Raw genomic sequence first — 69,282 nt, 5'->3', positions numbered from 1 at the left:
ATCCAAAAAGGCCTCCAAGTTAATTTAAATCTCCCTTTCACCAAATGGTGGTTTGAAAAAAAAAAAAAAAAGCAGCAGATGAGGGCCCAAATGGAAAGACAAGAAGAATGTCATAGCTGAGGGGTGCAAATTCCATCTCTCCTTTCTGTCCAATGTCAATTAGCTGTCCGTGGCTACTGCTTCATGAGGACATTTTCTTTTGACTGGCTCACCAAAGCTGAAACCTGATTTTAGACCCTGGTACTGGGGCTTGAACTCAGGGCCTCATGCTTTAACTGAGCATTTTCCCACTCAAGGCTGATGCTCTGCTATTTGAGACACAGCTCTACTTCTGAACTTTTGCCAATAAACTGGAGATTAAGTAAAAGTAATTAAAAGTCTCACAGATTTTTCTGTGTGGGCTGAGTTTTCTGCATTGTCCCTGAGTTTTATTTGCTCAAGGGTAATGCTCTGTCTCTTGAGTCACAACTCCACTTCTGGTAGTTTGATGGTTAATTGGAGATAAGAATCTCTGGGTTGGCTTTGAACCTAGATCCTCAAACCTCAGTCTTCTGTGTAGCTAGGATTACAGGTAGGCATGGGCCAAGCGTCCCCATTTTTGATGTCCCGTTTTGCATCTTTTTGTTCATTGCCTATCTCTTACCATATTAATGTAGTTATTATTTTAGTTGTTTTGATTTCATTTTTCTTTTTTTTGAGGGGGAGGGGTCCGGTCATGGGGCCTGGGCGCTGTCCTTCAGCTCTTCAGCTCAAGGCTAGTGCTCTACCACTTGAGCCACAGCACCACTTCCGGCTTTTTTCTTTTTGCTTATGTGGTGCTGAGGAATCGAACCCAGGGCCTCATGCATACAAGGCAAGCGCTCTACCACTGAGCCGCCTTCCCAGCCCCTGATTTCATTTTTCATATTGAAAGTATGAATGGTTTGCCATGCCGTGTTTATTTTTTTTCCCCAGCCCCCCCCCCCATGTTGTGTTTATAGTAGTAGAGCTTCTGAGTTTTTCTGTGGAGTTATTTTTCCAGGGATTTTTTTTTTCTCCTGATGCTTTCTTCTCACTCATTAACATCTTTCAAACTGAGTTCAAACTCACAGTTTGAACTCAGGGCATTCATTATTGTTTGTTTGTTTGTTTGTTTGTTTTTTGTGCAATGCTAGTGCTCTACCACTTGAGACACTCCTCCTTTTCTGGATTTTTTTTTTTTTTGGTCAGTATTGGGGCTTAAATTCCCTTTAGAATTCCTTGTAGGCCAGGTCTTATGGATAGTTAGTCTCTTAGGCTTTTTGTTGTTGTTGTTGCTTTTGTTATGGTTGTTTTTGTTTGGGGGAGTTATTTTTCAATCATGGGGTTTTAATTCAGGGCCAAGGTGCTATCTCTGAGCTCTTTTGCTCAAGACTAGTGTTCTACCACTTGGAGCCACAGCTCTACTTCTGGTTTTCTAGTGGTTAATTGGGAATGAAATCTCACAGGGAATTGACTGGGCTGTCTTTGAACAACCTCAGATCTCAGTGATCCAGAGTAGCTAGAATAGATGTGAGCTACCCTGCCTGTTTGTTTTTAACCTAGGAACAAAGATTTCATTTTCCTTCAGTACTGTGAAAATCATTCTGTGCTCTCCTAGTTGGCAAAATTTCCTCTAAGAAGTTCTGCTGTGATGAGGAACCCCTCCTTCATGTGTTTTGTGTTTTTTGTTTTTCTTACTGCCTTGAGAATCTCTATCTTCCAGCTGTGCTATGAAAACTTCATTATGTGTTTGAAGATTTGGTTTTGTTAATTCTGACTAGTGCTCTTTGATCTCCTCATACCTGGATATTTGTCTCCTTCTTGAGGTTTGGGAACTTTCATGTTATTAACTCTTGAAGTTTTCTATTCTCTAGGCATTGTCAAGGCTTTCTTGATAATTCTAGATGTTTGTTATATTAATGCTGTCTTAGATCCCTAAATAGATTCTTCATTCTTATTTTTTTCTTTTTTTCTGTATGTTCAAATGTTTTATCTTCAAGTCTCTTTCTTGATTATTCTGTTTATTCTATTTATTCTTTGATTCCTGCACTTACAATTTGCTTCGAGTACTTTTCATCTTGAAGGTTGCTAGCGTTCTTGTTTTCTTGCTTGCTTGTTTCTATCAATTCATTAAGTTTCTATGTTAGAGAACTGTTTCTTTGTGTTCTCTTAAAGCTCATTTACTTCCTTAAACAGCTATTTCTGCATCCAGAAGTTCATCTATATTAGTCACTATATGGTCAATTTCTGGTGCCTATCTTTGACCATTAGGTAAGGTCATGGTTTCCTGAAAGTTGCTGATATTTGTTGGTAAGTGACATCATCTGGATATTAAAGGCTTAAGTACTTAATCCTGTTTTTGTAATATGGCTTTGTCTGTGCTAGCCTTTCCGGAAACTTAAGCAGGCTATTTAGTTTTAAGGGGTTTGTTTATTTTTTAACTTTGGGACTATGGGCACTCCCACTATTTCAGTGCTAGCTGGTGACCTAAGTGTAGGTTGCCCATGAGACCTGGCTCACAGGTTATTGTTGTTTGAGAGAGTGATCAAAACCTAGATTTGGGAGGTAACAATGCTTGATAGGAAATGTACTTACTCATTACCTTACTCATGTAACTGTAACCCCTCTGTATAGTAGCTTTATAATAAATATATATATATATATATATAAAGAAGAAAGAAAAAATAAACTAGAGTTGTCCCAAATCTGTACTTTGTGTGCCATGCAGTGTGAAATAGGGAAGTATCTAACTCTGCCCAACCCTGGGTAGAATCACCACAATGGGATCACCCATATGCAGCAATTGTGACTACAATGCTATATCATACCCTAAGCCCATAGTCCATGAAGACCGGCATAGATCTGGTAGAAGACCAAGGCTCACATGTTATTTGTGTTTAATTAAGCAGATTTGGGTTAAATAAATTTTGAAAGCTGGGTGCTGGTGGCTCAGGCATGGAATCCTGCCTGTTCATTAGGGGGAGATCTGAAGATCAAAGTTCAGAGCCAGTCCAGGCAAACAAATCTGAAAGAGTCTTATCTCCAATTAACCAATAAAAACCCAGAAGTGACTTGGCACTGGTGGCTTACATCTGTAATCCTAGCTACTCAGGGGGTGAGGATTAAGGCTCTAGTCCACAAGAGCTTAACTGCAATTAACCACCAGAAAACCAGAAGTGGCACTGTGGCTCAAAGTGGTATAGTACTGGCCTTGAGTGAAAAAGCTCAGAAACAGTGCCCAGGCCCTGAGTTCAAGCCACAATACTGGTCCTAAAAAAATCTAGGTATGGAAGTGTGTCTCAAGTGGAAGAGCCCTAACACTGTGTAAAAACAAATGAAAAACACCAAACAAACAATAATGAAATGCCCTGAGTAAAACTCCCAAAACTCGTGTGCCTGAGTACACACACACACACACACACACACACAGATTTTTTTTTCTTTTGTTGGTTGTGGGGCTTGAACTCAGGGCCTATGTGCTGTCCCTGAGCTCTTTTGCTCAAGACTAGTGCCCTACCACTTTGAGCCATAGCACTACTTCCAGTTTTCTGGTGGTTAATTGAAGATAGAGTCTCATGGACTTTCCTGCTCAGGCTAGCTTTGAACCATGATCCTCAGATCACAGATTACAGGCTTGCACCACCCGTGCCAGCACACAGATAAACTTTTGGTTCCATGACCTCTCACCAGATTTGTATTTTTAACTGGTCACTTTTTCCACAATGATCTCTAACACGCTGCCTGGGTTCCCTTGCTTTTTCAGAAGACAAGGCAGCAGAAGCCCACAGTGATACTATGGACAAATTCCCATCAGGCCCCTCCTTGGATCTGTTCCTGTTACAGCAGAGTCTCAGGCAGTACCTGACCAAGGCCAGAGCCCAAGATCCAGCTGCTGTCTCAGAGCTTGCTCATCACATGCTTCTGTCATGAATCCCACTGACAGAAAGCCCAAGCACCTCTCACCACACACGCTGTGCTGAGGCCCCATACACTGGGCCTGTCCATCACACTCTTGCTAGGGCAACTGGGGCTTCTTAAGTGCTTGTAAAAGAAAGTGTTCTTGGCTCACAACTCTAATCCCTTACATGTAAAATCCTATCCCCCTTTGGGCTCAGACTGTATATATACATTTCCAGAGATCTGAACTCCATAATGACAACACAAGCTTCTCTGATGGTAACTGTTTTGAATTTCTAAGTTGCCTGAACATTGGTGATATGCCAGGCACTAGCAAACATATCAGAGATAAAAAAAAAAAAAGTTCAACAAGGGCTGGGAAGGTGGCTCAGTGGTAGAGTGCTTGCCTTGCATGCATGAGGCCCTGGGTTCGATTCCTCAGCACCACATAAACAGAAAAAGCCGGAAGTGGCTCAAGCGGTAGAGCGCTCAACTTGAGCTGAAGAGCTGAGGGACAGTGCCCAGGCCCAGAGTTCAGGTCCATGACTGCCAAAAAAAAAAAAAAAAAAGTTCAACAAGGCTTAGATTCCCTCCTAAAATAAACTTACAACTGAATTGAGGGAAAATATACATGTCAACTACAATTTGGCAGGAAACATTTATGTGAAATATATCTTGAAAAGAGAGGACCATCTCCAGATCAGAGAAGGCTCCGGGACAGGAGGTCAGAAAGCGGTTGGCCCAAGATGTTTGGGGCCTTCGCATCAGCACAGCACTGCTCTGAAGCATGATACACACTGCCTATGACCACCGGAGGAACCACATGCTCCTGAGCCAGTGAGCTGCCTGGCACAGAAGGAGCATCTTCTGCAGGACTCAGGATTTGGATACAGGTACATTTAATGACCCAGACACCATACAGCTCCTCACTCAGCCCAGCTGTGGACAATAGAGCAAAGAACCTCAACCTTGTGAACACAACCCAAAGGGCCAGAGGCAATAAGACAAGACACAGAGCAAGTGTGGCTCAGGCTTTACTGGGGGTAACATAAGGCTGGGCAGCCCCCACACTGGGAACCAGGGCCTGAACACACAAAACTGGTGCAGGAACTTCAGGGGTACTGGGGTTAATCAAGCTCCTCCAAGCAGGACAGAGGCTATATGGTTAGATTCAGGGCAAGAACAAGAAGGTAGGGGCTTTGTTGAAGAAACTGGGATCTGAAGCTTACAGAGGCTCAACTGTATAGGGGTCTGAATAGAAGGAGATAGTAGCCTTTGCAGAGAAGGGAGGAGAAGGAAGGACAAAGGATTGAAAAGACTGAGGCAGCAGTGCTAAGAAGCAAGAGGGCCACAGGTGCAGATCCTCTCCACGCGCATGTATTGGCATTACAGGGCCCTTACTTGTTACCCCATGTGGCCTGTTTTAAAAACAGAGGCTTTCTGAGGAAGCGGCTGGTCTTCATGTAGGCAGAGATCTTCTTCAGTCCCTGCAATTGGGAAGGAAAAGCAGGAGCTCAGGCCTGGTGATGACTGACCCAAGCAATTTCCCTCCAGGAGAAGCCCATGCATGGGAATCAAGACCAGTCTGCTCAGCTCCCCAGTTCTGGGCAGGGAACTCATGAGTGTCCTGTAGATACTGGGCAAGGTGCTTTATATTCAACATTCCATATTGGCTCAGAAAATCCACTCGTTCTAGGCACTGGTAGCTCAATGCCTATAATCCTAGTTATTCAGGAGGCTGAGATCTGAGGATTGCAGTTTGGAGCCACCCAGGCAGGAAAGTCCTAGAGCTGTGACTCAAAGAGTAGAGCTCTCAGCTTGAGCAAAAGAGCTCAGGGGACAGCACCTGGGCCTTGAGTTCAAGCCCCATGACTGACAAAAAGAAAAAAGCATCTATCCACTTGGCAATCCTGCAAGATCCAACCTGCCTTCACCACCGATCAGTAGAAAACCTAAGGTCCAAAGAGATTAAACAACTTCCTTACAGAGCTAGTGAGAAGAACTAGTGAGTCCCAGGCTGTCTGTCACTCTATGCTTTCTGTGCTCACCCCTCTTCCCTTCCCACAGGGGTGGCTCTGCTTCACAGGAAAGTTTCTGCACATCTGAATTTGCATACAGGAGGAAAGATCTAGAAGAACAAAAGAGCTGAGAGCTTATCAGCATTGCATGGAAGATACACAAGGTCTTACCCAAGCAACTCAGAAAACCTTGAGTTAAAAGTGCTCAAGATGGAGGAAGACCCACAGGGAAAGGTTGGACAGGGTCCTACCCAGTCCTCTGAGAGCAGAATGTCCAAATTTCTCTACCTAGTACCTGAGTCTAATTTCACTGTGTCCCTGCACAACCTCATGGCAAGCCCTAATATAGGGACCAGGGAAAATGACATTCAGTTGTGTTGTGTGACTTCTTAACAAAGGTTCAGCTCCCAGGTAACTCAAAAGAATTCAGAGAGGGCTAGGAAGGTGGCTCAGTGGTAGAGTGCTTACCTTGCTTGCATGAGGCCCTCGGTTCGATTCCTCAGCACCACATAAACAGAAAAAGCCGGAAGTGGTGCTGTGGCTTAAGTGGTAGAGCACTAGCCTTGAGCTGAAGAGCTAAAGGACAGTCAATACCCAGGCCCAGAGTTCAAGCCTCACAACCAACAACAACAAAAAGGATTCAGAGATCCAAGACTGCCTAGATCTAATAAGCCGGACCCAGCAGACCATGTTGCAGCTCTCAGAGCAACTTTTCCTCCCTATCTGTGCTCCAGTAAGCTTTCAAACACCCCAAGGCCAAGCCTGGAACAGAACCAAAGCTGATAAGAACTTGCTGAGAAAGGACTTCACTTGATGGGGAGGAAGGCCGGAGAATGGATTTCGGGCTAAAACAACAACTGTTGCAAATTATGCCTCTAACTCCCAAATCTCTAAGAAAGTAGGCTTTGTTGGTATCAATAAACAAGTGCACTTTCAGTATATCATTATCAACTGTGGCATGAGGTCCAAGCTGTATTCTCAGAACCCAGGTGGTGTTTGGGGCACTTTCTGCTATACTCATTTGCAGATTAGGCATGAGGGAGCTCTTTATATGTTGTACAAGGCCTGACTTAGAGCCTCTTACACAGGAGAAGGTCAGCAAACAGAAAGAATTAGCCAGGTGCTGGTGGCTCACACATGTAATCCTAGTTACTCAGGAGGTTGAGATCTGAGGATCAAGGTTCAAAGCCAGCCCAGGCAAGAAAGTCTGTGAGACTCTTACCTCCAATTAACTGCCAGAAAACTAGAAGTGGAGCTGTGGCTCAAAGTGGTCAAGCACTATCCTTGAGCAAAAAAGCAAAAAACTCAGTGTTCAAGCCCTGAGTTTAAGAACATGACCAATAACAAAAAAAAAGAAAAGAAACAAAGGAAGAAATAAAAGAAAGTATATGAGCCTCTCACAGATGCAACACAGGAATATTGAAAGAAAACAGAAGAGGGGCAGAAGGTCCCCACCATAGAACACCTGAAGATAAACTCCTCCAACAGGGGCCCCACATAGCTACTCGTCAAGCACCAACTACAGTCTTGGTGCCTCCTCTTTAGGGGTCATAACTGTATGTAAAACCTCCCTGCAGAGCAACAGTGACTCTTGTCTGTGTTTCTTGATACTTCTCAGTTACTCTCAACTTGTCTCACCCTACTCAATGACACCTGTATACGCTTTTGTGTTCCTTCTCCACAGGGTCCTGGGCAGGAAACCCAGGCTGCAGAAGGCCTGAAGATTTTCCTTCCACTATAAATCAAGGACAGCCAAGGACTGTTGCCCTTAGACTAAGCCAGAGGCCCACCACAACCTCCCTTGGCACTGGAACCTTCAATAAGCTGCTCACCCTCTACAGCCTCAGGTTCCTAATCTGTCCAATGGGACAGACTGCTCTGTCCACCCATAGGAATGCTATAATGATAAACTTGGCTCACTATATATGATGCTAAGCACAGGGACTGCCAGAAAGCCAGCACTCAGTAAACCCTCATTCTTCTTTTTTTTGTTGTTTTTTTTTTTTTGGGGGGGGGGTCCGGTCGTGGGGCCTGAACTCTGGGCCTGAGCACTGTCCCTCAGCTCTTCAGCTCAAGGCTAGCACTCTACCACTTGCGCCACAGCGTCACTTCCAGCTTTTTTCTCTTATGTGGTGCTGAGGAATCGAACCCAGGGCCTTGAGCATGCAAGGCAAGTGCTCTACCACTGAGCCACCTTCCCAGCCCAACCCTCATTATTCTTCACTCAGCTCCAGGAGTAGGGAGCCATCATGGAAAGGGGGAAAAGAAGTTAACCCATGAGGAAAGAGGATTGGAGGTGTCACCTCAAAGCGGGACATGAAGTCCTTCAGGTTGGGGAACGCATCCAGGCACTTGGGTTCAAACATTCGGTGGATATCAAGGACATCATAAGCCAGGAAATCCACAAAGGTGATCTGCAGAGACAGAATGAGTGGGCTGAACTCTCATAAAGTGTGACAATAGACGAATTCTCCTCCCTGTAGCCCTCCTCCTTACCTTGTCCCCTGCAAACCATGGCCGCTTCCCCAGGAACTGGGAGAAGAGCTTCATCTTGTCAGGAAGGCCCTCCAAGAACTCGGGCTTCAGCTTCTCCTGAGACAAAAAACAACAAGTCAGGACCCCCAGATAAAAGCCCCTCATCGGGACATCTTTTGGGTGTGCCAGTATTGGGGAATTAAAGAAGCAAGAACTGAAAGACCCCAGGAGGGAAGTTGTACCTAATGGATGGCAGGTGAATATTGGCATATTTTCAGGAAAGTTGAAGGATGTTTGATCTATATGTGTGTGCACATACATGTATGCATGTGTATGCCAGTACTGGGGCTTGTACTTAGAGCTTAGCTACTGTCCCTTAATTTTTTGCTCAAGACTAGCACTCTACCACTTGAGCCACAGCTCCATTTCTGGTGTATTGTTGGTTAATTGGAGATAAGTCTTCACAGACTTTCCTGCTAGGGCTAACTTCAGACCACCAGTGCCCATTAGAATGTCTGATCCTGAAAGGAACGAAGGAAAGGGATGGTGATCTTCTTGCTGGCCCTGGGATGACTATTAAGGAACAGTCTTTATTCTTAGTGGTATTAAGGGCACAACTCGGGGGAAACCATTGGACAGAGGGCTGGAGACTAAGGTGCATTACTTTCCACTATCTTGTTCTTGGTTTGAGTCTTCTTATTCCAGAAGCAGGAAGAGGGGCGGGGGGACCACATCTTGGGAGAGCCCATTGCTCAATTAAAGTTCAGAGATGAAAGGGATCCTAAAAACAAACTCTAAAGTCTAACAACTGAATTTCAAAACTTCTAAGTCTAAATTATCCCCTAAGATTAGGCAATTGATTTGGTGTTTACATGGCCAGATTTTGATCATGATGAATAAATAGTCCTGTGGGGAATCAGAAATGACAAAGAGTTCAAATGACAAACAAGATCAGCATGCATGTGAACCCAGTTTAACTCCTGCTCCAAACTCTGCCAGGTACAGCACAATTGGGAAACTCACATAGTCAGGGCTGTAGCAGACCATGACAAGCTGAATGCGGATGTCCCAAACCTGATTCTCCAAAACATCCACACGAATCTTCTCCTCCTCTGTCTCCCCACCTGTGGCCATACAGATGCATCCTCACCATCCTGCCCCAGCCAAGCCCCAGGGCTAGCCATTGTGCCCACACACACCCTGCCGCCAGCCCCACTCACACAGGTTGTGCTTGCGGGCAATGTAGCGCAGGATGGCGTTGCTCTGGGTGATCTTGTGAGCTCCATCAATCAAGTAGGGCAGCTGGATGGACAAGCAGGGAAGGTCACAAGGGGCCCCAGGCCCCAGCAGCCCTTCTCTGGGTTAGAGCAGACACAGGACTTGGCACTCAGTGTGCCTGGCCATGGTGAGCCCTACATGAATACACTGCAGAATGAATGCGAGAACTGGAGCATAAAGCATCATAGAACCAGAGACAGCCAGGAAAGAGAGAAAGAGAGCAAAAGCACTGGTCCTAGAAACTCTCAGCTGGGCAAGGAAAGGAGGGAAGGAAAGAGGGAGGCCACACTTCCCTAGACCACCCCTTCCCCTGTACCTACATTGGGGAAGTCCAGGCCCAGCTTGAACTTCTCATTCAGCCACTGACTTTTGTCATAGTTAGGAGCTGTGGTGGACAAGATCAATTAAAAGCAAACCTCCCTGAGTTCAGCCCTCCTTCCCCAGGACCCCCTGAGGCAGTGGATCTGTACTCTGACCAGCTGTGTCCCTCCCACATTCCAAGGCTACAGGGGTGAAGAATGCAGTAAGGACTGAGGGATCTAGGGACCAGGGTCACAAAAGGTTTAGGCCAGTGCTAGACAACCCCACCCAACTTCAGACAGAGGGGACCCCAGCCCTCCTCTCCCAGTTCCCTGCAATGGAATACCAAACTGCCTCCTACAGGCTTTGGGAAGAGACAGGCCCTGGGTGTAGGTGACGGAGGCCTACAGAGTTGAGCAACAGGTGACCACAGAATGGATGGTTGGTCACTAATGGGCAGAGGTTGGACAAAGGTCTGGCCAAGAGGTGTCCTTACCATCCCCCATCCTGTATGTCTTCTCCTCATAGCTTGAGCCTGTGTATTCTAGGAGTAGGCGGATGGCGTGAGCCAGCTGGAAGAGATGGCAGGTGACAGAGGTCAGACAGGGAGGCTGTGGGACTTCACCTTCTCCAGGTCAGCATAGCCTACACCTACACACACCTGCATTACACATGTGTGTGTAGTTGTATGTGTGCATGTAAGAGAGACTGACGGACAGAGAGCACCTGTGTGCTGTTATACCACACAGAAAGCCTTCAGAGGATTCTTGATCTAGAATCTATCCAGCTGCTCACAACTTTCTTTGCCTCTTGCTGAGTCTCCCACCCACACAGAGGTAAGACACCCCCCCTGCCTCCTTACCCCACGGATGTCCCAGTAACCCAGCGTCATGGCCATGATGCTCCCACAGGTACTGTGACCAAGCCTAGTGCTTTCTGCAGGACAGGGCTGGGACTTTTCTATCTGAGCATTGAGAGGCAGGGCCTGGGTCTGATGACAGCCCCGCCCCTCTGCTTCCCCCGCCCCTCTGCTTCCTGGCCTCCCCATGCACCTCCTCCTCTTGTGGATGCTGAGCCTCTTGGCCAGGAAACTAGGAAAGGGAGCCAGGGACTCAGAAGCAGGAAAGAGGATGAATTAGTGCTGTCTCACCCTCCAGGGTTCAGGGAGCCAAGTGTGGGCTCCCAGAAACCAAAGGCACAGGTCACCCAGCCTGCTCCCCAAAACCCTGCCAGAGACTTCCCCCAAACCCCTCCTCCCCTAGCTCCACCGGGAGCTGGCAGCCCTTTGCAGATGTGGAAAGTTGATCAACCGCAAGGCATTCTCACTTAACCCTTTCCAGTTCCTTACTTTTTGCTTTTAACTGGAGAGATTCCTTGGGCAGAAATGCAGAGGTTTAGCCAAAAAGAGGATGCCGGGGAACCTGAGGAGACAGGTTGGGATAGATGAAAGAGATGGAAGGCATGGCCTTAAGATGCATTGTACTGGGGCTGGGAAGGTGGCTCAGTGGTAGAGTGCTTGCCTTGCATGCATGAGGCCCTGGGTTCGATTCCTCAGCACCACATAAGCAAAAAGAAAAAAGTCGGAAGTGCCGCTGTGGCTCAAGTGGTAGAGCGCTAGCCTTGAGCTGAAGAGCTGAGGGACAGTACCCAGGCCCAGAGTTTAGGCCCCACGACCGGACCCCCCCAAAAAAAAAGATGCATTGTACTCATAAACTGCTATGATATGTTGAAACGATCTTGTACAACCACTTAATGACATTTTTTTAGAGGGAGGATGTCACTAACCTGAGAATTTAATTTAGTATCTATTACTGAAAGAACAAAAGTTGGACCTATCAGAAAGTTGCTTGATTTTTTTTATTTTTTTATTTTTTTTTATAAACCTTGAAAACCTCATAGAATAGTTAATGACCCAAGGGCCTAACCAAGGATATTTGGTCTCCTTATTTTCCTGCAGAGAATTTGTGGCACCCAGCCATTGCTCATCTGGCTAAGGATGATGTAAACTAGCTACTTAGTATTTTGGCCCTGATAGTGGATCTAAATTAAAAAAAAAAAACAAAAACAAAAACAAAAGCAGACAAAGGTCCTGCCAGGAATGTGAGGTGCCCCCAGCACAGGGCCTGCAGTCAGCTAGCAGAACTTCACATTGGCAGCACCATGGCCTGGTATGCCGCGTTCAAGTCCAGCTATGAGCTACAGTGGAAGATCTTAAGATCTCCAGGGGGCCAGATACCTTTCTCCTTCCAAGGTGCCACTCAGAACCACAGGAAGACCAGGGCCAGACCCTCAGCCTGTCTAGGTCCCCAGGTTTCAGCCCTGGCCCACGCCCCTAACCTCTCTGTGCTCTTGCTATCAGGGGGGAGGTTCAAATGGCTTTCCAAGTCTCTCAGACCTGGAATAAAACCCCCACACGCACATTATCTTAACAAGAACATTGCTCCACCTGCCAGCCTTCTTCCTTCCAAACAGTCAAAACCAAGAGGTGTGAAATCCATTGGTTGACTTTGCCTTGTCTAAAAGAAAGTTAAGGGACATAATAACTAAGAGAACAGATAATGGAACTTAAAAAGGAAGTGAGTTTATAAGGGCAAGGTTGTATCTCCAGGCAATAAATCTGAGGAATTAGTTCAGCTAATGCTTTGTTAGGAGGGCAGAGTCTGAACCTAGTGTTAGGACCACAGAATCTGAACCCAGCATATCAATAATGGTTTTAACTCTTCAAACCAATATTGGGCTGGAAGTGGAGGACAGGCAGGCATATCACATACTGTGCTGGTCTCTGTGAAGATGAAGGCTTAAGAGACCCGGTCACTGGGGCTGACAGAGTAAAGGGCCTATCACAAATATTGTCTCTGTTCTCAGACATGGTCAACCCTCCAACTCTTACTATTAGACTAGTTGTGGGCTGATGAGGCAGTGTTAGGCCTCCAAGAGAATTCCTATCATCTTGCAAGGCCATACAACCATTTCTGTACAGACATGCACACATACAAATATTTTAGCCTTTGAATTAGTATAGCATTCATCATACGTTAATTATTTGTCATCTTTTTCTTTATGAATTTTGATCATGAAGAAAGAGTATTTCTAGATTCAGTTGAAGAAATGGGTTTTGAAAACTTTAACATTCATTCAAATATCAATTGGGAAAGCTAGGTAATAGTAGTACAGTAGTGTTCACCCATCTGGTCCTTCTTTTACTGAAGATCCTACCACACACTAGATTCTTCATAGTCCTCCATAGTGAGTGTAATTTGGCTGTTAACCATCACAAGCGAGGTCGAAAATCCAGGGAGAGACCTTGGAAATATGAGGCATGTCTTCATGTTTTTATGCCCTAAGAGAAGTGGACAGAGAGGGAGGCTGAGAGAAGGAGAGGGAGGCCATGATAAGGACTCTCAGGAGCTGGGGAGGTAGATTCCAGTCACAGGGCCTTTCAGGAGAACAGCTCTGTAGAACAAAGGGACAGACTTGGCCAGAAGCCACTCAAAGGCAAGGTCCCCACAAGCTAGGAGAGACATCCAGGGGGTCTCCTGAGTCTCTGAAAGGCAAGAGGGAGCAGTTAGGATTAAGGATGCTTCAAAGTTGTCTGAAGCAGAGGATGGTAGTCAGTTCATGACCTCACAGAAATTGCCTCCAGGGTTGTTGGACTCTCTGAACTTCTGTGTGCACTGTCCCAGTTGCACAGAGTAAACAAGCTCTAATTGTTTAAAGGAACACTCTGCAAGATAAAATGTATTGGATACAAATTAACTTCTGGACTCTGCAGTTAATACACTAACATCCCTAAGGCATATCCATAGCGATTAAATAGGATTGTGTTAGGCACTGGTAGTTTAAGCCTGAAATCCTAGCTACTCTCAAAAGGCTGAGATCTGAGGTTCAAAGTTCAAGCCAGCCCAGACTCTGAGCCTGGGTGCTGTCACTCAGCTCTTTAGCTCAAGGCTAGTGCCCTATCACTTGAGCCACAGTGCCACTTCCAGCTTTTTCTCCTTATGTGATGCTAAGGAATCAAACCCAGGGCCTCATGCATGCAAGGCAAGCACTCTTCCACTGAGCCACCTTCTCAGCCTCTATATTAGACTTTTATGTTCAGTTAACCAGCAAAAAAACAGAAATAGAGCTGTATTTAATGGACAATTATACACACACACACACACACACACACACACACACACATATGTGTATAATATATTGAACCTTAGTAGCAGAAAAGCCAACAGTGGAAATAAATTTACTAACAAGGTCAAATGCAACAAGACTAATAGCTTGCCTAGAAGGAGCAAATACAAACCAATAGCACTACTTGGAAAGTCCAGTGAGCTGACTGGATCATGTATTCCCCATGATGCTCCTTTACTGATCAAAGAGAGGGGTTTTTTGGTTTGGTTTTGTTTTCTTTTTGTCGGTTGTAAGGGCTTGAACTTAGGACCAGGGTGCTGTCCCTGAGCTCTTTTGCTCAAGGCTAGTGCTCTACCACTTTTAGCCACAACTCCATTTCTGGTTTTCTCATGGTTAATTGGAGATAAGAATCTCACAGATTTTCCTGCCTGGGCTGGCTTTGAACCTTGATCCTCAGATCTCAGCCTCCTGAGTAGCTAGGATTACTACAGGCATGAGTCACCAGTATCCGGCTTATTTTTTCTATTATTATAATCTTTAAATAGTGTACAAAGGGGATTCAACATCTCAATTTAGGTAGGGATTTCAAAAGTTAAACTATATAAGCTTGTCATTAGCTTAGTTTGCTTTCTCTTCTATGACTGTAAGAAGCAAAGTAAAACATGCTTTTACTGGCCCCTGTGAATGAACTAAAATTCCCCCTGCTCTGTATCTGTGCGATTGTATCTGTGCTATTTGATCTGAACTACTCCTTGTTCCCATCCCTGTACATTCACCTTGAACTGCAGGAAAGAAGAAAAAGTTCAGTTATCATGTTGTGTAGAAGACAATCTGCCCTTTGAACTAGTGATGCTTTCTTATTACTTTAAAGAAAACAGCCCAGCCAGGCTCCGGTGGCTCATACCTGTAACCAGCCCTTAGCCCTTTAGCCAGGAGGCTGAGATCTGAGGATGGCCGTTCAAATCCAGAAAGAAAGAAAACAGCCCAAAACTCAGAAAACCACTTTGTTCCTGTTCTTTTCTAGTAATAAAGTAGTAACTTCTCCAGAACTACTCCAAGGACAAAGACAGAACTAATGGCCAATCAGGCCATACTTGTGACTCAAGCCTGTTTTTACTATACATACCTTTCTCATCTTCTGCCTCAATTCTACCTATTTAACCTGAAGCCAATATCTGTAGCCCTGAAGATGTACTAAAGTGCTGTCTTTCCATGGCTGCCATATAATAACATATAATAAATCTCCTCTTTTGGTCCTTTATCATGTCTCTTTTTTTGTCTACCTTCATCCATGCCTCCAGACACCCCCCTACCTTTTTTTTGGGGGGGGTCGGTCGTGGGGCTTGAACTCTGGGCCTGAGCACTGTCCCTCAGCTCTTCAGCCCAAGGCTAACGCTCTACCACTTCAGCTACAGCGCCACTTCCAGTTTTCTCATGATTTATTGGAGATAAGAGTTTCACGGACTTTCCTGCCCGGGCTGGCTTTGAACCTCGATCCTCAGATCTCAGCCTCCTGAGTAACTAGGATTACAGGCATAAACCATTGGCACCCAGCAACCCCTATCTTTTTTAAAAGTATTTTGACATGGAGATTTGCACTTTTTGCCTGGGCTGGCCTTGGACCATGATCTTCCTGTCTCTACCTCCCATGTAGCTGGGATTACAGATGTGTACTACCATGTTGGGAATTGATTTTTCTAGAGCAAAGTGAAAGAGTTGTACCAGAAAGTACTCAAACAATGGAGGGGTTTGCTTCACCTGAAAAGCTACAGAGTGTTTTAGAATCAAATAGTCTGTTCATTCGAACTGTGTTAAGAATGCTTTAGAGTCACTTCTCAGGTTACTGGCATTAGAGTAAAAATTCTGGCCTTAAGTTTGCAGCCTATCCTGGGAGATTAAACAGCCAGAAATGGCCCCAGGCCTGCTAAGTTTGTTCTTCTTTGTTCTAAAGAGAGAAGCCAAAGGGCTCTTAGCTGACGCCTCTACCAGGCCAGGTATACACAAAAAGCTACAGAAATGAAACACCTTGAAAGTCTGATGTTGCCAAATACAAAAGTATACAATTTCCCTCTTGAGAAAAATGCCAAAAGAAAGGACTTAAATTCTTAGTTAAAAGTTTTCATTTCAGGCTGGGTGCAGGTAGCTCATGCCTGTAATCCGAGGTATTCAGGAGACTGAGATCTGAGAATCATGCTTGAAATCCAGTGTGGGAAGGGAAGTCCACGAGACTCTTATTTCCAATGAACCAAGAAAGAAGTTGAAAGTATAGCTGTGGCTCAAGTGGTAGAGCACCCACCCAGGTCCCGAGTTCAAGTACCAGTACCACCACATACACACACACACACAAAGTTTTCATTTCATCCAGTATCTGCTTTCAAAGGACTGCTTCAGGCATAAAAAAGTTGTGCTAGTTAGGCACTGGTGGCTCACGTCTGTAATCCTAACTACTCAGAAGGCTAAGATCTGAGGATCGGGGTTCAATGCCAGGCCGGGCAGGAAAGTCCCTGTGAAACTCTTAGCTCCAATTAACCACCCAAAAACTGGAAGTGGAGCCATGACTCAAAGTGATTGTGTCAGGGACAATGCCCATGCCCTGAGTTCAAGCCCCACAGCTGCCAAAAAAAAAAAAAAAAAAGTTGTGCCAAAGTATTGCTTGATCATGTAGTTTAAGTCTCTCCTCCTTTACTATATAAATAGAGTATGAATATTGTATTTCATTTTCCATATTTTATATATATTGCCTACTTGTATAGATATAACGTATATACTGCAACTTGTTTTGACCCTCTCCTTCAGGTTTTAGTTGAAGCCAATCATACTGCTGACAATGAAAATATAATTTCTATCACTTATATTTGGGAAGATAAAGTATATTTTTCCATTGTTGGAAAGCATTCCAGAACTAAAACTGCTGGTTAGCAAAAGGAAGATTCCAGAAGGTTACCAGAGCAGCATTCCTCCCTGGTAACCAGTAGCACAGGGATAAGGAGGATGTAGACCAGTGTTACTTGGGGCAGCCCCTGGGTAATAAGGTTACAGACTGAGAAGAAGATGAGAAGAGAAGAAATCTGGGTCTACCAGTAGAGGTGCTGGGTAGCTGGGTCTCCCACTATACAGGACAGGGAAAGGGAGACTTTCTGGTGAAGTCCTCAGTAGTTCGTTCCAGTGCCAGGCAGCTTTCCTCACAACCATGGGATGAAGAAAAGCCCATGATCTGTTGTCTGCAATAAGCAAGAAAGGCTGTGATGTTATTCAGCCTAAGTCTATCAACCTCACATGAAGATGAAGGGATGGTGGTGTAAGTCTCCAATAAAATCAAAAGGTCAACAAACCAGAGGCAGATAACCCAGAGCCAGAACTAAATGCCCCAGTCAAACAGTCAGCCAATCCATACCTCTTCTATTTTTATTCTAAGAGACCGCTGATGCCCACCTATGTTAGTGAGAGCATATCTGCTCTCAGTCTACTTATTCAAAGGCTAATCTTTTGTGGAAACACCTTTACAGACACATCCAGAATAATGTTTTCAAGGCCATGTGGGCATCCCTTAGCCCAGTCAAGATGACATTAAAAAAAAACTAGAATAGAATTATAATTTATAATGCTACACCTTTAAAGGAGAAATGAAGTTTGGATTGTCAGTAGATAATCTTTTAAAAGAAAGAAAGAAAGAAAGAAAGAAAGAAAGAAAGAAAGAAAGAAAGAAAGAAAGAAAGAAAGAAAGAAAGAAAGAAGAAAGAGGAAGGAGGTAGGGAGGGAGGGAAGGAGGGGAGGGGGAAAGAGGGAGGAAGATGAAAGGAGAAAAACTGGCCAAGTCACAGAGAGGTTCATAGAGATTCATGAGGTGGAAACAAGTACAAGCGGTAACAATTAACAAAGAGTGGAGGTAGAAACCACCAAAAAAAAAAATCATTGTAATCTCTAAAACTATCATAAAATAGAACCATGAACCTTTGCATGCCTTAGCACATATAAAAGTACATATAAAAAGTCCACATATTTTCCTTGACTCACTCTCAATAGGTTCTCACAGGAAAGTAGTCAAATACTCTATTATATTAATGGAGTATTACTAGTCTTTTCCCTTTGACTGGCACCCATTGGGACTCAAATAATGTAACCAGAAAGAAGGGAGGCAATAATTTAAAGACAATCCTATTAATATACAGAAAGGCAAAAAAAGATGATTGATAGCCAGATGCCAGTGGTTTATGCCCATAATCCTAGCTACTTAAGTGGCAGATATCTAAAGACTGAGGTTCAAAGTCAGTCCAGTCAGAAATGTTTATAGGACTCATCGCCAATTAATCAGCAAAAGAAGGACAGAAGTAGAGATGTGGCTTATGGAGGGGCAGCCTTAAGTAAGAAAAACTAAAGAATAGTACCCAGTCCCTGATTTCAAACTCCAGTATCAGAACAGGAAAAAACGAAAAAAGAAAAAGACCAATAGCGTGAGAATGACTAGGCAAACATTACTTTACCTTCAGGAAGGAATGGTAGATAATGATTAAACATTATATCTGATTAAATATTATATGTGAACATTAGTTTTATTATTCATTTTTATTTATTTATTTTTGGTGCTGGGAATTAAGCATTGGTCTTGGGCATGTAGGCAAACACTCTACCATGGAGCTACATTCCCAGCTCTAATATTATTGAAGTAAAATTGTTAAAGAAAAGAGGCTGAGCCAAATGAAATACACCCACACTCCAAATTCACCTACTTAAAGAAATAGATACCAATAAAAGTCAAATGAATTTGAACTGACACCACTAACATTGGAATATAATTTGCTTAATGACTATTCATTGAATTCTTCTTATTGTGAGAGGATGTTCTAGGTATTAAATAAACACTTGTAACACTGGTGAGCAAGAAGAAACAAATATGTGTCTTTTTGTCATTGGTATCCTACAGGAGCAATCAGATGCTAAACACAAACATACAAATAATAACATATAATATGCGACTATTGTTCTGTGTCTGAGCTGATGGGAGACTTAAACTCAGAGTCTCATGCACTTACTTGGCTTTTCCACTCTGACTATCACTCTACACCTCTACTGAAGTATAATTCACCTGCAATATGTACATAGCTCATCAAGGAACACTTCCATAGGTTTTAACATCTGCATACTTTATGTAATCAACACCCAGATCAAGATAAAGCTTATTCCCAGCAAGCCACAACTTAAAGATAAGAGATAAGAGTCTAGATTCTTCAGTGTTTTACACATGAATATTTTGTTTTCCTAACACCATTTATTGAAAAGACTTTTCTCCAATGTACATTTTCTTTGCATCTTTGTCAAAAATCAGATACTTGTAAATGTGTGAGCTTGTTTCTGTTTCTGGGTCTTCTGTTCCATTGGTCTGTATGTCTGTTTTATGCCAGTACCATACTGTTTTGTTAAAGTTAGCTCTTGTGATATCTTCAATATAGCTCCTATTACTCAGAATTGCTTTGGCTATTCTTTGCATTCAAGCAATTGCATTGCTTTACCAGAATTGCATTAAACCTGTAAATTGATAGTATAACAACTTTCCATGAACATGGAAGATCATTCCATCTTCTAGTGTCTTCTTCAATTTCTTTATAGTTTTCATTATAGAGGTCTTTCACCTCCTTTGTTAGGTTTATTTTTAGGTATTTGTTTTGAGCCATTGTGAATGAAATTATTTTCTTGACTTCTTTCTCAGCCTGTTTATTAGTAGTATATAGAAATGCTAATAGTTTTTGTACATTGTTTGATATAATTCTACTTTGCAAAAATTATCTATCAGATTGAAGAAGTCATTTATGGAATTTTTAGGATCCCTATGAATATCACTTGAAAATGGGGTAATTTTGCTTCTTCCTTTTCTATTTATATTCCTTAATTTGAGGTAGAATAGACAAGTAAATGACATTATTTTTAACAAATAGTTAAAGGGTCAGACTTAGACATAGAGCCAGAAAGCAAAAAATGAAAATAAGCTATTGAAAACTTCTCTTCCCTCCCTTTCATCATATCTCCTTTTATATATTAAGGACACAGCATAAGGAAACCTAAGGAAAGCTGTCTACATCTACCTCCTCCTTTGAAATTATTTTTTAAAAAACTTCAAACACCTCATAAATGGGTAGATACAAAAAAATGAATAAAATATCTGGGAACAGGAAACCCTAAAACTCACCTTTTGTCCTGTGTTTTAGGTAGGCCCCACACATCTCCATGTTTTAGAATAATAAACACCCATCTTGTCCACCTCAAATCATTATCTAATGGTTGAGGGTTGCTAGACAGTAGTGTGTGCATTCCCCTAGCTAGCTAGATAGATAGATAGGCAGATGAGTAATTTTTGAGCCTTCAATTTTCATTTCCTATGTTAGAAGCAGGAAATGTTTTTCCCTTTTTTTTTATGTGTTCCTTCTTTATCCTGTTACACTAAAATAAATCCTTTTCTCTGACAGACACTCTGAAATGTTTTCATAAGTGGATCTCAAGGATCTGAGATTGTATGTAAAACTTGGAAAGCTGAGGGAAATACTCATTTAACTGTAGAAACAATTCCTTTCTCTTGCCATATTTCTCTGGCTAAGAATTCAAGTACTATATTAAGCAAGAGTGGAAAGTGTGGTTACGCTTACTGAATTCCTGCCTAGAGGAAACAGTTTCAGTTTTTCCCGATTTAGTATGATGTTAGCTATAGGTTTATCATGCATGGCATTTATTAGATTGAGTTATTTCTTCTTATTCCTTATTCTTTTATACCAAAGGGAGATTGAATTTTGTGGAAAACTTCTCTGTACCCATTGAGATGATTGTTTGATTGATTTTTTTTTTTTTTGGTTGTCGTCGGGCTTGAACTTTGGGCCTGGGCACTGTCCCTAAGCTCTTCAGCTCATGGATAATGCTCTACCACTTGAGCCACAGCACCACTTTTGGTTTTCTGGTGGTTTATTAGAGATAAGAGTCTCACAGACTTTCCTGTCTGGGCAGGCTTTGAACCACTATCCTCAGATCTCAGCCTCCTAAGTAGCTAGAATTATAGGCATGAGCCACCAATTCCCGGCTGATTATGTGATTCTTATCCTTTATTCTGCTTATTTGTTGTATTATATTTACTGACGTGTGTATAGAAACATTCTTGTATCTGTGGAATGAAACTACTAGGGCTTTAACTCAAGGTCTTACATTCTTGCTCAGCTAAAATTTTCACTCAAGGTTGACACTCTACCACTTGCGTGGTAATTTTGACCTTTTGCAGATTAATTGGAGATAAGACTCTCACAGATTTGTGAGCCAGCCAAGCTGTAAACAGTGGTTTTCATATCTCAGCTTTCTAAGTAGCCAGGATTATAAACATGAACCATAGACACACAGCTATAATCTTCTAAAATGTGTTATTGTATTCAGAATTAAAGTATTTTATTGAGAATTTTTGTGTCTGTGTTAACCAAAGAAATTAGTCTGTAATTTTCTCTCATTTTTCTCTCTTCCCTTTCTCTCTCCTTCACTTTCCCTTTTTCTTTTCTTCTCTTCTCCTTTTGTCCTTATTTAGTTTTAATATCAAGATTATATATCTTGGGACTGGGAATGTGGCTTAATGGTAAAATGCTTGCCTAGCATTCATGAGGCCCTGGGTTCGATTCCTCAGTACCATATAAACAGAAAAAGCTGAAAGTGGTGCTGTGGCTCAAGTGGTAAAGTGCTAGCCTTGAGCAAAAGAAGCTCAAGGACAGTGCTCAGGCCTTGAGTTCAAGCCCCAGGACTGGCAAAAAAAAAAGATTATATATCTTTGTGGACTGAAGAAGAAATTTTGATTAGACTGAAATTAGAAATTTGAAATTAGACTATAAGACATTTTTGTGGAATAATTTGAGGAGTATTGATGTTATTTCTTCCTTATAATATCTGGTCCAATTCAGCAGTGAATGCAGTGAATGCATCTGATCCTGGTCTTTCTTGGGAGATTTTTTTTTTTTTTGGTCCAGTCATGGGGTCTGAGCTCTGGGCCTGGGCTCTGTCTCTCAGCTCTTCAGCTCAAGGCTAGTGCTCTACCACTTGAGCCACAGCACCACTTCTGGCTTTTTTCTTTTTGCTTATGTGGTGCTGAGGAATCGAACCCAGGGCCTCATGCATGCAAGGCAAGCGCTCTACCACTGAGCCACCTTCCCAGCCCTCTTGGGAGATTCTTAATTACTGCTTTGATTGTATTTGCTTGTTATAAATCTAGAAATTTATCAATTTTTTCTAGATTTTCCAGTTCATTAAAATATAAGTTTTGAAAGTATTTACTAGGGAAATGGTAGCAAACACATGCCAAGATAAAAATTCCCAAGGCAGGTCCCAGTGCTTTTGGACTTTACTTGTTACTTCTTCTGTGAAGATAACGTGATTGGAAGGATCGGGGCTCTGGGTGCTTTGGCTCGCAAGGGCCAGGAGGCAGGCTCTGGAAGCTAAATACTTTGTCAGCCACAGGCTTGATGCTTTGTTTCTGCTATGACCCTCAGATGACAGGACTTATTCCATACCAGTTGGCCTCCAACCAATATGCCCTTTGACAACGCTCTCTCTGGATTGAACTTCTCTATAGGACCATATTAGGACTTCTTCCTTATTATGAAACCTTGTCATGTCTGTGCTCTACTCAAACATTGTAGAGAGTGTCCTAGGACTCCCTAGGCCATGATGGTTTCTTGTTTTCAATCCCCAAGATTAACTCAGTCCCAAACAAAAGTTCTTCTCTCAAGATGGCATTTTGCTATTATAGAGCTTCATGATAAGGAGAGCAACAAAGTATCATTCTCCACCCAGGCTAGCTTTTCATACAGAAGCAGTCACTGCCTCACCAACTTGCTCACTGGATTTAAGGCTTGCAGCTAGAATTGCCAGTCTGTCACCGGGGCCATCCTTTCAGTGGTTGATAAGTATGTCAAATGATTCCATACTTAGCTATTGTGAATAGTGTAATAATAAAATATGGCTATGAAGGTATCTCTATTGTATGCTGATTTTGATTGCTTTGGAAATATACCCAGTAGTCATAGTTAGATTATATGATAGCTCTATTTTTAGGTTTTGAGGAAGCACCATACAAATTTCCATAGTAGGTATTTCTATTAATAAGGTATAGGTGTTCTTTCTTTGTGTGTGGGAGAGGGGGCTGGGGAAGTCCTGGAGCTTGAACTTAAGGCCAGTGTACCATCCTTTAGCTTTTTGCTCGAGGCTGATATTCTGCCACTTGAGCCACACCTTCACCTCTAGCTTTTGGGTGATTAATTAGAGATAAGATTCTCACAGACTTTCAGGTCTTGGCTGGCGTTGAACTATGATCCTCAGAGCTCAGCCGCCTGAGTCACTAGGAATATACACTTGAGTAGGTGACCACATCCTAAGGGTTCCTTAATAAACAGATTTGAGTAAGATTGCAATTAGCTCTCTCATCAGATATGCTAAATACCAGAAAGTTGTTGGCAAGGCCAGCTGAAGCCTGAAGGCCTTGTTTAATTAAATCACATGACAATGATATAAAGACCAAAGAAATTTATTTCACAAGTTCCCAGTCAATCAAAAAGTAAACCAAGAAGGCAGTTCATATGGTAATTGTGTATCAAGGGCTGAAGATGACTAAGGCATCTGAAAACCCAGTAAACACAGGTTCCTAGAGACCCACAGTGTAATAAGCCATACCACTGGGAGACAAAAGGTTCCTGACACTCCTTGCCACAGACCTCCACAAACCTGGAGTTCTGCTTACTGAGACACCGCAGCTTCATCTTGAAAATGTGAGTCCTGCTGGAGAGTGAATCTGATTCCAAGACCAGAAAGGCACCTTTCAGTTTCTAGACAGCCTCCTGGGATAGCCTGCTCTGAGGGACCAGGAAATCTCAAACCCTTTCCCACTCCACCAGATTCCCAGTGTACCCAGCCATGGCCATGTGGTCATGAGGAAGCAGTGAGGGATGGTGCATGAAGAAACCAGAGGCAAAACTCAAAGAAAGTGTGACTCCAACTTTATTAGAAACCAGACAGGGCCCTCATTGGGGGATAGAGACATAGAGTGGCACAATTTGGGTCTTCTGGGCAGAGCTCAAGAGAGCAGGACTGAGCTCCAAGGGGAGGGCCCCAGCCAGGCTCCTCAAAGCAGCCACTGCCAGGCAGGATGGTCAGGGTGCTGAAGGAAATGAGGAGCTGAGGATTTTTTTAATGGCCTACATGGGTCAAGGATTAAGTGGAAGAAAACAACTGGTAAGGCCATAGAATAGGAAGGTCATGGAAAGAAGAAGAAATGAGAAGGCGGAGTCAGGCTGCAGTGGGTCCAGCTGCTTCTAGGGCAGGATGAGGATGGACTCCCTGGCCCCATCTCTTGGTCCTACTTGCCACCCCACTTGGCCACCTTTGTGAACACAGGTGTTGGGAGGAAGCGGCTGCTCTTCATGTAGGCAGAGATCTTCTTCAGGCCCTTGGAGTGAGGAGAGAGCCAGAGGTCAGATCTACTGCCTGTTAGCCTGAGCAGCCCCACTTCAGGAACGGCCTGTTCGTGGAGATCAAGTGGTGAGGCCCAGCTCAGTCTGCTTAGTTCCTGCCCTGTCCCCCACCTCTGAGAAAGGAGCTTTTCCATTTCCTGTATCAAGGCAGAGACTAGACACAGCAAGGTGCTTTAAAACCACTAGACATTACAATGTAGGGTTAAAAAAAAAAAAAAAAAGAAATTCACTCAACTGCAAAAAGTCATCCTATCAGAACAGGAGGGAACTTGAAAGATTTCCTGTAAGGGTGAGTGCATGCAGTCATAATATTCTCCCTATATATAGGTTAAAAGGGATCTAGGTAGATTAAGGAGATGGTTAGGGTTGGGAAAGATGATGGGAAATGATTTTTTTTAACAAAGGATGACACTGTACTCACAAATTAACGTAAAATTGACTCACAAATTGAATTAAAACCCCTTTGTACAAGTATTTAAGGACAAGAGGGAAGGAGAAAGAGAAAGGAAGGAGAGGGAAAAGGAGGGAGAAGAGGAGGGGAGGGGAGGAGAGAGGAAGAGGGGGAAAAGGAGATTAATGGGAGGGGAGGGGAGGATTTCCTATCTACACCGCTAGTGCGGGGCAGGGCTGGAGTCAGCCTGGTTCTGGGTCTGCTATTTTGTGCTTTCTGGATGCTCCCTTACCCCAACTCCCCACAGGTGGCCCTGTGACCCCTCTCTGGTCTGGAATGTTTCTTTTCTACAAGGAAACTCCTGCTTGCCTGGTTTTATACAATGACAAAGGGATCCAGAACATGCCAGTAGAGCAGACCTCAAATCCTGCATAAAATGGACAGTTAGTGGAGGACCAGCTTGACACATTTGGCTTGCCCTAATCATTTTCCAGAAAGCAGAAGGACCAAACTTTTTACCTAATGTCCGAGCCTGATCTCCTCTCCAACCCTAGTACAGAGGACCAGGCTGAATGACAGTAGATATGCTTTGTGCCTCATTAAGAATATAGAGTATTTAAATAAATTCCAAAAAGAATCAGAGATCTTTGGCTGGGCACAAGTGGTTTATGCTTGTAATCCTAACTACTCGGGCAGCTGAGATCTGAGGATTGTGGTCTGAAGCCAGCCCAGGCAGGAAAGTCCATAAGACTCTTATCTCCAAGAAGCTACTCAGAAAAAGCCAGAAGTGTTGCTGTGGCTCTAATGGTAGATCACTAGCCTTGAGCAAAAGAAGCTCAGGGTCAGTACCAAGACTACAGTTCAAGTCCCAGGACTGGGGGGAGAGGGGGAAAGAACCTGAACTCAACAATGCAGGTCCAAAAGTCTCAGGTTCTAACTCTCAGCTCTCCCGTCCCTCTGGACAGTTGAGCCATTTCTTGTATAATTCCCAAGGCTTCACCTCTAGGACCAAAACCAGAGCTGATAAGCTATCTGAGAAAGCACATTTCTTGATGAGGAGTTAGAAAGAGAACAGATTCCAGGCAGAAATCGCTGTTCCCCTAATGCCTCCAACTCCCAAATCTGGAGTCAAGTAGGTTTTGTTGATGCCAAACAGAGACTCTGAATGCACCATAAATCATTGTGAGGTAAGGCCCAGACTAGGCTCCCTGGCACCTGTCTGGGACTACCTGAATCTCACAAACTGGTATTTCTGCCAAGAAAGATTGGCAAAGGCCAATCTTTTCATTGGCTGGAGCTACATTGTATTTCATTCAGCGAATGCCAGAATATGGAACTGAAAAAAGAGTATGAGTTAATTTCACAGACAAAACACATGAGATAGGAAAGAGGAGGTTGAAAAGGTTGACAGAGAGAAAATAAGACAACCACCATCAAGCAACTCAAGAAAAAGTCCAGCTGGGCACTTGTGGAGTTCAAAGACAACTTAGGCAGAAAAGTCTGTGAGACTCTTATCTCCTAATCACCAAAGAGCTGTTAGTGAAGCTATGGTTCAAGTGGTAGAGTGCTAGCCTTGAGTGAAAAAGCCCAGGGAGAGCAAAAGGTCCTGAGTTCAAGACCTAGTACCAGCTCCCATCCCCAAAAGGCAATTCTTACGACAGGGGTCCTGGGATCTCAGTGCCTCTCCAGTCAGGAAGCTGAGCAAAGTTTCCTTCAGGTTACCCAGCACAGCCTCCACTGGCACTGGGACCTTAAGCAAATGATTCACCCTCTACAGTCTCAGGTTCCTAATCCGTCCAATAGGATGGATTGCCCTAAACACCCTATAGGAATGCTGTAATGATAAACTTGGCCCAACAGATGCAAGTTGCCAAACACAGGGACTGCCAGAAGGCCAGCGCTCACTAAGCCCTCGTTATTCTTCACTCTGCTCCAGGACTAGGGAGGCATCATAGAAAAGGGGAAGGGAAGAAGTTCATCCATGAGGAAGGAGGATTGGGGGGGGTGTCACCTCAAAACGGGAAATGAAGTCCTGCAGGTTTGGGAATGCATCCAGGCACTTTGGCTCAAATATTCGGTTCCTCTCTATCATATCATAAGCAATGAAATCCACAAAGGTGATCTGCAGAAAGCCAAAAATGAATGGGCTGAAATCTTACAAAATGGGAAGAAGGAAACGGTCCCTTCATCTCCCTCCTCTTTACCTTGTCCCCTGCAAACCAGGGCCGCTTCCCCAGGAACTGGGAGAAAAGTTTCAACATTTCAGGGAGTTGCTCCAAGTACTCTGGTTTCAATTTCTCCTGAGACAGAAAACAGCTGTCACCACCCTCATACACAAAATTCCCTGACAGAATGACTAGGCCCAGCCAGGCTATGTAGGCCTTGGCAGGGCCATGATGAACAGAGCTTCCCTAAAATTGAGCCTGGCTCCAGGCTTTAATATATCAGCATTGATTATAGACTCCTACAGTTAGAAGACACCATGTGTCTGAGGGGATTGAAAGTCAGACACAAAGTACACTATTGGGCATCTCATCAGTGATGTTCAAACCCTTTCTTTCTTATGGATCACCGCCCCCCCACCCCCAAGAGTGTGCAAGTACCTGGCAGGCTCTGAGCTCAGATTTAGGCAGAATCAAAGAAGCAAATAACAACAACAAAAAAAAAAAGCATCCCATAAAAGAGTTCCAGTGTTCTTTCTAGTGGGTGGCAGAAGAAGGGCATGAACTTACATATATTTTTCAAAAAAGATGAAGTGAATTTGAGATGGCAAAAGGAAAGAGGAGCAGGATCAAAGGTATTTAGGCTCGCTGGAAAAAACCATCAAGAAATGGCTACAGAAAGCTGAGTGCCAGTGGCTCAAACTTGTTATACTTGCTCCTCAAGAAGCTGAGGTCCTAGGATCACAACTCAAAGCCAGCCTGGCAGATAAATCTGAGAGATTCTATCTCTAATTAGCCAACAAAAAGTCAGAAGTGGGGATGTAGTTCAAATGATAGAGTGCCAGCCTTGAGTGAAAAAGCCAATGTAAAACTCAAAGGTTTGTTTTTAAGCCCCAGTACCAGCACAAAACAAAAAGAAAGAAAAAAGAACAACATGTCTGTGGGAAACCAGCTGGGAAAAAGTCCACAGGCAAGAGTGCCCATCACGTCCTCCTTTTCCTCCTAGTCTGTGTACTCCAATACCAGTGATACATTCAGCAAACTGGAAACATGACGTAAGGGAAGAAATCGAGTCAGAACTGAGGAGTCTGAACACAAACTTAACTATCCAGGTACTGACTTTCTACCTAAGCTTTAGTGGCAGGTGATTTGCAATTTTCATTAGAAAATATAGGGTTTAAGATGTCACTCTGTTGGTGGATCTTGTGAGGGTGTTTTGTTTGGTCTGATTTGAGTCTGGATTGGTTTTGAGACAGAATCTTAATATATAGCACAGGCTCTAGCCTCAAATCTTCAACCCTCCTATCTCAGTCTCCTGAGTGCTGGGATTGCAGGTGTGTTGTTGGTTGGGAACCACAATTTGTAGGATGATAACACAAAGTGTTTGGATAGCAAACTGGCCAGAGGAGTTGGAAATGCAAAGATGGGCCCCTGTTCCTCTCTGTATCTCTTAGTCCAGCAGGGAACTCACAAAGTCAGGGCTGTAGCAAATCCTGGCCAGTTGCATGCGAGTATCCATAATCTGGTTCTCCAACATGTCCACACGAATCTTCTCCTCCTCTGTCTCTCCACCTGCAGCCACATAGATGCATACTCACCATACTGCCCCAGGCCAAGCTCAGGAGCTGGCCATTGTCCACCCCATACCCCATACACATTACCCTGCAGCCAGCCCCACTCACACAGGTTGTGCTTGCGGGCAATGTAGCGCAGGATGGCATTGCTCTGGGTGATCTTGTGAGCTCCATCAATCAAGTAGGGCAGCTGGATGGACAAGCAGGGAAAGTCACCAGGGGCCCAGGTCCCAAAAGCCCTTCTCTGGGTTAGACAGACACGAGACCTGGCATTCAGTGTGCCTGACCATGGTGATCCTCACATAAACATCCTGCAGAATGAATGCAAGAGCTGGGACACAGAGCATCATCGAAACACTGCATAGACTAGAATGAGAGCCCAGGAATAACTGATCCTGAAACCTCTGAATAGAACATGGAGATGAATAAGGAACATCTGGAATTTCCCAGACCACCCCTTCCCCTGCACCTACATTGGGGAAGTCCAGGCCCAGCTTGAACTTCTCATTCAGCCACTGGCTTCCATCATAGTCAGGAGCTGTGGTGGACAAGATCAATTAAAAGCAAACCTCACTGAGTCCAGCCCTCCTTCCCCAGGACCCCCTGAGGCAGTGGATCTGCACTCTGACCAGCTGTATCCCACATTCCAAGGCTACAGGGGTGAAGAATGCTGTGAGAGCTGAGGGATCTAAGGACCAGGGTCACAAAAGGTTTAGGCCAGTGCTAGACAACCCCACCCAACTTCAGACAGAGGGGACCCCAGCCCTCTTCTCCCAGCTCCATATAATGGAATACCAAACTGCATCCTACAGGGGTTTGAGAAGGAGCAGACCTTGGGTGCAGGTGGAGGAGGCCTGCAGAGCTGAGCAACAAGGAGCAACAGAATGGGTGGCTGGGCACCCCAATGGATAAGAACTGCTCAGGAATCTGACCAGGAGGTGTCATTACCGTCCCCCATCGTGTATGTCTTCTCCTCATAGCTTGTGTCTGTGTATTCCAGGAGCAGGCGGATGCCATGAGCCAGCTGGGAGAGATGGCAGGTGACACAAGTCAGAAGAGAAGGGCATTGTGTGGCTTCACCTCCCAGGTGAGTCTCTCCCTCCCTTCTCCTGAGGTTAGTATTTCCAGGCACACACATGCACCTCTCCATCCCCTCACCTCCCTATCAGGTCTCCCAACCCTGCTCTTACACGCACATCTATTTTACAAGTCCCCACCCCGTGTCCCCGTCCTACATGGCCATCGGACCCCTGGCTCACCCCACGGATATCCCAGTAACCCAGCGTCATGGGCATGGTGCTGGTGCTGTGAACTGATTCGACAAACACCTGCCCACAGTCCTCCCAGATCAGAGAGTGCCTGGTGCAGGCAGGGGTGGCTGAGCCCGGGCTGTGGGCTGCTTTTAGCCTGCCCCGCCCCACATAGCCACCAATCCCCGAGGCAGGAAGGAGGCGGGGGAGCGCCCACCCGCGGGGAGGGCCAATCCCAGCCAAAGGCAGGGCTCTGCTGGCAGCCCTGCAGCGGCTGCCCTTTGCACCCCCACGTGACCTGCCGGCTCCTAATTTATCAGTTACCCTTGGAGACCTCCAGCTCGTGAGCCAGCAGCGCTGTACACCCTTCCTTCTCTTCCCTCATAGCTCAGTCTTCCACCCTGGCTGGGCTCTGGAGTGATTGTGGATTCTGGAGACTCAGGAAGCCAGGGTCAAGCCAACAACAACAACAAACAAGCAATAACAACAACAAAGAGCAAGAGATTGCGGGTGGGGTGTTGCAGCCAGAGTTCAATGCTCCACTTCTCCATCATAAGTCAGTGCAATCAGACCGGTGGGCTGGTTAAGCTATGCTAAAGGCCTGTAACTCAGAGGTGTGTCACTGGGGCTCTCCACCCACCTCCCCATTCAGACAGGGCCAGTCTTCCTGCCCAGAGCCAACCCTGTGTCCAGGCTCAGGTCTCAAGAGTAGACCTCTCCAGATTTGTCCACACAAAAGCCTTGTGCCCGGCACTCACACGGGGCTGGCCCTCGGAATTGTTTCAGTCCTTCAGAGGGTGTTGTTTGGGCCTTTATACATTTTGGATTTTGAAAGAAAAATGTCTGAATCCTATTAAAGGGATGATTATTTTTCATTTTTATTTTTTGTTGTTAAAAAGGTGAAATAAGGAGGGTTACAGTTACACATCAGGTAATGAGTACATTTCTTTTGGGACAATGTCACCCCTTCCCTCTGAAGGAATGATTTTTTTTTTTTTAATCTAACAAAAGCCGAGCACAGGTGGCTCGTGCCTGTAATCCTAGCTACTCAGGAGGCTGAGATCTGAGGATCATGGTTCAAAGCCAGCCCGGACAGGAAAGTCCATGAGACTCTTATCTCCAAGAAACCACTAGAAAACCGGAAGTGGCACTATGGCTTAAGCAGTAGAGTGCTTCAGCTCGCCTTGAGCTGAAGAGTTCAGGGACAGTGCCCAAGTCCAGAGTTCAAACCCCACAACTGAACCCCCCAATCCCCCCCAAAAAAAAATCTAACATGAATTCGAACAATACTTTTGAAAGATAAGACAGCTGGGTGCCAGTGGCTCATGCTTGTAATCCTAGTTATACAAGAGACTGAGATATGAAGATTTAGGTTTGAAGCCAGATTTGGCAGAAAAGTCAGTGAGACTGATCTCCAAATAATGAGCAAACAAGCCGGAAGTTAAGGTATGGCTCAAGTGGCAGAGTGGCCAGCCTTGAGTGGAAAAACAAAGCATAAGGCTTGAATTCAAGCCCCAAGTATCAGGAGAGAGGAGGGGGGAAGAGAGAGAGAAAAAAAAGAGAAAGAGAAATAGGGACAGGGAGAAGGAAGGAGAGGGAGAGGAGATTGGCTGTTAACCACCACAATTGAGGTAGGAACTACAGGGAGAGACTTTGAAGATATAGAACAGGATATCTTTTTTCTCCCAATACTGGTGCTTGAACTCAGTGTCTGCATACTGTTCCTTAACTTTTTCCCTCAAGACTATCACCCTGCCATTTGAATCACAACTCCACTTCCAGCTTTTTGGTAGTTAATTGCACCAACTGGCTTTTGAACTGCAATCTTCAGATCTTAGCCCCCTGAGTAGCTAGGATTACAGGCATGAGCCTCTGGTCCTGACATCTTCATGTTTTTATACCTTGAGATGAGTAGACAGGGAGGGAGGCTGGTAAAGGAGAGGGAGGGCATGCTGGCCAGGACAAGGACTCTCAGGGGCTGGGAAGGTGGAATCCAGTCACAGGGCCTTTCAGGAGAACAGCTCTGCAATAGCAGGGAACCGACTGGACTGGCAGTCGCTCAAAGGCAGGGTCTCCACAAGCCAGGAGGGACATCCAGTGAGTTTCCTAAGTCCCTGAAAGGTAAGAAGGAGCAATCAGGATTACGGATACTTCATAGTGGTGTGAAGTAGAGGATTTTAGTCGTCATCTCACAGAAATGCTGGCTTCTTTGGACATCTGTGTGTGCTGTCCCTGCTATACAGAGTGGACAATTTCTCATTGTTCAAGGTCATCACTTTGACACTGCAAGGTCATCAAAGTGTATTGGGTACAATTTGGCTTAAAGTCTACAGTGTCCTTTGGATTGGAGTCCATAATTCTTTCTTCTTTTCTCATTTGCCTCTAATATTGTAACCCCCTTAGGATGAACTCAGAGAATTTCCACAAGGAATTAAATCAGATTTAATTTTATTTGATTAATTAATTTTTATTGTTTATTTGTCAATCCTGAGCCTTGAACTCTGGGCCTGGGCTCTGTCCCTAAGCTACTTTTGCGCAAAGCTAGCATTCTACCACTTGAGCTACAGCACAGCTCCCGGCTTTTTCTGTGATTAACTGAAGATAAGAGTCTCACAGATGTTCTTGCCTGGGCTTGCTTTGAACCAAGATTCTCAGATTTCAAATTCTTAAATAGCTAGGATTGCAGGCATGAGCCACCAGTACTGGGCATTTTTAAATATCCAAAAGGATGATCTTTATTCGCTATACCATTGACCCATAACAGGAGACAGTTTTATTTGAGGTCACATTTGGCAAGAGCTCTACCACTTGAACTATGGCTCCCCTTCTGGCTTTTGTTTTTTTCTGGTTAATTGGAAGTAAGTTTCACAGACTCTCCTGTCTGGGCTGGCTTTGAACCACGATCCACAGATCTCAGCTTCCTGAGTGGCTAGAATTTCAGGCATGAGGCAAGGAGATGAGAACAGGGACCTGGGCCTACCAGGTGGAGAGGCTGGGCGGCCTAGTCTTCCAGTTTACAGCATGGGGAGATGGGTTACTCTTTTCTGGTCCCATAATCTTCCACCAGCAGATTGGTGAAGAAAAAGAGAAGTTGAGATACACTTCAGTCTGAGAATGAGGGGAGGGGATGTTGGTTTAAGTTCTAGGCTAAAGCTAAGGCCAGAAAACTAAGAATGCAAGTGTCCCATTGGAAGAAAAGAAGGATGTTCCAGTCAAGTAGAGAAAAGAAAATCCTCCCTTCTCCTGATTTTGTTCTATCAGGGCTTCAACTGACTGGATGCTACCTACCACATGAATGATGACTATCCATCCTCTTTGCTAATTCTAATGCTAGGTCTTTTCAGGAATCATCATGGATTCTTCCAGCAAATAATGGGAAGTCAAGTTGATGCAGAAGTGGAGTTGTGGCTCAGTGGTAGAGTACCAGCCTTGAACAACTAAGGGACAGTGCCCAGGTCCTGAGTTCAAGCCCCAGTCTCACATGTGCATTCAGAGAGAGAGACAGACAGAGACAAGACAAAACAGAGAAGACAGAAAAACAGAGAGAAGTATGCCCACATGTGCACTGATAGAAAATACAGACCTTTAGTTAAAATGACACAGAAAAAGGGTTTGGAGATGTGGCTCAATCAGTAGATCTGTATGTAGCTCAGGGACAGCAGCCAGGCCCTGATTTCAGGCCTCAGAACCAGTACAGGCATGCATGCGTGTGTGCGCTCGCGCACATGCGCGCGCGCGCACACACACACACACACACACACACACACACACACGGAAAAGGAAGTTTTGCCTAATGAGGAAGCAGAAGAATGAAGTATGTATTTGGTAGTGTCCATGGAGTTTGAGGAGTGTTTGAGGCTGAAAGGGAGAGAGAAGAGCAGAGGTTTTCTCGCTGACTATGCGCTGCCTTCATGCAGTGAAGGGGACAACATTGGGGCAGAGGTCAGAACTCAAGGCTTTCATGACAGTGTTAGAGCTTAGACTTCTTTTTCCTCATTGATTGAATTTGTTCATAAAACAGCACGTAGATGGAATGAATCAGAGAACAAGGTTAGAGGTAGAAAATTCTTTTTTTATTTTTTATTGTTATAAAGATGATGTACAGAGGGGTTACAGTTATATAAGTCAGGTAAAGAGTACATCTCTTGGGGCTGGGAAGGTGGCTCAGTGGTAGAGTGCTCGCCTTGCATGCCTGAGGCCCTGGGTTCGATTCCTCAGCACCACATAAGAAAAAAGCCGGGGGGCTGGGAAGGTGGCTCAGTGGTAGAGCGCTTGCCTTGCATGCCTGAGGCCCTGGATTCAATTCCTCAGCACCACATAAAAAACAAAAAAAAAAAAAACAAAACAAAAAGAAAAAAGAAAAAAGCCGGAAGCGGCGCTGTGGCTCAAGTGGTAGAACGCTAGCCTTGGGCTGAGAGACAGCACCCAGGCCCAGAGTTCAGGCCCCATGACCGGACCAAAAAAAAAAGAGTACATCTCTTTTTAGACAGTGTCACCCCTCCTCTCACGGTCTCCCACTTTTTCCCTCCTGTCCTCACCTACAAGTTGCATAGTTCATTTTCAACATAATGTCTAATGAGAACCAGTGTTACATTTGTTCACCTTTTGTCCCTCCATTTCTGTGCCTCCTCTCGCCCTCCAAAAGACAGATAAATGAATAGACAGAAAAAAAGAAAAAAACAACAAAAACAGCAAAAAAGAAAAAATATTTTGTTTTCATTTCCTGAACATTACTTTATATGATCAGATGCATATAGACATGGTACCTTTCTGTTCCTCTCCTAAGAATATCCTCCAGTCCTATATAATTTATTGTATCCCAGTGTATTTTAAATCTAGCTTCCCCATATGAGAGAAAACGTGCTGTTTGTCTCTCTGAACTTGGCTTACCTCACTTAACATGATTTGGTCTAGGTCCATCCATATTTCTTTTTTTTTTTTTTTTGCTTATGTGGTGCTGAGGAATCGAACCCAGGGCCTCAGGCATGCAAGGCAAGCACTCTACCACTGAGCCACCTTCCCAGCCCGTCCATCCATATTTCTGCAAAAGACATAATATTGTTCTTTCTAGTGGCTGTGTAACATAAAGGTAGAGAATTATGAACACAGAATTTCTTCTTTTGGAACTGAATGTGCACCCTGGAGAGTCTGCACAGTATCCTAAGGTTGGTAGGACTAGAATAAGTGTTCAGTTGGCTAGGCACTAGGTGTGATCCTATTTACTCATGAGACAGATCTGAGGATCATGGTTTAAAGCTAGCCCAGGCAGAAAAGTCTATGAGATGTGTGTGTGTGGGGGGGGGGGGGGGGATACTAGGGCTTAAACTCAGGATCTGGGCACTGTCCCTTAACTTTTCCACTCAAGGCTAGAATTCTTTTTTTTGGGGGGGGGGGGGTGTCCGGCCGTGGGGCCTGAACTCTGGGCCTGGGCGCTGTCCCTCAGCTATTCAGCTCAAGGCTAGCACTCTACCACTTGAGCCATAGCACCACTTCCGGCTTTTTTTAATTTTCTGCTTATGTGGTGCTGAGGAATCAAACCCAGGGCCTCATGCATGCAAGGCAAGCGCTCTACCACTGAGCCACCTTCCCAGCCCTCAAGGCTGGAATTCTATTACTTGATCCACAACTCCACTCTGGCTTTTTGGTGATTAATTGGATATAAGTGTTTTATAGACTTTACTGGATGAGGTGGCTTTGACCCAAGATCCTCAAATCTCAACTTCTGAGGAGCTAGAATTACAGACATAAGCCACAGGTACCTGGCTTCTATGGGACTCTTATCCTCAATTAACCAGCACAAAGCTGGAAATAGAGCTGTGGCTCAAGTGGTAGAGGTCCAACCTTGAGCAAAAAAAAAAACTAAGGAAGAACAATCTGGCAATGAGTTGAGCCACAGTACTGGCACACACACACACACACACACACACACACAAATGTTCAGTTGTTACAGTCTGGTGTTATGTGGGGATGGTGGCAGCAAAAGTAGAATTCTAGAGAATAAGTAGCTCTAATGAGTTCAACTGAGAAATAGGACCAGTGAAGATAGGAATTCAAAAGATCTGATTTCTTGATCCAAACCCTACCTAGCCCAACCAGCAGGGGGCATGAGATGAATCAGAAAGTCTAAGCTCTATCCGGCTCTGACAGAAACCTCTATAGCCTCTTCTCCAAAATATCCACAGGAGTCTTATCTTCTGTCTCCCCAATGCAGACCAGACAACAGAGGCTTAGGCTCAATACTTCACTCCAACTAAGTCCAGGAGGAAGCCCCAGCCCCCTGCCACTGCAGCTAGGCCCCATAATTGCAGGTTGTACTGTGAGCAATTTAGCGCAAAAGGGTGCTGCTCTAGGGGATTTTTATGACCAGATTGGCTGGTTTTGTAACCATCTGGTCCTAGAGAAAGGAATGAAAGTGCAAGGAATACCAGCAGTCACAGAAGAACACAGCAGATTCCTATGCAGACAGTCATCCAGCGAGCTTTACCTCCCTTCCCATCTAAAAAAGAAGAGACACATTGAACAGAGAATGAGGGCTGGGTTTGAATGCATCCGTCATTGGTTTTGGTGGTCTATATTTAAAGGACATGACTTATACTACTCCTACTGGACTTTTAAAGTATGTGTTTTCATCTCTTCTAATTCTGCTCACAATGTTCAGAAATTTTGTGCCAGTAATAGGACTTAAACTCAGGGTTTGAGCACTGTCCCTTAGCTTTTTCTGTTCAATGATAATACTCCACCACAGTTCGACTTCTGGCTTTTTGATGGTTATTTCCAAGGAAGAGTCTCATGGACTTAGCTGATCAGATTAGCTTTGAACAGAGGTCCTCATATCTCAACCTCCTGAGTAGCTAGGATTATAGGCATGAGCCACCAGCTCCCAAATCATTTTTTTTCCTCTTTTGCAGTTGCCTTCATCTTTAGAGTAAAATGGAGTTGTTTCGAGTGTTTTCCTTTCATAATTACAATTTGAATGTTAAGTCTAGTACATCTTAGTTTTAATATAGTTTGGTTTTTGTTTGAATTTGAGCCTGTAGATTAGGGATACGGGAAGTATGGCCACCTATTTTTTTGTTTTGCTTTGCTATAACTTATTGTTTAGTATGGCAAATATACTATAATGTAAAATTTACCATCTTACCCATTTTAGCACTTGAGTAGTATTGTGTGAATCCATAATGTTGGCAGCATCATTACCATCCAGTCTGTTAATACTTTTCATTTTGCAAAACTGGAGGGACTATACACCAAGCAACAACTATACCCCACACTCCCTTCTGTTCCTGAAAGCATCACTATCGTTCTTTGTCTGTGACTACCTCCTTCATAAAAAATAGAACCATGGAATGCCTGGCTTTTTTGTGTGTATGCCAGTCCTGGGGTTTGAACTCAGGGCCTGGTACTGTCCTTGAGCTTCTATAGCTCACCCTACCATTTGAGTCACATATCCATTTCTGGCTTTTTTTTTTTTAAAGTACTTTAGTGGAGCTAAGAGTCTCACAGACTTTCTGCCTGGGCTAGCTTCAAACCACAATCCTCAGATCTCAGCCTCTTAAGTAGCTAGGATTACAGATGTGAGCCACCAGCACCTCACTTTTTTTTGACCAATATCAGCCAGCATAAGACACTCAAATGTTGTGTGTTTAAATTTCCTTTTTAACATTGAATACTATTCTTTTGCATTTGCATACCATAATCATTTCTACATGGATTCATGGGTCATATCCATGCTGTTATGAGTTATTATACTATTATTGTGCCCAGATCGCAGGACCCCCACCAAGAAGACCACCAAGAGCCAGACTTTACAGCTGTTTTAAGGTTTTATTTAGATGGGCTGCAGCTCGGGCCTCATCCTACACTCTGACACAGCAAAGCCTAGGAGGAGAGCCCCGAGCTAAAGATTTGCAGGGCTTATAAAGGCACACAACCAACCAGGTGTTTGGATTACCACCACCTGTTGCTCTGCTAGACAGAATTTGCTGATCTTAGGTTTAGTTTAAACAAGCAACAAATGGTCACTGCCTCATAACCCTTCATTCCCCCCCTTGACTTATGGTCCTGAGACACAATCTTGTGGCTCCGGCCCCAAACTAAACTCCAACAGCTCTCGATCTTGAATGGATTCTTTTCTTTTCTAGTCCCTCTCTGACCTTAGCCATACTATTAATCAGTCCATTTTTCTTTTCTTGAGGCGTACACAGAGTGGTTGGGTAGGATGCTTGGAGACTTCCCATGTTTTCCCACAGTCGTCCAGGGCAAAGGGGTCAGCCAGTCTGGCATGGGAGCAGTGGATCCAAGCAGCAATGCCGTCCACCTTAAGGGCAGTGGGTGTAGCCAGTATCACCATGTAAGGTCCCTTCCACAGTGGTTCCAGAGATCTCAGGTTGTACCTTCGAACAAGCACCCAGTCCCCTGGTTTAAACGAATGGGGGGTAGGAATAGAAGCAGAATCATATAATGCTCTAAGCTGGTGCCACACACTTTTGTGGACAAGCTGTAGATAGTCAAGTTTGCATAGAAATTCAGTATCACTCAAACCAGCAAGCAATTCAGTCTGAAGGCTAGGGATAATGGGTGGAGGGTGTCCATACATTATTTCAAAAGGACTAAAGCCAAGCTGATAGGGTGAATTTCTTACTCTAAACAGGGCAAAAGGAAGGAGCAATACCCAGTCTGCACCAATCTCCAAGGCCAATTTAGTTAAGGTCTCTTTTAGAGTCCAATTCATTCTTTCTACCTGCCCTGAACTCTGGGGTCTATAAGCACAGTGCAATTTCCAATCCATCCCCAGTGCCGCGGCTATTCCCTGACTTACTTTTGAGATGAAGGCCGGACCATTGTCCGACCCAATGGTGGATGGGAAGCCATACCTGGGTAGGATTTATTCCAGGATCTTCCTAGCCATGATGTTCGTGGTCTCATGCTTTGTTGGGTAGGCTTCGGCCCATTCTGAAAAGGTGTCTACAAAAACTAGCAAATATATCCAAAATTTCCAGTTTTAATTTCTGTGAAGTCTACTTCCCAATACACACCTGGCCTATCTCCACGGAGGCGAGCTCCTTTTGTAACCAGTTGATTGGGGGCATTGGTGAGCTGACAGGCTTTACAATTTTTAACAATGTCCTCAATGAGTTGATTTCCTTGCCTAATTTTTACTTCTGAGTGTCAGAGCAAGTCCTGCATTCTTCGGGTTCCCATGTGAGAGACCCGATGGATTCTCTTAACAATCCCCTTGCCCAATCTTTGTGGCAAAATAAGTTTCCCCTCACCAGTTTTCCACCAGTCTTTGTTTTCTTCTCTGCCTGCAGGTTTATAGGCCATGGGAATTTTCTTTATCCACTCCAAGTCTTCTTGGGGGTACTGAGGCTCAGGAGGCAAAGCTCGTGGCCCTGGGTCTACTAGAGTCAGTATGTCCACTCTGGGCTGGAGGGTCACCTCCTTAGCTGCCTGATTGGCCAAGTTATTTCCTTTGGTTATAGAATCAGTTCTATAACTGATGGCCAGGGCAGTGCATAATGGCAATATTTGCTGGTTCCCATAAGGCCTGTATGAGGCTTAAAATTTCTTGTTTGTTTTTAATAGTCTTTCCCTCAGCTGTCAGCAGCCCCTCTCTTGGTAAATGGCTCCATGGACATGCACAGTGGCAAAAGCATACCGTGTAAAGGTTTAATCTCTTCCCTTTTCCCATCTGTAGGGCTTTCATTAGTGCCACTAGTTCTGCTCTTTGTGCAGACATTCCCTGGGGGAGTGCTTCTGCCCACACTATCTCAGTGTCCGTGGTGACTGCTGCACCCATGTACCTTTTTCCATCTCGAATGAAACTGCTGCTGTCTGTGAACCAGGTATGCTCGGCATACGATAGTGGCGAGTCCAACACATCTGACCTTTTTTCCTTGGCCTGGTCTCTCTTTTCACGCTCAATTTCACATTCTCTGTCCTTCCTTTCCTGTCTTTGCTCCTCTGTCTGTCTCTTATTGTAAACCTTTTCTGCCGTGGCTACTAGATCCCTAATAGACTTTTCACCAAGTCTGTCTAGAGCCTGCAACTTTCGCTTTATGTCTGGTGCAGCTTGATTTATATAGGCAAACATAATTATCTGAGCCAACTCCTGGGTCTCAAGATCACTAAGAGCTTCCATGAGCTGCTCAAGATATGCTGCCGGACTTTCACTTCTTCCCTGTCTAACATAAACCTTGGCCATATTAGTAGGTTTGGCGAGCCACCGCCTTGAGACCTGCCAACAGAGCCTGGCGGTAGATGAGGAGTCGCGCCCTACCTTCAACCATATTGTAGTCCCATGTTGGTCGGATCTCAGGAAAATAGGCAGCGATCTGGGCAGGATCCGTGATGGGCGCTCCTATGAGGCCAGGGATGTGTTTCTGGGCCACTTCTCGGATATGGTCTCTCTCTTTGGTGGTAAAAGCTGACTACAATCATCCCAAGTGGGCTGGTGAGTAAAGAGAATAGTTTTGAGGAACCTAAGCAACTCTATTTCACTTAACCCTTGACCCACTTCAGCCCCAATGCCTGGAATTACAATATCTGAAATCCCAGAACTGCCCCTCCTGGGGTCTGGTGACCATTATCTAAACCAGACACCCTGCAGTTTAGCACCTATCCTCTTGAGACTCCCCTATGGTGCAAGCCAACCAGTTTAAAGTACATCAGCCCCCTTGATCTAACCAACAACTTGTTCCTGGTCCTTTCCCACTTTGTAGTGCGCCAATCATACTATAGAGTTGTTTTATGATTTTCCCGTGGTTTGTAGTCATTTGTTACAAGAAGTTATGATGTATGCAAAGCCCCTGCCTTCCCTAAAACAGTGTATAAAAAATGCTGTAAACCTGGGCTCAGGGCCTCTCAGCATTTTGGGCTGCTGCCATGTATGCAGGGGGGACCAAGCTTGAGCTTGCAATAAAGACTCCTTTGCTTTTACATTGGTGACGGTCTCTGGTGGTCTTTTGGGTAAAGATTTCTGAATTCAGCTTTACATTTGGTGCATTGGCCGGGAATCCCCCCCAAGCCCACCCAGACGCCTTAACCAAGGAGTCGTGAGAAACCTGGCTGGTACGTCTGAGGCATTGCCATTGTCTTTGTCTGAATCTGAAAACCTAGGTGTCTGTCTGGTCAGCAAAGGGTCTTGGTGGACGCACTATAAGGCAGCCAATGGGGTTCTGTGGAAGATGTCCCCATTCCCTCATCTGAGTGTATTGTTGTCTGCTGGAGATTTTTCTCTGGCACCTGCTAGACTTTCCACACCGCGCAGCGCTTTCATTTCGTGTCGTCTATCTGTCGTAATTATGTTTCTTCCTTGCCCTGAGACCACTGTTCATGATATTTTCTTCTGATTTTCTGCAGGAAACTAACCAGACCAGTCTCCCCCTGGAAAATTTGTGCTTGTTTCCATTGTCCTGTCCTCTCCCTCCCCTGACTCTTGAAGGTTAATAACGCACGGCATTTGCTGACTGGTTTTTGTGTCATAAACTTGATTTTATAACTTGCTTATTCCTGTTTGTTTGCTGGATTAGTGCTGGACATTTTAGTTGGCCTGACTACATGTGCATGTAAAGAAGGGCTGGGGAGACTTGGTGAAATTCTTCTAATACTCTGCTGGTTCTGCTTTTGTAACTTGCTTCTTTGTCAATTATGGGGCCTGCAAGTGGCCCCAGCAAGATCTTAGCCTCAGGCCTTGGCCCAGGGGGTCTGAGCATGGGGGAGAACCTGCCAGTCTGAGGGGATGGCCACTAGGGACTTCTTTCCCTTGCCCCAAGATGACTGGGAATTCTCCTCTGCCTTGGAAGGCCCCTGGGTCAACATTTGCAAGAATCTAAAAGAAAAATATCTAGAATGAGTAGAGGGGGTTTGAGTCCCTGGTAAGTGGATTTGAGATGTTGCCCCATTCACTGAGACCTGATTTTGTCTTTGTGGCCACTTGTCTGTCTTGTTTACTTCGGTGTGTTTTCTGTTCTATGTTTTCTGGGGTAGGGAAGATCTGAGTGAGCATAGCAGGCTCACTCAACAGACTCTGGATTCAGCTTGCTGAGTGAAAACAGCACAGAGTTCTGGTAGAGATAAACTGAGGGCCCATTAGTCCCCAACTCAGCCTTTGGTTGTTGTCTTGTCTAGTTTTGTTTTAGAACTGGTACCAGTTTTAAATGTGGATCCTTGGTTTTTGTGTTTGTGTTTTTGTTATTTACTTGAACAGCTCTGTAGGACTAAAAGTTCCCCTCCCTGTGAGGCGTGGAAGGTTGCTGGACTAGTTTGGTTCCCTTCAAGCCTCAGGCTGCATTTTCTCCTTGTGGAGGCTGCCGGCAGGGAGGGTGTAGAAGGCTGTGTGCCTGGTTTGGACTTTTCAGCTAGACCTGATAATGTAACAATTTGAAAAGTGCTCTTGTCTAAAATTGGATTTAAAAAAAAAAATCAGGGCTGGGAAGGTGGCTCAGTGGTAGAGTGTTTGCCTTACATGCCTGAGACCCTGACTTCAATTCCTCAGCACCACATAAGAAAAAAGAAAAAAGCCGAAGTGGTGCTGTGGCTCAAGTGGTAGATTCCTAGCCTTGAGCTGAAGAGCTGAGGGACAGTGTCCAGGCCCCATGACCAACCCCCCCCCCAAAATCAGGCCAGTTTAGCTTCAGTGACCCCCTCCCCCAGCCCTCCTCCAACAGAAGGGATTCAAAAGACCCATTGGTGAATTGCCTTGCTAAATAAGCAAGCTCTGGGAAAATGAAGCTCAACAAAGGTACTTAGTTTAAAAGAAATACTGTCTTAAATTTTTGTTTAAAAATTTTAGAAAATCTATTTTCTAAATCAAAACTGATTTTGATTTTTGCGCACTTTAAGATCTGTACAAGTGTTTTGTATGTGTTTGTGAACATGTTCGAGATAAGAATTGTCAGCATGCTGTAACAATGGGGTGAATTTAAGTGTCAAATTTAAAAGGTTCTGAGGTTTGAACGTGACCAAAAAAATTTTAAAGAATTTTCACATTGTTTTAAAATGTTTTTTAAGGATTCTTTAACTAAAAAATTAGAAAATGTGGTATTTTAAAATCTAATATTTTTAAATGCATAAGTCTGTTTATACTGTAATCAGGTTATCTGGCTTAACAAAAATGCACTGACGGGGATTTAGTTCCTTTGATTAAAATTTGGGGATAAATACTAGAAATTTAAGTGTAAAGGTTAGTTTAACACTGTCAAAGACATTACCTGTTGTCTGTCTAAAACTGTCTATTTCATTCGAGAACCAAGAGAAAAGAAAGGGAAAAAAAACTTAGAAGCCAACAGAAGACCTATCTTTAGGAATGAGGGATGAGCAGACAAAAGTGCAGTTCAGCTGGTCATGCATGGTGGGACAGGCCCTGGGGGAGTCCACTGATAGTGGGGCAGGCCCTGGGAGGAGTCCACGCATGGTGAAAGAAGGCAAGCTGGCACAAACGCAGTTCATCTAACCCTAAACAGTCAGATTGGGTGTGTGCCCATTCCATAGGAGGGGCTGAGTGGCCCATCGTTGTTCTGTCCCTTTTCCCTGCAGATAAACACTGGAAACAAGATAGTAAAATTAGTGATGTGATGATCTGATTACTATTGCTAAAACTGCCCCTTGGATGTATTAAAATTAAAATTGAAAGGACCTTAAAAAGAGGGTTAAAAAGTTTATTTGTATAATGTGACTTGCTTTCAATGATGTTCTACAAGTAGGATATGTTTTTAGAAGTCATAAAGGTGTTTAAGTCTAGCTTCTTGGTACAGTGATAGTGATTGTAATTCTTGCATTAAGGAAAAATTGTCATTTGAGTTTAAAAGTTTTAATGTGTATCTGTTTTAAAACAAGCAGCCAAGAGACAATGAGTGACACTTGGCCTCAAGATTTCAAGGGATCTTTTCAAAACACAAATGAAAACTGAAGTACAAAGTATTAAAGGAGATTAAAAATTTAGAAATGGATTTTTGGATATAAAGTTTATTCTCGCCCCACATTGGGCGTCTGTCTTTTGGGCGGGGAAGGTGGCTCAGTGGTAGAGCACTTGCCTTGCATGTATGAGGCCCTGGATTCGATTCCTCAGCACCACATAAGCAAAAAGAAAAAAGCCAGAAGTGGAGCTATGGCTCAAGTGGTAGAGCATTAGCCTTGAGCTGAAGAGATGAGGGACAGCACCCAGGCCCAGAGTTCAGGCCCCACGACTGGACCCTAAGAAAAAAAAGTTCAAAAGTAAAATTGTTCTTAGCATTTGCCTCAGTGCACAAAGAAAAAATTAGGATTACCAAAATAATTGCTATTCCAGTTTGCTCTTATAGGTTTTTGTTGTTGTTTTTAACAGTTTCCAGCAAGCACAGAGCAAAGCACAGAGGATTCTTACAAGTTTGTCAGATGTAACTTTGGCTCTTAATAAGTTTCAGGTAAGAGCATACTTAAAAGCTACTTCTATGTTGACCACCTTGTTGCTTTTAATTGGAGTAAAGTGGGCTTTTATAAGACTCATTGATCTGCAAACTGGTTCAAAGTCAGCCCGGGCAGAAAAAGGTTCCTGTGAGACTGTCACCTCTACTCAGCCAGCAGAGTGCTGAAAGAGCAAGCAGAGTTGCTTTGGGACTCAAAGTGGCAGAGTGCTAGCCTTGCACTGTAGAGCTGAGGGACAGCACTCAGGCCCCGAGTTCAAGTTCAGCAACCAGCTAAGGGAAATGCCAATGAGGCATTTATCCCAGTGTTGAGAAGACACTCCTGGGACAAGAGCAATGGAGGAGCATCCAGAGGCAGTAAGCCACTGGTTGGATGGCAGAAATGTCAGATCCTAGAGTTATTTGTGCATGGCCCTTCAAAACTGGTCAGAGCCGGGAGGTCATGAAAAGATAGTTTGTAAGCATGACTAATGTCCATGACTATCTACCTTGTAAGGGACAGGAACTTGCCATCCTCTGTGATAGTAGTAAAAAGCCAAAGTTATAAAATGTGGGGGATAGTTTAAATCCCAACCCTTATATGTGCCAAAAATTCTAATTGGCAGTAACTTTTTTTTCTTTTTTTTTTTTTTTTTTTTTTGTTGACAGTAACTTTTGAGCTGACACCAGCTACATGAAATTCATCTGCTCAGGAAAAAAGTTTGTAAACCTGAGAGTGTGTTTCTACTGATATCTGCCTGAAGGCCTATATAGGTAACTTAGGCATTGTTAGCATCATTAGAGATCACATTCCTAAGCCATCCAGAAAGATGCTTTTGCAAACCAGAGTGCTAAACAAGCTATACTGCTGTAGCCAGAGAAAAGGTTTGTGCATTTGTCAAAAGTTAAAATATTGTTCTTAATGACATTTAACCCTAACCTCTTTGTAAAATAGGCTGGGGTTATATAGGTTCCTGGCTAGGTGGGATCAACACCCCCGAGTCAGCTTGAAGAAGTTACAGAAGATGAATCTTCACCCATCTTCCCCTTTTAAGAACAAGGGACCAGAGTCACTTTAAAAAAAAAAGTGGCAAAATAGACAGAAGGAAAAGGCATGGAAAATAGTAGTGGAGGCATGAGCCCTCTATGTCTGCCTTAAAAATCCTAGCCTTATTAAAAGAACTATCTAGTTTAAAAAGTTGTCATCTTGGTAAATTGTCCTGGGCTATTGTCTAAATAGTCTTTTAAAAAAAAAGATTGCTTTTCAAGGTTGACTGTGAAAAATGTTCATTTCCAACTCACCACCATAAAACAGATCACATCCCTGGGAGCAGACTTTTGGAAGAAAGGTTCCCCTTCTTTCCTTCTCTTATGACAGATTAAACCACAATATTCTGCAGTTGTGGTCAGCCTGGAGCACATTTTCCCAAGAATATCCTGTAGTGTAAAAGAGGACCAACTATCAAAATAAAGGTGAAAATACTTGTCTAGTAAAAAAGAAAAAGAAAAGAAAACTAGTGGGGTCATAGTCTGCCAAGCCTATGTATTACTTGTATCCTTAACCAGTCTGTGTAGGAATTTGCAGCCCAGCATGAGGTGTGACAGTCCCTTGGAGCCACTGAGAGACCCTGCTGCTGCAGCAGCTGCAGCTGCACACCCTAATGGGTAAAGCTCAAGGACAGCCTGACAATCACCTGGAGGAAATCTACATCATCACCAAGACCAACCTTCACCGTTGTAAAAGTAGACTGAACGCCTGCCTGATTCCATCACCTGAGACTGCTTCCCAGTTGAAAGCTGCTAAAACTAAGATCTTGTGGGACATTCTTTTGGTGATATCCAGAAACCCTCTCTACTCCCACAGTGAATATTGAGGGCAAGGATATCCACTGGCCTGCCTTAGGCACTTCAGGGTCACAGCCTAGTTTGGCTCTGGTATGGTAATAATCTGCTTCCTCCCAGGTGCGGGTTAAAGATAAAGGAGAGATTTTTTTTTGAGACCCAGCCTTACTCTTAGCCTTAAAATCTAGCAAGCTTCTGCATCCCAGTGGTGCCTTAAGGCCATTCTGAGATAACTTGGTTCCACAAGCCAAAGGAAAATTGGGCAGTTTTGAACTCTAGCCACAAAGAAGCTCAAGGAATTGTAAAGAAGAGGAGGGTAGTAAAGAAAGCCTTGGGAAAGGAATTGGGGAAAAAGTGGTATCCTCTGGATAAAAAAGGATTTAAAAAGGATTGTCTTAAAATGTTTGTAAAGAAGACAAACCTCAGAAAGTTTAAGTATGTAGCAAATGGTATGAGTATATCTTAAAATTGGAGCTTACAAGTACAGCTGGTATAAAATTACGTTAGCTGTGATATATGGAGTCAGGACTGGTGGAAGGAAATGTAAGGGTCTTTGGTACTGTTAATTTTGTTACTCACAATCGGACCTTTTATACTCAATAGACTGGTGTCCTTTGTAAAAGAAAAAGATCAGCGCAATCCATCTATTAGTTCTGAGATCCCAGTACCAAACTGTAAATATAAAAGACTGTGCCAATTATGGGACCATGATTGGCCCCTGATGCTCTACAAGAGGAGAGAATGAGGAACCTAAGCAACTCCATTTCACTTAAGACCCCCATCTCAGTTCTGCAACTTAACCCTTGACCCACTTCAGCCCCAATGCCTGGAATTACAATATCTGAAATCCCAGAACAGCCCCTCCTAGGGTCTAGTGACCATTATCTAAACCAGACACCCTGCAGTTTAGCTCCTGTCCTCCTGAGACTCCCCTGTGGTACAAGCCAACCAGTTTAAAGTACATCAGCCCCCTTGATCTAACCAACAACTTGTTTCTGGTCCTTTCCCGCTTTGTAGTGTGCCAATCATACTATAGAGTTGTTTTATGATTTTCCTGTGGTTTGTAGTCATTTGTTACAAGAAGTTATGATGTATGCAAAGCCCCTGCCTTCCCTAAAAAATGTTTAAAAAGTGCTGTAACCCTGGGCTCGGGGCCTCTCAGCGTCATGGGCTGCTCCCATGTATGCAGGGGGGGGGGAACCAAGCTCGAGCTTGCAATAAAGACTCCTTTGTTTTTACATTGGTGACGGTCTCTGGTGGTCTTTTGGGTAAGGATTTCCAAATTCGGCTTTACAGTTTCAAGCAAACGAATTAAATCCTGGGATTCCTCAGAAAATGGGGCATTTTGGATGTGCCAATTGTATAGATCATTGGTAGAAAATGGCCAATATTGGAATTGCTGTTGACCATCCGCACCCACAGGACCTATGGTGCAGAAGGGAAAAACAGCTGCACTAGAAGGGGGGTTGATCCCACAGCGTTGTCGAGTGACTGGCCCCTCAGAAACTTTAAGGGCAGGTGCTGAGGGTTCGGCTGCTGGTTCTATAGCTCCCTCCTCCTCTTGATCATTCTCAGCTTCTACAAAAGGAACCTGGGAAGGGGAGTTTGGGGGAGGAAACATTTCTTCTTCCAAGTTATCTCCCTGAAAAACCAGGGGGTACAATTTCTTTTCCTCTTTCTTAGTTTCTTTTTGTAAGTCTAGGGGGCTAGATGGAGTGGTGCCCATGGTTTCCAGTCCTGTCAGTCATGCAGTCCAAAAAACAATAAACAGTACAAACAAAACACACGCAGGCCTGACAGTTATGAAAAAAAACTTACAAAGTGGAGATCTCCCAAATTGGTCCACTGACTCCTGTCACGGCAGGGTTCCACACCCACGCCGCCCAGCAGAAGGAGCTGACCCACAGTGGGTGAGTTGGGCCTCAGTTAGGAGGCCCTCTTGGTCAGTTCCGACCCAACACTGAACCAACCCCCGCCCCCACAATTCACACGGCGGGGTTCCAAGGACCCCCCCCACACACACACACAAGAGGATCTGGGACATCTCTCAGTTCCTCCAGGGTTGTCGTGCAAGCGCATCCGCTTCGACAACCCTTTACACAATATGAATGGGAGCAGCCGTGCTCACAAAGGAAAACAAAAGTACAGACAGACAACGACAGGACAAGACAAATTAACAAAGACATCGCTGTGTTACCTTTGGAGTCTGAGGTCTTGGGGGGTCTTTGGGGGGATCCCAGGCAAGCCCCCACTAATATGTTGTGCCCAGGTTGCAGGACCCCCACCAAGAAGACCACCGAAAGTCAGACTTTACAGCTGTTTTAAAGTTTTATTTAGACGGGTTGCAGCTCGGGCCTTGTCCTACACTCTGACACAGCAAAGCCTAGAAGGAGAGCCCTGAGCTAAAGATTTGCAGGGCTTTAAAGGCACACAACCAACCAGGTGTTTGGATTATCACCACGTGTTGCTCTGCTAGACAGAATTTGCTGATCTTAGGTTTAGTTTAAACAAGCAACAAATGGTCACTGCCTTATAACCCTTCACTATGAACTTGAAATTTACACTTGAGAACTTGCCCAAGCAAGAGGCACAGGGGTCCACTGGTGGGGTTGGGGAACAGGGTGGCTGGTGGGTTCCTGGGAACCCACACTTGGATTCCTGAACCCTGGAGGGTGAAGCAGCACTATTCTTCCTTTCTCCTGCCTTAGAGATACTGGCTCCTTTCCAGGTCACTTTGCCAAGAGGCTTCTAGGCCAAATGAGGTGGGCGGTGCATGGGGTGGGCGGTGCATGGAGGGGGAGGGCAGACCAGGAAGCAGAGTCCTGGGCCCTGCCTGGCCTTGCTCAGAAATAAAAAGTCGCAGCCCTGTGCTTTTTGAGACCACTAGGCTCAGTCACAGTACCCTTGGAGCACTATGGCTATGACGCTGGGTTACTGGGACATCCGTGGGGTAAGCAAGGAGCATGGGGTGCAAGGATAGGGTGGGAATGAATTGATGAGAATGCTGCCAGGAGAGGATTCTAGAACATAGAACTTCTGAGGTCTTGCTGGATTTTTCTTTCTTTTTTTTTTAAATTTATTTTTTTATTGTGAAAATACTGTACAGGGGTTACAGTTACATGAGCAAGGTAACGAGTACATTTCTTATCAAGCATTGTTGCCTCCTCCTTTGTTTCCCCTTCCCATCTCCCTACTTCCCTCCTCCCCCCATTTCCCCCCTCCCCCTCCCTCCCAGGCCAAAGTTGTAAAGTTCGTTTTTCCACATAACTGACTTGTACATCTCATTGTTGCAATGGGTCCACCTGTATCCCTATTTAAACAATTTGTTTCTTCCCTTCCTCTCCACAAATTATACCAACATCAAATACAGTGATAGCAGGGGTTATATCCTGGGAGAGGGACATACAAAGCAACAAAGAAATCATCTTATAAATGTGTTAGAAACAATCGCAAGCAAAAAACAAAAACAAAAAAAAAACACATTTGAGGGGCTGGGAAGGTGGCTCAGTGGTAGAGCACTTGCCTTGCATGCCTGAGACCGTGGGTTCGATTTCTCAGCACCACATAAGCAAAAAAGAAAGAAAGCCAGAAGTGGCGCTGTGGCTCAAGTGGTAGAGCACTAGCCTTGAGCTGAAGAGCTGAGGGACAACGCCCAGGCCCAGAGTTCAGGCCCCACAACCGGACCCCCCAAAAAAAAACATTTGAGTCCTTATCTTGGGGTTCATTTTGCCTAACATCAACTTATCTGTTTCTGTTTGTCTCAGACATATACTAGATGTTGCAAATAAGGGAAATCATGGGGCCTATGTTTCTTTGGGCCTGGCTTACTTCACTTAATTTTTTCTAAACCTTTCCATTTTCTAACAAATGAGGCAATGTCATTCTTTCTGATGGAGGCATAGAATTCCATTGTGTATATATATCACATTTTCTTGATCCATTCAGCTACTGAAGGGCTTCTGGGTTGGCTCCATATCTTAGCTATGGTAAATAATGCTGCAATAAACATAGTTGTGCTGGTAGCTTTAGTATGGTCTTGTTTGTGATCATTTGGATAAATGCCCCAAAGTGGGATTGCTGGGTCATAGGAGAGCTCTATGTGGAGTCTTTTGAGGAACCTCCATACTACTTTCCAAAGTGGTTGAACAAGTTTACACTCCCACCAACAATTCTTGCTGGATTTTTCTGCTTGTACCTCTCAGCACTCTGGTGCTTACACAAGTGTGTGTGTGTGTGTGTGTGTGTGTGTGTGTGTGTGTGTGTGTGTGTGTGTGTGTGTGTGTGTGGTGTTGTGTACCATATGTACCATACGTCATGAACATGTGAGTATAAGATATTGTTAGGTGTAGGCTGAACCACCTGGAGGAAGTGAAGTTATATAGCTCTCTATCTGACCTCTGTCTCGCAGCTGGCTCACGCCATCCGCCTGCTCCTGGAATACACAGATTCAAGCTATGAGGAGAAGATATACACGATGGGGGATGGTAAGGACAGCTCTTCATCAGACCCTTGCCCAACCCCTGCCCAGTGGAACCCAGATACCCATACAATGTCCACCTGTTGCTCAGCTCCACAGGCCTCCTCCACCTGCACTCTGGGCCTGCTTCTTCCTAAACTCCACAACTATGCAGTTTGGTACTCCATTGCAGGAAGCTGGGAGTGGAGGGCTGGGTCCCTTTGTAATTGGATTGGCCTACAGGACTAGACCCACTGCCCCAGGGGGTCCTGGGAAAAGAAGGCTGGACCCAGGGAGGTTTATTTACTCTTGATCTTGTCTACTACAGCTCCTGACTATGACAGAAGCCAGTGGCTGAGTGAGAAATTCAAGCTGGGCCTGGACTTCCCTAATGTAGGTGCAGGGGAAGGGCAGGTCTAGGGAAACTCCAGGTGTTCCTTACTCATCACCATGTTCTATTCAGAGGTTTCAGGATCAGTTATTCCTGGACTCTCATTCTAGTCTATGCAGTGTTTCTATGATGCTCTATGTCCCAGCTCTTGCATTCATTCTGCAGTGTGTTTATGTAGGGATCACCATGGCCGGGCACACTGAGAGCCAGATCCTGTGACTGTCCTAACCCAGGGAAAGGCTGCTGGGGCCTGGGCCCCTTGTGACCTTCCCTGCTTGTCCATCCAGTTGCCCTACTTGATTGATGGAGCTCACAAAATCACCCAGAGCAAAGCCATCCTGCGCTACATTGCCCGCAAGCACAACCTGTGTGAGTGGGGCTGGCGGCAGGGTGGGTAAGTAGGGGCTGGGTAGTGGCCATTCCTTGGGCTTGGCTGGGGTGGAATGAAGAGGATGCATCTATTTGGCTGCAGGTGGGGAGACAGAGGAGGAGAAGATTCGTGTGGACATTTTGGAGAACCAGACTTGGGATTTCCGTGTACAGTTTGCCATGTTCTGCTACAATCCCGACTTTGTGAGTACCCAGTAGGGCTGGAACAGGGAGGGACAGGAGAAGGAGTAAAGTCTAAAGTCTAGGTTTACCTATGGACCAACATTTTGAGCATTCGACCTTCCCCCCTCTCCCAGCTCCCCCCCCCCCGCCTTTTTTTCTCCTCCCTGATCCTGCGGCTTGAACTCTGGGTTTGGGTGTTGTCCCTGAGTTCTTTTTTGCTCAAAGCTAGTGTCCTACCACTTGAGCCACAGTGCCACCTGCAGTTTTTTCAGTGCTTAATTGGAGATAAGGGTCTCACAGACTTTCCTTCCCTGGATGGCTTTGAACCACAATTCTCAAATCTTAGTCTCCTGAGTAGTTACGATTACAGCTGTGAACGATTACAGCTGTGAGCCATTAGCAACCAGCTTAACCTAATTTTTGGTATTGAATTTCCAAGTTTTCCTATCCTGTCAAAAAATGGATCCCTCCCAACAGGTAATTTTACTCCCACTTCCCACCCCTCTTCTCAAATTTATCAAATGAACACTGTGAATCCATTATGCTGGTTGGACATTTCTATCTAGTCAATTCATATGCTTGAATTCTCTCCAACTTTGACCTTTGTCATGGACTTCTTCTCCCATTGGTTCTCACCATCTATCTGTTTATGGAATGCAGAGCTGCAAACCATGAGAAATAAATAAATGGTAAGAGGACATTATATACTCTGGTCTTCTGAAATCTGCCAGTGTGCTCCTGACATCAGTATGAATCAGGACCTTTAGTTAAGAGGCAGCTCATGGTCAGTTTTAGCATCTCTTTTCCTTTTTCTCCTTTCTTTCAACATCAAACATTCCTCTACATCATCCACCAATCAAATACCATTTCTATTCTTCAACCACCCCATAGGTAGAAATCTGTCTTCTCTCCTACTATGGTAGCAATTTTGTAACTTCTTTGTCCTCCATGACACTTTTTTTTTGGGGGGGTGTCCAGTAGTGGGGCCTGAACTCTGGGCCTGGGCACTGTCCCTCAGCTCTTCAGCTCAAGGCTAGCGCTCTACCACTTGAGCCACAGCACCACTTCCGGCTTTTTTCTTTTTTCTTATGTGGTGCTGAGGAATCGAACCAGAGTCTCAGGCATGCAAGGCAAGCGCTCTACCACTGAGCCACCTTCCCAGCCCCTCCATGACACTTTTGACAGTAGAGTCTGCCCCACAAGTGTCTGTCCACAGGATCACCTTTGGGGCATTATTGCGAATTCAAGGACAGAATTGTGTTCTTGCATCACTTCCCAACAACTCTGGTGGTAGAGTTCTGGTTCCCAACAGTAGTTCACTAATGGCTGATGAGCCTTGGGCACTGATACAGACATGGTCTCAGGGCCTGTGGCTGTTCACCTGTGCCAGGCTGAGGTCTCCTTAGTCCCTCTGAGACTGGCCTGTCTGTGGAGGGGTGGTGCTTGTATCAAAAGATGGTAACAGCTGTTTTCTGCCTCAGGAGAAGCTGAAGCGTGAGTTCTTGGAGGGCCTCTCTGAAAAGATGAAGCTCCTCTCCCAGTTCCTGGGGAAGCGGCCATGGTTTGCAGGGGACAAGGTAAGGAGGAGGGCCACAGGGAGGAGAACTCATCTATTATCACACTTTATATGAGAGTTCAGCCCACTCATTCTGTCTCTGCAGATCACCTTTGTAGATTTCCCGGCTTATGATGTCCTTGATATGCACCGAATGTTTGAACCCAAGTGCCTGGATGCGTTCCCCAACCTGAAGGACTTCATGTCCCGCTTTGAGGTGACACCCCCCAATCCTCCTTCCTCATGGATGAATTTCTTCCCTTCCCCCTTTCTATGATGCCTCCGTAGTCCTGGAGCTGAGTGAAGAATAACTAGGGTTTACTGAACACTGGCTTTCTGCCAGCCCCTGTGCTTAGTATCTTACATCTATTGAGCCAAGTTTATCATTATAGCATTCCTACAGGATGGACAGATTAGGAACCTGAGGCTGTAGAGGGTGAATCACTCATTCAAGGTCCCAGTGCCAGGGGAGGCTGTGTTAGGCTCCCTGTGGGCCTCTGCCTTAGTCTATAGGCCACAGTCAGTGGCTGTCCATGTTTTGTAGCAAAAGGAAAAGCCTCAAACCTTGTGCAGCCTGGGTATTCTGCCCAGGACCCTGTGGAGAAGGAGGAGTCAGCAAAGTGTGAGCAGGTAGTGCTGGGAGAGAGAGATGAGTTGGGATTGATGGGAAATACCAAGACGCAGACAATATTCACACCTGCTTTGCAGCAGGAGGCTTGACTGGGTCAAAGACCTCAGGTCTGTGGTTGGTATTGGATTGACTAGAATTTTGGCTGCCCGGTTGGAGGAATTTGTTTTGGATTGTTTGAATTGCTTCATATCTTGTTTCCGCCCTCTCATTATTTTCCCTCTCTTTCCCATCTCATGTTCCTCTCTGTGCAATGAATGGGCGACCCCCCCTTCATTTACTCTCTATACTTTAGCATTTTCATCAATATGAAATGCAAACATGTCCCCCATCCTAGGACTGAGTATAGCAGAAGGGGCCAAAAGAGTTTGTATCGTGCATTTGGTTCTATGTGGATGCTGAGGAGCCCAGTGTTGGCCTCATCTCATAGTTAATCATGCTCCACTCTACTTGTCTACTTGTCTAGCACCAGAAAATCTACTTGACTCCAAATTTGGAAGTTGCAAGCATCAATGCAACATTTATTTTAGCCTAGAATTTTCCTTTCCTTTCTCTATGAAGCAATGTAGTGTGTGTGTGTATGTGTGCTTGTGTCTGTGTTCTGGTTTTGGTTCTGGGGGCTGTAATGCCTCAGGAGTGGTGGAGCACATAACAGTATAGCCTGAGCCTCAGTGGGCCTAGCCTGTTGACAGCTCTGGGAGTCTAGCAAGTCTTTAGAAATGATCCTTGTGAGGAAGACCCCCATGTGTCTCATTGTTATTCAACTTGTGCTCTCTGGACAGCAGTTGAGGTGGATTAGGCACAGGAGGATTACACTGGGGTGCTGGGTGAGGAAGAGCCAGCTTTCTGATTTAGATTAGTAGTTGTAGCAGCTAGTGCTTTCTTTGTGGTTTGGCTTCTTCCTTGCACTGGTCATCAGGGTTTGCTGAGTCACTAGGTGAGATCTGGGCTCACTCAGGAGCTGCACGGGCAAGTTCTCTGTCCTGCTGTTCTGCCAGATCCTCCTTCCTTTTCATTCTACCTAAGTCAAGAGCTTCAACGTGAAAAAGGGATGCATGTGTGCAGACAGGCCTTGCCTAGGAGAGAAGAAGGCAAAAGCACAGAGAGAACACAGAATGACCAATCCTGGCTGCTTGAAGCCCTGGCCGGCTTCTTCGCCATTGGAGAAGGAGGATGTTGCATAACCTCTGTCTCCCTCAGGCTCCCTTATTTTTCTCATTATTATTATTATTATTATTGTAAAATTCCATTTAAGTAATTGTACAAAGGGGTTTCCATTCAGCAGAGAGATCTTCATCAATGTCACCCCTTCCATCATTCTCCCCCATCTTTCCCAACCCTACCCATCCCCTTAAATGTCCTGGTTCCATTTTCACATATGTACATTGACTAGAATGACTGTATTCACCCTTTCTTTTGCCATGCATCTGTACTTGACCCCCTTTGTCCTGCTCTTGACACTATAAAGCATGCTTCAGCTATTTATTTTGGTAAGCTGTTGTTTAGTTGTTCAAAGGCATTACATCATTGGAATTCCTCCCCTGAGTATTTTATGTTTAGTCAGTTTGTCTTGTATGTTTTGGTATATGTTTATGAGTTAGGTCTCACCTCTACAGATAAGAAAACACATGTGTAGTTTGTGTCTCTGAGCCTTCAGGCTCCCTTCTGATAAGTTGGGTGGACTTCCTGTATCTGTATTTTAAACTCTAGGAGATGTCCCTGCATGCGGCTGCTCCTGCCCAATGGGCAGCAAACCTAAGCTCCTGCCTTTTCTCTCCCACTTGCAGGGACTGGAGAAGATTTCTGCATACATGAAGACCAGCCGCTTCCTCTCCAAACCCCTATTTTTAAAACTAGCCAAGTGGGGAAACAAATAGGACTGTATAATGACAAGACTCAAAAAGAGGATCTGTCTACACCCTTGGCCCTCTCCCCTGGCTCCCCACGTGGCTATCTCGGTCTTCTCCATCCTTTCTCCCTCCTTCTACTCCCTTCTCCCCAATGCCTGTAATCTCCTTTTTCTACTCAGGCCCACCTGCAAGTGAGACACTGTAAGCTTCAGATCTCCATTTCTTCAGTAAAGTCATCCTGCTCTCCAATTCCCAGTCCTGGCTTTGAATCCAACCAGACAGCCTCTGTCTTGCTTGGAGGAGCTTGACTGACCCCAGACCCCAACATTGCCTGAAAGATAACTGTACCTGGTACATAGGCCCGGGCCTCCAGTCCTGTGTGACCCCTTCCCTGCCTAGTAAAGCCTGAGCTACACTAGTTCTGTTGTAATTACTGCCTCTGTTTTTCTGGGCTGATTGTGTTGATGAAGTTGAGGTTCTTTGTTCTGATGTCCATCGCTGGGCTGGATGATAGGGAAGGGTGCAGAGATGCAGTGTAGTGAGTCCCCAGCAGAGAGTTAGTTTAGTATCCTTCTTGCCTCCTCTATGGTATGGATAGGTCTCCAGGGGTGTGTGTGTGTGTGTGTGTGTGTGTGTGTGTGTGTGTGTGTGTGTGTGTGTGTGTGTGTGTGTGTGTGTGTGTGTGTGTGTGTGTGTGTGTGTGTGTGTGTGTGTGTGTGTGTGTGTGTGTGTGTGTGTGTGTGTGTCCGCGCACGCACTACTTCTAGGGCTTGAACCCAGGGCCTGGACTGTGTCCCTGACCTTTTTGGCTTAAGGCTAAGGCTCAACCACTCAAATCTCAGTGCCACTTTTGGCTTTGCTTAATTGGAGATAAGAGTCTTGGAATGACTTTTCTTTCTTTCTAGGCTGGCTTTAAATTGCGATCTTAAGCTCTCAGCCTCCTGAGTAGCTAGGATTGTAGGTATGAGCCACCAATGCCTGACTTACACTTCTTTTTCACTCCTTTTCTCTGCCAGACTCTCCCAATTTAGTTCAGCCTCCTCCTCTCTTCTTCCTCCTAATCTGAATGCTAAATCCAAGCACAGAGACCTTTGCTGTGATTTTCTTTAGAAGCCCAACAAGCTTGTGTTTCCCAGCACTACTGTCATCTCTGTATAAGACACAATGCAAAGATATGCACACAATATCACCATCAGCCTCAGCCTCACCTCACAGCTAATCATGGGTCACCAAGAGTTCGTTTATTTGATACCACCAGTAAAACCTACGTTACTAGAGATTTGGAAATTTGAGGCAATAGTCTAATGTGTTTATTAGCCTGGAATCTATTTCTTCTCCCCTCCCCTTGCAAACAATGTGCTTTCTCAGCAAGGTCTCATCAGTTCTGGTTCTGGTCCAGGTACACAGCCTTGGGCATTGTACCAAAGCTACCTTGAGCATGGGGAGGAAAAGTGGGGGAGAGTAGAGAACACAGCACTCTGGGGCCACTGGGCCTGGCTCATTGTGTACAGATAGTGGTGGACCTCCCTTGAACCCTTAGGAATTATCTGTGTACTCTGTATCCTGGAAAGTACTCCCGCAACAAAACTGAACGTCTATGGTGTGGTTGATGTGTCAGGGCTGTGGATGAGGTAGGTTGGATTGCAGTGAGATTGGACTCGGGTATCAGGTGGAGAAATTTGGACTTTCTTCTCTCATGAGAACCCTGCCCAAACTTTCTCTGTAGGTCTTGTTCTTGGTGTCCCTTCTCGTCTAGGATTTGCCAAGTCATGGGGTGGAACCTGGGCGAGAAGGAGCATGTCTGTGCACACAGGAGGTGACAAAGTGTCACTAGCTGTGTGGAAGTCTTTTAACCTCATTGGACCTCAATGAAAAGTCTCCTAAGTGGTGCTGGCAGAACGGCTCTTGCAGAATAGCTGAGTGGAACCTTTGAAAATGCAATGTCATGTTGTTAGCATTGCCTGCCAGCTCATTATGAGTAGAAGCCATGTGCTACAAGCCTCAGATGGGCCACACCCTGAGTCAACAATGAAGGGTCCTTCTATACCCTTTGTGACAAGCCGCTCTCATATCAAGATTGGGCATGTAATGAAGGGCAAAGAGGATTGAATGCAGAAGCTATAGCTTCTCACAACACCCCACTCCCCACCAGGCAGCCTCTGTCCAGTGACCAGGCCATTTGGGGAGGGCCATAGGGAAAAGCAGTGAAATCCCACCACTTAGAAACCTTACCCTTTTAGATAAAGCACCACCCCTTGCCAGCTTCCATACCATCAGTCCTTATTTGAGCTGCCCATTTCATCCCCTGAGGATTAATCCCACTTAGCTAATAAATCACTCTTTGCTATTTGCCTAGTTTTGTGCCTCCTTTGCTGTACCTGGAGCAGCTAGTGCACAGTGTCTAGTAATTGGCCTTCCTAGAGTTGGAGGGCTAAGCAGCCTGGGTTGCTGCCAGTGTTTGATCTCTGTGAAATGCTACTCTTCCAGGGAAGCTGCCTGGTTCAGTGGGCAGCAGATCTGAGCCCTGGTCTCCCCTACTCACAGGGTCTGAAGATCTCTGTCTACTGAAGACCAGAGGCTTCCTCCCTATGTTTTCATAGATGGCCCAGTGGTCCAACAAGTAGAACTCTGCAATGCTCAGATGCAAAGGAAGGACCCATCAGAGCCTTGGCTCTTGCTGGGCTCACTGGAGTGCTGCCCACGTCTTCCTTTGGCTTCTTCTTTCTACTTCCATCTCTTCTGCAAGGCCTTATATTTCTCTTTCTTCTATCCACCCCTCTTTCAGGCAAACTTTGCTAAGCAAACTCTTTTATATGATTTCAGCCTCCTCCTCCCTTTGTCCTCATCTCAGTGCTAAATAAAAGCGTAGAGTCCTTTACTGTGATTTTTTTTTTTTGGAGCACAATGATCTTGTGCCTCTATCCCACCCTCTGCTCCAGTCCCCCCCCACCCCAGTACTATTCCAAAGGGCAATTATTTCCTTGTGGCCAGGTTCTGTCCCCAGTGTGGGAAAGATGGATGAGATGACCTCTGCTGGCCTCCACCACCCCTACTCCAACCTTTGCACTGAAAGTTCAAATCATTATTGACACACTGAGTTTATTCACTGCAATCCTAACAATGCAATAGCTATTGCATTAGCTCACTTATTTCCTACAGATAACAGTCTTGTCCTTGTAAACTCATTCCCCGCATTCCCCCTTATTTTCCAGGCTGAAGGAAAATGCATAAATACAAGGCCACGTGTCAGGCCCCAACAAGACACTTTCTAAGGGGCCTCCAAAGGAAGGTGCTCACTTGTTCCATTTTCCCCCTAAGCCATCAACTTGGGAACCCAATGAGAAGTTTAGACCCTCTCTGCAGCTCTCCTGCATTGAATATATGATCAAAACAGGTCTGCATGGCAACTGGAAGAATAAAAAGTGCATTTTTTGTGGTAGGCCTCTTGGGCCCTATCTAAAAGTACTTGATCCAAAAGAAGTTTCACTGGATTAGGATCAGACCATACAACATCCTTAAAGACACCCGACTCTTGTCCACCTTTCAGATCCTCTTTCAGTTTCCCAAGTGAACTTCCCAAGCAGGAAGAAAGCATATTCCATATTTTAATCTATTTGGCAGTCATAGGGAAAGTGTAGAAGTCAGGTGTGTCTGCTTGGGGCAGGCCCATGTTCAACCTGTACCCAGACAGGAGGCTGCCTTCCCTTTCCCAGGCAGATTATTTTCCCTGTCTGTTGTGTTTGGTTTGGAAGTCCAGAACTTTGCATTTGTATTTCTAGCAGGGCTCTTATTCACTGAGATTTAAAAAAGAAAAAGAAAAACAAAATATATGTTCCCTGTGTGTCAGACAGAGATATCTGCCAATGTTTACCACTGCACACTATCTTGAAACAGCTTTTCTAGGTCTCTGCATTCCATGTTGATGCATTGCTAGACATCGATTTCTGTGTATGTGTGCACGTGTGTGTGTGTGTGTGTGTGTGTGTGTGTGTGCACGCACGTGCGCGTGTTTACTCGGCGTGGGGGTTGAATGAATTCAGGGCCTTGTCACTGTCCCTTACTATTTTTGCTCAGGACAGCACTCTACAGAACACTTGAGCCACATTTTTTGGCTTTATGTGGTTACTTGGAGATAAGAATTGCGCAGACTTTCCTGCCTGGACTGGCTTCAAATGGTGAGTAGCTAAGATTACAGGTGTGAGCCACAATACCAGGCCCCGTTTCTTTTTTTTTAAGTTCCATTATCTGTTCTCTAGCTATTACATTTTCTAGGTTGCTTGGCATAAGGCAAAGTCAACCCTAGGCCAACTGACTGCATACCTCTTGGTTTTGAAATAGTCTTCTGCCTTCAAGGAAGGAAGCTCGCAGGCAAGAGGCTATTCTTTTGGGATATTGCCCTTGCTGAGGTCTCAGATCCCAGAGTGATTTTAAAGGCCATTTGAGTCTTCCTGTGATACCAAGAGCACAAGAGGTCAGGGGCCTGGGCCAGGGCTAAGGCTAGAATCCAAGGCTCTAGACAGCTAAGGGTTTGAGCCTGGCCTATCTGTTGTCTTGTGTGGTATCCTTGGAGGACCCCTCTTGTCAGTGTCCTGTCTTTCCTTGGGAAGCAGAAGAGGTGTCTGGCCCCTTGGAGCTTAAGAGATCCTCCATCCTAGCTCACCATCCAGCTGTGAGCTCTGTAGCCAAGGCTACCCTGCTGTCAGTGTGCATTTCTGCTAGCTGCTTCAGTCTATGGCACCTTGGGCTTGGGGGTGGGGGTGAGGATACCTCATCCTCTTTTTTTTTTTTTTAATTTAGATTCACAGATGTGGCCAAAATGTTTAGAGGCTAATTTGCATAATCAAAACCTGATCCCCTTCAGAGCTTGTGCTTCAATTTCTCAGAGAGCACATATTCCCCATATCTGTCCTTTGTCCTAGGTCCTAGTTCATGAACGCCTGTTTCTGTAGATAGGAAACTTTAGAAGTTTCCTTCAGATTGGCCAGTCTTGTTTTTCCAATAATAGGGGCTGAGACTCTTTTAAGCTGAACTCTGGCAGCCTGAGCTTCAGCAAAACACAGGATCTTTATAGCCCTGGGTGGAGGAGTGCATGGACTGCACCCCAGGAGCCCAGCAGGGGGTGGGCTGGGGAGCAGGAGAGCCTGGCGCTGACTTAGGTTCTCAGATGTCCACACCTGGCTCCTAGCCCATCCAGGCTGAGGCTTCTTGGAGTTTTTCCTTCTGCCTCTTCCAGGGTTCCAAGAGCCGCTCCGCGGCCCCCCCCCCCAACTTGTTTCCCTCCCTTCTGCATCTCAAGGTTGGAGGAGACTTGGGGTGGACCCCGGAGGTGGAGCCGAGAGGGATGGAGGGGGAGGTGGAGCCTCAGCGGGTTCACGCGGGAGGAAGGGGCGGGCCTACCCTCCCTTTTCCTGGATTCCAGGATAAAGTCACCGTTCAGCCCCTCCGAGGCCGATCTGCGCAGTCCACGACCCCAGCACCATGCCCATGATACTGGGTTACTGGGACGTCCGCGGGGTGAGCCGGGACTCCGCCGGGGGCAGGGCGGGGGACGCGGGGCGGGGACTTTTCAGGAGGGCCCGCAGGGCGCCTGTTGCTGGAGTGCATGCTCAGCAACCTAAGACCTAACTTTCAGGTCTGCAGAGCTCACACGAGTGGGGCTACGCAGCGTGGGGTGGCGGGGAGGTGAGTGTGCAGAAGGGGCACCAAGGAAGAGGTGAGGTCAAGCAATCAGGCTTCTTCCCCTTCTGACCTCGGTCATTTACCCTCTGTCTCAGCTGACTCACCCCATCCGCCTGCTGCTGGAATACACAGACACAAGCTATGATGAAAAGAGATACAGTTTAGGGCCCGGTAAGGACATTTCCTGATCAGACTCTTGACCAAGGCTTGCCCACGGGGTGCTCAGCCACTCATACTGTGGTCACCTGTTGCTCAGCCCTGCAGGCCTCCTCCATGTGCACCCAAGGTCTGCTTCTTCTCAAACCCCTGTAAGATGCAGTTTGGTATTCCATTACAAGGAGCTGGGAGAGGAGGGCTGGGGCCTTCTCTGTCTAAAGTTGGGTGGGGTTGTCTAGCACTGGCCTAAACCTTTTGTGAACCTGGTTCCTAGATCCCTCAGTCCTTACTGCATTCTTCACCCCTGTAGCCTTGAAATGTGGGAGGGACACAGCTGGTCAGAGTGCAGATCCCCTGCCTCAGGGGCTCCTGGGGAAGGAGGGCTGGACTCAGGGAGGTTTGTTTTCACTTGATCTTGTCTACCACAGCTCCTGACTATGACAGAAGCCAGTGGCTGAGTGAGAAGTTCAAGCTGGGCCTGGACTTCCCCAATGTAAGTGCAGGGGAAGGGATGTTCCGGGGTAATTAATGAGGGTGACCCTCTCGCATCACCTTTTACTAGTGTGGCCTCCCTTCCTCCTCTCCTTGCCCAGCTGAGTTTTTAGGGTAATGCTTCTGCTCTATTCTTCTCTTTCCTGGCTATCTGTGGTTTTCTATAATGCTCTATGTCCCAGCTCTTACATTCATTCTGCAGGATGCTTATGTAGGGCTCACCATGGCCAGGCATACTGAGTGCTAGATTCTGTGTCTGCTTTGACCCAGAGAAAGGCTGCTGGGACCTGGGGCCCCTTGTAACCTTCCCTGATTGTCCATCCAGCTGCCCTACTTGATTGATGGAGCTCACAAGATCACCCAGAGCAATGCCATTCTTCGCTACATTGCCCGCAAACACAACCTGTGTGAGTGGGGCTGGTGGCTGGGCGTGTTGTGGGGACAGGCAGTGGCCATCCCCTGGGCTTGTTTGGGGTGGAATGGTGAAGGTTCATCTGTGTTGTGTGGCTGCAGGTGGGGAGACAGAGGAGGAGAAGATTCGTGTGGACATTATGGAGAATCAGGTCACAGATATCCGTACACAGTTCATCATGCTCTGCTACAACTCAGACTTTGTGAGTTTCCCAGTTGTGAGGTCCCCATATGGCTTAGAAGAGGAGTTAAACCTTTGCAGTTACATCTTCAGTGTTTCAGTTCAGCAAACGAATTTGTTAATGGTACCTACTCTCTAAGGTTTCCTATCCTACCAAGTTTCCTCTCCTTCAGATTGACCTTCGGTATTTTAGCACATCAAGTCAAGCGTGAATCCATCCTAACTAATCATAATATAGTTTAGATTACGCAGGATGAGTATTCTGATCCTACTCTCAAGCCATCAATATAATGCAAAACAAGGAAGAGCAATGAAGCCTGATCTGCTTTTGTCTTCCCAACTATTTCCCCGGAACTCTGTCTTTGGCATTAGCAGGAATTAGGACCTTTTCCTAATAGTCAGCTCAGGGTCAGAGAGATAACTTCTGTTCCTTTCTCCCCACTGTTTCAACATATACACTCCTCACAAATCCTGTGGTAGGAGTACAGCCCTCCCCCATTCATACCACTGTTTTTTCTATTTTTTTAAGTTTTTTATTGTAAAGATACTATACAGAGTGTTACAGTTATATGAGCAAGGTAATGAGTACACTTCCTATTGAGCATTGTTACCTCCTCCATTGTTTTCCCCCTGCCATCCTTTCCCTCCCTACCTTCCCCGAGGTTCTTTTTTTTATTAAATAATTACATAATTTCTCAAATTTCACAGTATTGTGGAATAATGTTGCTCATTTAAAGTCACAAGTTCATTCTAACTTTCCTGGAGCAAATTGTCTATCACAGTCTATAACATATAACGGTGTATACATATACACCATACATGTGATCAGCAGCATGGGGATATTTAGTAGTGGTTTGACCAGATGAGTGGGAGTTCTTTGTTTCTTAAGTCCTGTTAATTTTGTTGTATCACCTAACATTTTGGATTTAGCATCCACTTATCAGGGAGACCATGTACCGTTTGTCTCTTTGCTCTTGGCTTACCTCGCTCAACATGATTCCTTCTAGCTCCATCCATTTCCCTGCAAATGCCATTATTTTGTCATTTCTAATGGCTGCATAATATTCCATTGTGTATAGATACCACAATTTTTGGATCCATTCATCTGTGGTGGGGCATCTGGGTTTGTTTCCATACCTAGCTATTGTGAACAGTGCTGCAATAAACATGGATGTATTTTGACCTTCAGTCTTCTAGTCATCTGCTTCTTTGGTTCTACTGCATTATATCTGTTTACCCAGGTACCTGTGAGGTACTCGGAAACCATTGGCTCTGACTCACATGAACCAGGTTGAACAGCAGTAGATTCCAGCATGTGTTGCATTTGTGTCTCACTTCCCAACACCTCTGATAGCTGGGATCTGTACCAAGTGGGAATCTAGACAACACAATTGTGACTCAGGATGTGGAAATCTCTATCCAGACCCAGGCCCAGACTCAGGGAAGATGGCTGCATAAGCCTGGCCAGCTGGGGCCTGCAGTCCCTACTGAGATTGGCCTCTCTGCTTGGGCGTGGGGCTTGCATCATAACATGGTGACAGCTGTTTTCTGCCTCAGAAAAAGATGAAGCCAGAGTACTTGCAAGGCCTCCCTGACAAATTGAAGCTCTTCTCACAATTCCTGGGAAAACGTCCATGGTTTGCTGGGGACAAGGTAAAGGAGGGAGTCCTGGGGAGCAGAACTTTTCTTTCCTGTAGGTTATAAAATTTAACTCATTCATCCTTGGTTTTCTGCAGATCACCTTTGTGGATTTCCTGGCTTATGATATTTTTGACCAGCAACGTATGTTTGAGCCCAAGTGCCTGGATGCGTTCCCAAACCTGAAGGACTTCATGTCCCGATTTGAGGTGACACGTCCCCCAGGCCTCCTTCCTCATGGATGAACTTCCTCCCTTCTCCCTTTCCATGATGCCTCCCTAGTACTGGAGCAGAGTGAAGAATAACTAGGGTTTACTGAACATTGACTTTCTGGCAGCCCCTGTGCTTTTAACTTGTGTTTATTGGGCCAGGTTTATTATTACAGCATTTCTGCAGGGTGGTTAGAGCAATCTGACCCATTGGACAGATTAGGAACCTGAGGCTGTAGAGTGTGAGTCACTCGTTCAAGTTCCCAGTGCCAGTGGGGCTGTGCTGGGCTCCTGGTGGGCCTCTGGCTTGGTCTAAGGGCAGCAGTCAGTGACTGAGCAGACCTGTGGGAAGACATGTTGGAAGGTTTTATCTTCAGTTCTTTGCAGATATCTTGTTTCATCCCTATCATCATTGTATCTTGTCTTGCATATCTTAGGTCTTTTCTCTGTCTTTGTGATGGGAACATAATGTTCTGAGTTTTTTAAATATATATTTTTATTGTAAAAAGACTGTACAGAGGGATTACAGTTACATGAGTAAGGTAATGAGTACATTTCCTATGGAGCGTTGTTACCTCCTCCTTTGGTTTTCCCCTACCATCCCTTCCCTCCCCACCTTCCCAGCTTCTCCCCCACCTCCCGAAGTTGTAGTTTCTTTTCAACATAGTGTCTTGTACTGTTCTGAATTTTTTTACATGTATAAATGCTGATCTTCTACATCAGCGTAGTATCAGTCTTAGCATGACATGCAAAACTGTCCCCAAATCCTGGGACTGAATATAGCAGAAATTAGCAGAGATATCAGAACGTAAGATGCACATGTGCCATCTCCATGCTGGTGACCCAAGCCTGGACTTCATCTTTCACAGGGCACCTCCAAAAGTCTCTTTTATTAGAAATGTGAAAAGTGAGTCACAGTTATGTTTACCTGGGATCTGTTCTCTTTCTCTCTCCCTCTAAAGCACCATGATTTCTCAGTAAGATCTCATCAGTTGTGGTCTGGTCCAGACTTGATGAGCCCAAGTGCCTGGATGTGTTCCTAAACCTGAAGGACTTCATGTCCTGCTTTGAGGTGACACCCCCCCCAGACCTTCTTCCTCATGGATGGGGAGAGGGCACAGTGCCCTGGCCTGAGGTCCAGGAGGCCTAGTATGTTTGGGAAAACAAAGGGGGTAGATATAGCAAAACCCTTTGGGATTATGTCTTCACTCTGTGTCCTGGAAAGAAGTCTTGCCATGCAACTGAGAGTCTGTAGCATGATGATTGTATCAGGGCTGGTGATGAGATAGATTGAGGGGGAGTGTGATTGTACTCATGTACTAGGTAGAGAATGTTGCACTTTCTGCTCACTGGGGACCAGTCAGAACCCTGTCATGGCTTTCTTTGTAGATTCTCCTCCCTGAATGTTTTTTCCTTTTTTTTTTTTTTTTTTGGGGGGGGGAGGTTTGCCAGTAGTGGAGCTTAAACTCAGAGCTTTTGGCCCTCATCTGATTTTCTGTACAAGGCTGGTGCTGTGCCATTTGAATCACACCTCCACATCTATCGTTTTGCTGGTTAACTGGAGATAAGAATCTCTCAAGTTTGTCTGCCTGGGCTGGCTTTGAACCAACATACTCAGATCTCAGCCTCCTGAGTAGCTAGGATTATAGGCATGAGTCCCCAGTTCCCAGTCCTGCATTCTTTTTCATGTGGCAATTTCTGAATCATTGGGTAAGTCCTGGACTTGGTTCCAAGTTACACTGTCAAGTTCTCAGCTCCTTTGTCCTGCTGCCCCTCCTCTTTGTGCAAACCTGGGTGAGCAGAAGCTTCCTGGTGAAAGAAGAGCAGGCCTGTGTGGACAGGAAGGGATAGGGTCTGCTGTGGAGGGGAGGAGTACACAGAGCACAGGATGTCAGGCACAGATCCTTAACCTCACATAACTTCTCTGGGTCCCCCCCGATCAATGATAATGGCAGGATTGTTGAGGTGTTTTTCTTGAGCCTATATTGTAATATCTAGTGGGCATAAAGCACCTTGCACAGTGTCCAGTCTCCCCCTCTTACAGGAAATTAGAGTTCCCTTCTCAGAGCTGGAGTGGTAAGTAGACTGGACTGTGCCCTGACACTTGACCCCCGTGAACAAGCTAATCTTGGAGGGCAGATGCCTGCCTGGTCCCGTGGGCAGGAAGCCTGAGTTCTGGCTCTCCTCTTCTCACAGGGTCTGAAGAAGATCTCTGCCTACATGAAGAGCAGCCGCTTCCTCCCAAGACCTGTATTTTCAAAGTTGGCCCAGTGGTTGGAGTAGTAGAACTCTGCAGCGCTCGGAGCAAAGGAAGACCTGTTGGAGCCTGGGCCCTGGGCTGGGTTGGACTCCCAGTAGTGTTGCCCAGGTCTTCCCACTGCTTTTTTCTACTCCCTTCTCTTCTCCAAGGCCTTATTGGCTGTCTTTTCTTCTACTCAGCCACTTCCAGAAAAGCTTCTGTAAACACACTCTCCTACTCTCCCATTCCTTTCTTCTTCTTTCTCATTTGACTGTTAAATCCAAGCATACAGAGCCCCCAGCACTCCCTGAAAGAGCAACATTGACTTGTGGGCAGACGCTGTGCCACTGGGGAATGAATACCCAGTTATATCTGTCCTCAATAAAGCTTGAAACCGTGCTGTGTATTTTGTTTATTCCTTTGGCTCCATGCATGTACTCAGCCATTGTCACTGCTACTGTCAATGGACTGAAATCTGAGCTAGTGGCTAGTTTCATAGGGCTTCTAGAGAATCTGAGAGTTTTGAAACATTTTTATGGTTAATTTTTTTAAAAAATTAATTTTTATTGTGCTGGTACTGAGGCTTGAACTTGAAAGTTTTGCACTTTCACTTGGTTCAAGACAGAACCACTTGAACCACACCTCTACTTCTGACTTTTTGCTGGATAAGAGTATCTCAAAGTCTTCTATCTGGACTGGCTTTGAACTGTGATACTCAGATCTCTACCTCCTGAGTATCTAAGATTATAGGCATGAGCCATTGGGACCCAGCTAGTCTGAGACTTCTTGCTTTCAGTTTTGAGGCACTCACAGGAGACAGTTCAGGAGGCATTCTAGAGTACAAAGGCTTCCTTTTCTGGGCCTGCATCTTTCATGCACTTCTACAGGGCTACTGAATTTACCATGAGAAAGGCTGTGGATCCCAGTGAGTCAAGACCCAGAATGGGTGGGATTCTCTGGCAGCGACCTGAGCCTCTCAGTGCTTCTCACATGGTTTGGCTGTATCACATTCTGTAAGTCCAGGAGTCTATCTTTTCTTGGTCCCTGAAGCCTTCAAGGCTTGCTTCCTAGCTGGCATGGAGACCATATTTCTTGACTAATTCCTCACCATTCTAGAAAAGAGGGTGAAATTTTGACTTTTATATTTTGTTAATGGTTAGCACTTATGCTTTTCCATCTGTTCAACACTGTCAATGAATTTCCCTGTGTTTGAGGAACCCTGTGTTAATCATTTTTCTTTCTGGTCCTGGTACTTGAACTCTGGGCCAGAGTGCTGTCCCTGAGCTTAGTTAGTGCTCTACCACTTGAGTCACAGCTCTCCCTCTTTTTGGGATTAATTGGAGTGAAGAGTCCCAAGGACTTTTCTGCCTGGGCTAGCTTTGAACTGCTATCCTCAGATCTCAGCCTCCTGAATTAATTAGGATCACAGGTGTGAGTCACCAGCACCAAGCAAGTCCTCTGTTTAATCATTGTCTCCCTTTGACTTGAGTTCTATAGAAACATGAAAAGAAGAACCTGTGACAATGTTATGTTCAATCAGGGGCAGGGCCATTATTGTGATTGTATTCTAGATATCATTACTTAATATGACAGTAATTTTTTATTCAAATATACCACATTATCATGCACTAGTGGCTCATACTTGTAATCCTAGCTACTCAGGAGGCTGAGATTTTGAGAATTATGGTTCAAAGCTAGCTCAGGCAGAAAAGTCTAGGAGATGCTTAACTCCAATTAACTATAAAAAAAAAACAACCGTGAAAAGACCTGTGGGTAGAGCTCTAGCCTTGAGTCAAGAAAAAAACAAAAAACAAAACAAAAACGAAGGGAGAGTATTTTGACTATGAGTTTAAGCCCCAGTAGTAGCAAAACAAACCAAACCAAGAACAACCAAATGGACAACCCTGAGGTTTGCCCAGATAGCAGGTAAACTGTTTAAATGAGCACCAGAGTCAGTAGACTGAGAAAAGAAGCCCTTTCCCATCATTATCCTCAAAATCCAGTAAGACATAGCTCAGATAGAATAAAAACTGAGAGACTTTTTTACCTGGCACCAGTGGCTTACAACTGTAATCCTAGCTACTCAGGAAGATGATATGTGAGGATTTCCATTCAAAGCCAGCCCAGGCTGGAAAGTAACTCAAGGGATAGAATGTTAGTTTTCAGAAAAAATAAATAAATAAATAAAGGTCACACACAGCACCAGATCCTACATTCAAGCCACAAAACCAGCATTAAAAAAAATAAGAAAAAAAATGGTCAGAGGCTGGGTGAATTACACTCTCACGACAGAAACACACATCATCTCTTGCCCTGGGTCATCTGTGCTCCCTGTTTTCTGGCCTTAGGGCTTCGCTTGTGACTTCCACAGTATCCTCTACCTGTTTGCAGGTCTTTAGCCTTGGACTAAATGTACCACTCTAACTTATGGTTGGCAGATCACTAGAGTCTTCCTCCTCCATGATGAATGAGCCAATTCTAATAACAGCACACACATGCATGTACTTATAGAAAATGCATTATTTATGCACTCTGCCTATACTGTTTCTTGGAGAGTCCTGACTAGTACATTCACATAGCAAGAAGCACAAATTGGTCACAATAATCAGTGAATTAGTCATACAACCACACAAAACACAATATGCCAGAAAATGGCTATTTATTATATATTCAA

General features: G+C 45.0%; 4 protein-coding genes and 2 long non-coding RNA genes across 6 annotated transcripts; 3 read left to right on the top strand and 3 right to left on the bottom strand.

Annotated features, from left to right (window-relative positions):
- Positions 1–4,915: 4,915 nt before the first annotated feature.
- LOC138816471 (glutathione S-transferase Mu 1-like) lies at positions 4,916–10,939 on the bottom strand. Its single transcript, XM_070006235.1, has 8 exons — positions 10,831–10,939; positions 10,465–10,540; positions 9,989–10,053; positions 9,611–9,692; positions 9,414–9,514; positions 8,412–8,507; positions 8,219–8,329; positions 4,916–5,384 (listed from the first exon to the last, which is right to left on the bottom strand). The coding sequence occupies exons 1-8, from the start codon at positions 10,864–10,866 to the stop codon at positions 5,295–5,297; spliced, it is 657 nt and encodes a 218-aa protein (XP_069862336.1). The 5' UTR covers positions 10,867–10,939; the 3' UTR covers positions 4,916–5,294.
- Positions 10,940–24,080: 13,141 nt separating this feature from the next.
- Positions 24,081–30,076, bottom strand: LOC138816472 (glutathione S-transferase Mu 2). Its single transcript, XM_070006236.1, has 8 exons — positions 29,958–30,076; positions 29,647–29,722; positions 29,172–29,236; positions 28,807–28,888; positions 28,596–28,696; positions 27,167–27,262; positions 26,974–27,084; positions 24,081–24,546 (listed from the first exon to the last, which is right to left on the bottom strand). The coding sequence occupies exons 1-8, from the start codon at positions 29,991–29,993 to the stop codon at positions 24,457–24,459; spliced, it is 657 nt and encodes a 218-aa protein (XP_069862337.1). The 5' UTR covers positions 29,994–30,076; the 3' UTR covers positions 24,081–24,456.
- LOC138816475 (uncharacterized) lies at positions 29,684–47,320 on the top strand. The gene is made up of 3 exons (XR_011368671.1): positions 29,684–29,785; positions 44,272–44,350; positions 44,999–47,320. It is a non-coding gene; the product is annotated as an uncharacterized lncRNA (long non-coding RNA).
- Positions 38,192–48,526, bottom strand: LOC138816474 (uncharacterized). The gene is made up of 4 exons (XR_011368670.1): positions 48,369–48,526; positions 40,228–40,398; positions 38,822–38,921; positions 38,192–38,363 (listed from the first exon to the last, which is right to left on the bottom strand). It is a non-coding gene; the product is annotated as an uncharacterized lncRNA (long non-coding RNA).
- A 465-nt stretch (positions 48,527–48,991) lies between these two features.
- Positions 48,992–56,034, top strand: LOC138816466 (glutathione S-transferase Mu 1-like). The gene is made up of 8 exons (XM_070006224.1): positions 48,992–49,121; positions 50,580–50,655; positions 50,956–51,020; positions 51,306–51,387; positions 51,491–51,591; positions 53,052–53,147; positions 53,232–53,342; positions 55,541–56,034. Exons 1-8 carry the CDS (start codon positions 49,086–49,088, stop codon positions 55,628–55,630), a joined length of 657 nt encoding a protein of 218 aa, XP_069862325.1. The 5' UTR covers positions 48,992–49,085; the 3' UTR covers positions 55,631–56,034.
- A 4,949-nt stretch (positions 56,035–60,983) lies between these two features.
- LOC138816464 (glutathione S-transferase Mu 1-like) lies at positions 60,984–67,007 on the top strand. The gene is made up of 8 exons (XM_070006223.1): positions 60,984–61,117; positions 61,378–61,453; positions 61,867–61,931; positions 62,256–62,337; positions 62,444–62,544; positions 64,080–64,175; positions 64,259–64,369; positions 66,566–67,007. Exons 1-8 carry the CDS (start codon positions 61,082–61,084, stop codon positions 66,650–66,652), a joined length of 654 nt encoding a protein of 217 aa, XP_069862324.1. The 5' UTR covers positions 60,984–61,081; the 3' UTR covers positions 66,653–67,007.
- The last annotated feature ends 2,275 nt before the right edge of the window (positions 67,008–69,282 follow it).

Source organism: Dipodomys merriami, unplaced genomic scaffold (genome assembly GCF_024711535.1).
Source record: "Dipodomys merriami isolate MVZ:Mamm:240054 unplaced genomic scaffold, mDipMer1.0.p SCAF_7, whole genome shotgun sequence".
NCBI classification, from domain to species: Eukaryota; Metazoa; Chordata; class Mammalia; order Rodentia; family Heteromyidae; genus Dipodomys; species Dipodomys merriami.
The sequence above is the reverse complement of the archived record's forward strand: the minus strand, read 5'-3'. Positions and strand labels throughout refer to the sequence as shown.

Bases quoted from the DNA above. Each gene is read 5' to 3' on its own strand.
- LOC138816464 (XM_070006223.1), top strand. From the start codon at position 61,082: ATGCCCATGATACTGGGTTACTGGGACGTCCGCGGG. The intron at 61,454-61,866 runs GTAAGGACATTT...TGTCTACCACAG, and splicing joins GAGATACAGTTTAGGGCCCG to CTCCTGACTATGACAGAAGC. The intron at 64,176-64,258 runs GTAAAGGAGGGA...GGTTTTCTGCAG, and splicing joins CATGGTTTGCTGGGGACAAG to ATCACCTTTGTGGATTTCCT.
- LOC138816466 (XM_070006224.1), top strand. From the start codon at position 49,086: ATGGCTATGACGCTGGGTTACTGGGACATCCGTGGG. The intron at 51,388-51,490 runs GTGAGTGGGGCT...ATTTGGCTGCAG, and splicing joins TGCCCGCAAGCACAACCTGT to GTGGGGAGACAGAGGAGGAG. The intron at 53,343-55,540 runs GTGACACCCCCC...TCCCACTTGCAG, and splicing joins ACTTCATGTCCCGCTTTGAG to GGACTGGAGAAGATTTCTGC.
- LOC138816471 (XM_070006235.1), bottom strand. From the start codon at position 10,866: ATGGCCATGACGCTGGGTTACTGGGACATCCGTGGG. The intron at 8,330-8,411 runs GTAAGGAGGAGG...CTGTCTCTGCAG, and splicing joins CATGGTTTGCAGGGGACAAG to ATCACCTTTGTGGATTTCCT. The intron at 5,385-8,218 runs GTGACACCTCCA...TCCCAATTGCAG, and splicing joins ACTTCATGTCCCGCTTTGAG to GGACTGAAGAAGATCTCTGC.
- LOC138816472 (XM_070006236.1), bottom strand. From the start codon at position 29,993: ATGCCCATGACGCTGGGTTACTGGGATATCCGTGGG. The intron at 28,697-28,806 runs GTGAGTGGGGCT...ATGTGGCTGCAG, and splicing joins TGCCCGCAAGCACAACCTGT to GTGGAGAGACAGAGGAGGAG. The intron at 27,085-27,166 runs GTAAAGAGGAGG...GGCTTTCTGCAG, and splicing joins CCTGGTTTGCAGGGGACAAG to ATCACCTTTGTGGATTTCAT.